The sequence below is a fragment of the Urocitellus parryii genome, chromosome 15 (assembly GCF_045843805.1).
Source record: "Urocitellus parryii isolate mUroPar1 chromosome 15, mUroPar1.hap1, whole genome shotgun sequence".
Classification (NCBI taxonomy): Eukaryota; Metazoa; Chordata; class Mammalia; order Rodentia; family Sciuridae; genus Urocitellus; species Urocitellus parryii.
Window position 1 is genome coordinate 790675 of NC_135545.1, and position 71287 is coordinate 861961.

The 71287-nt window shown below is 44.3% G+C and overlaps 3 protein-coding genes and 1 non-coding gene across 7 annotated transcripts; 3 read left to right on the forward strand and 1 right to left on the reverse strand.

Moving 5' to 3' along the window:
* Positions 1-2251: 2251 nt before the first annotated feature.
* On the forward strand, positions 2252-22280 carry LOC144250437 (vomeronasal type-1 receptor 1-like). The gene is made up of 2 exons (XM_077793276.1): positions 2252-3179; positions 22003-22280. The coding sequence occupies exons 1-2, from the start codon at positions 2252-2254 to the stop codon at positions 22278-22280; spliced, it is 1206 nt and encodes a 401-aa protein (XP_077649402.1).
* A 136-nt stretch (positions 22281-22416) lies between these two features.
* On the forward strand, positions 22417-35075 carry LOC113177931 (zinc finger protein 418-like). 3 transcript variants are annotated; one of them, XM_026382432.2, is made up of 5 exons: positions 22417-22498; positions 22929-22967; positions 25088-25214; positions 29222-29340; positions 30647-30853. In XM_026382432.2, exons 2-5 carry the CDS (start codon positions 22953-22955, stop codon positions 30779-30781), a joined length of 396 nt encoding a protein of 131 aa, XP_026238217.1. In that variant the 5' UTR covers positions 22417-22498; positions 22929-22952; the 3' UTR covers positions 30782-30853. The 3 variants fall into 3 exon arrangements, with proteins under 3 accessions (XP_026238217.1, XP_026238215.1, XP_026238216.1); XM_026382430.2 differs by lacking the exon at positions 29222-29340 and having other exon boundaries at positions 30647-35075; XM_026382431.2 differs by lacking the exon at positions 29222-29340 and having other exon boundaries at positions 25130-25214; positions 30647-35075.
* Positions 35076-41733: 6658 nt separating this feature from the next.
* On the forward strand, positions 41734-41837 carry LOC113177934 (U6 spliceosomal RNA). The gene has a single exon (XR_003300153.2). It is a non-coding gene; the product is annotated as a U6 spliceosomal RNA (small nuclear RNA).
* An 8267-nt stretch (positions 41838-50104) lies between these two features.
* On the reverse strand, positions 50105-65578 carry Znf549 (zinc finger protein 549). Of its 2 annotated transcripts, XM_026382433.2 has the most exons (4): positions 65055-65578; positions 62951-62989; positions 54963-55089; positions 50105-53413 (listed from the first exon to the last, which is right to left on the reverse strand). In XM_026382433.2, exons 1-4 carry the CDS (start codon positions 65130-65132, stop codon positions 51690-51692), a joined length of 1968 nt encoding a protein of 655 aa, XP_026238218.2. In that variant the 5' UTR covers positions 65133-65578; the 3' UTR covers positions 50105-51689. The 2 variants fall into 2 exon arrangements, with proteins under 2 accessions (XP_026238218.2, XP_026238219.2); XM_026382434.2 differs by lacking the exon at positions 54963-55089 and having other exon boundaries at positions 65055-65087.
* Positions 65579-71287: the final 5709 nt, after the last annotated feature.

Sequence of the window (71287 nt, forward strand, 5' to 3'; positions counted from 1 at the left end):
GTGCCCATAAAAGTGCCTGACCTATGTGGGTTAGGAAATAAATATTCTTGAAGCAGCAAATGAATAAGTCCTTGTGGTGCTCCCACCTATTTGAACCACTGTGGTTGCTTCTCCACACTCACCACATGCCGTCGGATGTGAGTCTGGTGTCCTAGGAGTTCTCAGGCATTAAGACAGTCACATGGTTAAAGCCCACAGGGCTGCGGGCTCCACTCCTCACTCAGCAGGTCTCTGTGTTTCTGCTCAGGCTCCCTTGGGGTCAGTGCCTGTCCAGGGAGAGGTCTGTCCCACTTGTTTCCCCTCTCCTGAAGGGCTTCTCATGGGGACAGGCTTGCAGAGACATGCCAGCCCCCAGGTGTGGGCCCAGGTGGTCTCCAGTCCCCATGCTGGCCCTGTCACTGCACCTGCAGGTGAAATGACAAACACTTCCCAGCAAGGCGCTGAGGTCACGGAGTCCTGAACTTTATCACCTGCCACGCCCCACCTGCAGGAGGCTGCCTCAGAACCACTGCAGACAGCACACAGTCAGGGAAGCAGGGGTTTTTCCTTTTTGGACAGTTGTAAATTTTATGTGTATCTCGATGCTTCTAATCAGCCATAAAACTAATCCATGGCAATCTACCAGGCTAGTCTTTGATTACTTTTTCATCCTGAGGTTCACATGGGTCAGAACTCTGGGTTCTCCATGTGGGACGTCAGGGAACCCACTCCAGTCTGCTTTCCACACATCTTTTCCGTGCCAGCTCCTACTGTCGCTCTGGGCCACCCTCAGCAGGTCCTCCATGCCTGTTGGGTAGGTCTGTGTCCTCTCATCTTGTCCACAGGAGACTCTGAGCAGGAATACGTTCCTTGTTAAGTGTCCCTTCTGTGGCACCAGTGTCCCCCGCAAGTGGACTCTCTGCTAAAGGGGTGTCAGAGGAGACCCTGCAGAGCCTCTGAGGGGTCTCGGCCACTATGTCACTGGCACTCAGTCCCCTGGTTCCAGGTCCATGCTGCGGCCACCGTGCTTTCTCAGGTCAGCATGTGGAGCCCAAGGGAGTCTGCAGGAGTCTGTTTAGAATTCTTTTCTGTTGGAGGCACGTTAACATCCCTTAGGGGAAAGGCCTGATTGTGTTTTCCATGTGGGGATAAAAAGGCTACTCACCAAAAACATGTGGCTCATTCTGATGAGGAAGAGAAACTGGAGGAAGGGAAAGGGAGCAAAAGGAAATGTGGGCGCCAGGTTCCCCAGTCTGGTGTATACCCCTTGGCACCCTGGCTTGTAAGCAGGTTGTGAATGTGCTGAACGCTGTTTTCACCCACTGTTAATCTGTTCTCTGACTTACCCACCCCCGTTTGTTCATGAAGCAGAAGATGATATTTCTGTTCTTGCCAGGGATACTGCAGATGGGCAGCACACGCCCCTCAGGAGGGCTCAGGGCATCTATGTAGATCCCCCTGTGTGTCCACACATCCTAGGGTGTGTCCACACATCCTCAGTCCTCCTGGCTGTGAATGTCTGCAGTCGTGTCTCAGAACAGCCTCAGTGTCCACAGGCTCTGGTTAGTGGGAATTCTCAGGGCAGGGAGGACTCACAGCCTCCCACAGTCCTAGGACGGTGTGGAGCACAGGGTGAGCAGGCAGACCTGGAGGCTCCGCCGCAGCCTGAGCCCTGCCCTCTGGCTCATGTCAGGCGTGGTCTTCTGAAACACCCCTGTTCTCTCCGTCCCCTCTGTGTGGTCTACCTCACAGCTGTAGACCTACTGTGCATCTTCAGTACGCCAGTGAGTTTCAAACTCCCTTCCCTATCTTGTAGATGCTTTCAAGTGGTCAATTGTGAAAATCCTGCAGGTACCACAGTGCCCAGGTGGACAGGGATATGTGCTCCGACCACACCTCCCTCTCAGCTGCCATCCCTATATCTATGTTTCTATCCATTTTTATAGAAAGAGATCATCTGCACATGTCCGTGTCCTGCCATTGCCCTGAAAAGGTATTTTTGAAACAACCCGAGTCAGGGCACAGGGCTCTTCCTCACTCTCACTTTCCCTTGGAGGTGGACACTGCAGCTTTGGGCAGCACAGGTCTCACGGTGGGTCTTTGAGTTTCTGGGCCTGAAGTCTGGGTCTATTTGGGGGAGAGTGTCTAGTTTATGGTCAGTATTACGTTGGGGGATGTATTGATGCCGACACACTTAATCTCATGGGTTTATCTCTTCATCCCCGGCCCTGGGCACAAGCAGACCTGCGAGTGCTGACGTGATCTGCTCAGCATGGATATGGGGATGGTGTTCCTCACTCAGACAGGAGCGGGATTCGTGGGAAACTGCTCCCTCCTTTGTCTCTATAATCTCACCTTGCTCACTGGACATCACTTTAGACCCACAGACGTGATTCTCAATCAAGTGGTACTGGCCAATTCCATTGTTCTTTTTGCGAAAGGAGTCCCTCAGACTCTGGCAGCTCTGGGATGGAAACATTTCCTGGGTGACACGAGATGTCAACTTGTCTTCTATTTCTGTAGAGTGAGCACGGGTGTCTCCTTCAGCACTTTGTGCCTGTTCAGTGGCTTCCAGGCCCTAAAGCTAAACCCCAGAATTTGCAGGTGGATCACGCTCAAGATGAGATCACTACGATTTATCGGCTTCTGCTGTTTCCTCTGCTGGGCCCTGCATCTCTTGATAAATTCACTTCTGCCTTTAATAGTGAATGGCCCATTGAATAGGAAAAATCTCAGTGTGGATGGGAATCATGGGTACTCTTCCTGGGTAGTGCCAGAGAGACACAGCACCTTATACACTGTCTGGTACTTCTCCCCCGACTTGTTGAGTCTGGTCCTCATGGCCTGGGCCAGTGGCTCTATTGTCCTTGTCCTGCACAGACACAGGCAGCAGGTTCAGCACATCCACAGCCGCGTCCTCTACCCCCGACCCTCTCATGAGGCCAGAGCCACACACACCGTCCTGATCCTGGTGAGCTCCTTCGTTGCCTTTTATTCCGTCTACACTGTCTTGACCATTTGGATGACTCTTGCCCCCAGGAGAGGCCAGTGGGTCATGGCCAGCTCTGTGCTGGTGTCCTCCTGTTTCCCAGCACTCAGCCCCTTTGTGCTCATCGTCAGCGACACCCGCGTCTCTCAGCTCCTCCATCACTGCAGAGCAAGGACACATGGTGTCTCCCAATCCACCTGCCTGGCTAGCGGTCTGTTGTCTTGGATGTATTTGAATGTCCATGTCACCATCTGCTCATGTTTGAAGAGCCCTTATGTCAATACTGTCTGGTACTATGGCAAATGAGGTGGCCATATCTTCTGTAGTGTCAGTTCTACACCAGACTAACTACGAACACTGTGCCCATAATTAAACAAGAATTTATCATTCTAACCTTAGGTTTCTCAGTAAAGAATGTTCAGGATGTTTTATTTATTTTGTTCATATATATGCTTTGTTTGTCCAGGATATTTTAGAAGAATGTAATGGAGGAAATTTCTGAGTTTAATGTCCAGGAAAGTTTTTTATTTTCATTTTTTTTAAACTAGAAATTATTGAGGAGACATTAAGAATTTTGAGAATCAGAGTTGTGAAGCAAAGATGAGATTTTTAAATTTTTTAATATTTATTTTTAGTTATCGGCCCACACAACATCTTTGTTTGTATGTGGTGCTTAGGATTGAACCTGGGCCGCACGTGTGCCAGGCGAGCGTGCTACCGCTTGAGCCACATCCCAAGCCCCTTATTTTCATTTTTTTTAGAAACTCATGAAGACTTTTTTCATGTTTCTCTCTGGTTTTTAATTGATTTATTTTAATTGACCAATATTTATTATGTGTATTTATGGGACTCAGTGGGATGTTCTGATCTATTTACACATTGTATAAAGATTAAATCGCCTAGTTAACATGTCCAACATCTCACAAACTTATTTCTGGTGAGGATCTTTAAAAAATCTGTTGTTTTAGAAATTTTGAAATGCAAACTACGTTATTAACAACAGTGATCATAAATCGTTTTCCCAATAATTTCTGAGCTCACTTTTGGCAGGGGAATGAACTGCATGAGCAGTGTGAGGAAGGCACTGCCAGCCTCAGGGGAGTGGCTGAGTCTCAGGTGCTTGGAGTGCAGACAGGTGGGGAGGTGAGCAGGAGAGGAGGGACAGGGAAGTCTCTGGCAATCCCTTAGGCAGCTGAGGAAATCTGAGTGGCTGTTTAAGATGATGGGCAGAAGGGATTCCGTTGAGAGACTGAAAATATCAGAACTCCTCACTGAGTGGTACTACTGTGCTGTGTGTGGAGGCACAGCCTGAAACCCCAGCTTCTCTGGAGTCTGAGGCAGGAGTGTGGGTTCCAGGTCTACCTGGAGAACTTCGCGACCCTGTCTCAAAATGGAAAAAAAAAGGTGGAGTGTCTTGGGAAGTAACTCAGTGGTAAAGCACCCCTGCATTCAATCCCTAGTACCAAAATATAAAGTATTAGATATTTAATTTAAGTAGTTTTATTTCTAAAAATAGCACTGTAAGTCTTTGATATTGTGGTTTATGTCAAATGCATAGTATACTACTTAGCCCTCAATGAAAACGCACCTTCAAAGCTAATGGATAACATTAAGCATCTAAATTGCTTATAAAATGTCTCTTGCCTATTTTTACTAAAGTGAAAATTCTCAATGCACAAAATTTTATAGAATAAAATCTGATGTTTGAAAGTCTATCTTCAGAAAATTGAGCATGCTTTTCTCTGCTTTAAAAAATGTGTTTAATTTTTTATTGTCTGAAATTCTAGCATCTTACTTGCGTTTTTTTGTTCATGAGCAAACATTTGCAATTATACAGTGAAATGCCAACCCTTATTTTATATCAAATTTATGAGTTTTTGTATGTTGTAAAATTATCACAATCAATTTTATTTATCTCTTGTTTTTAAAATTAAAACCTCATATTTTGTAATTATTTTCTGTTTATTTTGAAGGAACATTGAATCAAATTTACCAATCATGGTCGGTTTAATTTCATCAGATTAAACTCAGGATATGGTTTATGGCTTTCTATCTCACATTTATAAAGTATAAACCATGTATGGAAAGGTAATCTGATGGGAAACTCATATTGCCTGGGCTTTTTCTCTTGCTTTCTTTTCTTTCAAATTCAACTTTCCTGAACACTGTGTTGATATTTCAAAAGGGATTCTATCTCTTGACTTACAAATAAAACACTTATCAATTTAAATTTTGTACATAATTTCTGAAAAGTATTTTTAAAGCTACATTAAAAAATTCTGCAACTTTAGTGATACTGCCTTTTCCAGTGATTTATGTTATTGTTAGAAAGCTTCAGGATTTATACCTGTCCTTACACAGTTGCAATTACTAACAGTGGGGCATGCGATGTCTTAAAGAGCTCCATTCATTCTTGTGCAGTTGGTTTTTTCCTGTTCCTGCAATATTTTGTTGGTATGTTGCAAGGTGAGCATTGCAGCCTCACTTTAGTCTCTGACGTTGCACTGCTCCATGTCTGAAAACCAGGGGGTCAGAGGAGATGCAGAAGAGGGAAGGGAAAGCGCAGGCCACACCATTTAGGGCATTCTTCAGGAGAGATAGAGTAATGACTTGGAAGTAGAATATTTGTAAAAAATTAATGTTATTTGTATGTAATCTAGAGGAAGGAGTGATCATGATGGAGAGGCAGTCAAGGAGTCGTTGTGCAATTCTAGAGGTATGGTATGAGTAGACATGGAGGAGTGTTTTCCTCTCCCTGGGGGAGTAAGGGATTGACTGACCCAAGGGAGCTGCCTCCTGGGTAAAACTACGACCTATTCATATTTTGTGGTGCTGGGGATGAATCCCAGATCTCCACATGCTAGGCATGTCTTCTACCACTAAGCTATATCTCCAGAACTTTATTTTTATTTTGATACAAGGGTTTAGGCTGGGCTCAAATCACAATCTTTCTGTTTCAGCCTCCCAAGTAGCTGGAATTACAGGTGTGTCACAGCACCTGGCTATGTTACATTTTTAGTGACACAGGTAGTATTAGCCTCCATCCTATTTTACTTTAGGACATAGGCAGAAAACACAGAAGATAAATTATATGCTAAGTACACAGCCAGCTCATAAACACCATAGAATTCCTCGCATGCAGAAGATCCTGTGTGACAGAAATGTGAAACTGATGCAGCTCAACCAGCCTGGACATATACACCACGTCCACAACAGAAAATCAACATGGAGGACATGAGGCATAAAACTAGTGCAAGGGTCCGGCGAAACGTCGGAGGAAGAGACCACAAGAGACTGTTCTATGCAACAGCAGAAGGGAGGGTTTATTTGGAGACCAGCATGCTGGGGCTCAGAGCTCACTATAGCAAAGAGAGATAGAGCCCTGAGAACAGCTTGAGCAGAGCTTATATACTTTCCCTGGAGAGGGCAGGGAGAGAAGTTACATTTTGTAGTTTGGCAGTTGGGGACAGCTCATTCTGGGAACAGAATTAGCAGACAGTCCACAGTTGGGGACAGCACATTCTGGGAACAAGATTAGCAAACAGTTCTTAAGATTTCAACAGTGTTTTGTTAAGCATATAGAGAAAAAGAGTGACAAGTACCTATTTTATTAACCTTTCATTTTTAAATTTTTTTTTGGTTACTTTTAATCATAAAAGTGATCATTGGGGGGTGTCACATTCTGTGTCTGCTAGTGGGGTATATTGTTGTCTGATTACCATAAGTTTGACTTGTCTAATTTGGGATTGGAGAAATGAAACTACACGGTTGAGCAAACAGGGTCCTAGAGTTAGCAACAATATAAGAATTATTAGAGGGCCGGCCAGGGCTGATAAAAGCGTAGTTAACCAGGGGCACTGTGTGAACCAAGACTCATACCACCCTTCTTGGGTCTCTCTCTCTCTCTGACGCTCTTCAAGGCATCTTCTTAGTTTACTCATAGATTTTTTTACAACTCCAGTATGTCGGCATAAAAACAACATTTTTTCCTCAATGTAGCACAAAGGCCCTCTTCTCTCATGAAGAGGAGGTCCAACCCTCGCCTGTTCTGTAAAACAACTTCAGAGAGAGAGGTTAAAGATTCCTGCAAAGCTGTGATGGAGGTTTTTAATATCTTTAAGTTTTGGCCCATTGCTGTTTCTAATTGGGTCATTTGTTGTGTCCCACAGACCAGGGCAGTGGTCCTTGTGTTCACCCCTGCAGCAATTCCCATTCCTAATAAGATGGCTAAAGTGAGGGATACAGGTTCCCTGCAAAACTGGGTTGTATGCCCCCCTATTTGATCTTCAAATGAATCTGCCTCATGATAGAGCACTCTGGGAAACATCTGTACCATTACACAGTAATTTACAGAGTTGTTAAATATCTGGGCTGAAATGCAAGGAGTCAACCCTGTGTCACATGCCCACAAAGTTCCATTATCAGGAGTAAGGAAACCCTGTGTGATGCCAATATATTTTGTCTGGGTACATAAGTGTTGTTTACTTTTAGGTGGAGACCCTATACATAAGCTTGCCCCGGTTACTTCTGGGAGGGTTAACTTAGGATTTTTATCCCAATTATAGGAGGAACTCTGCACTTTTACTGCATAAGTCCCATCAATTGTTATCCCTTCATAATAAGGAGGAGCAGAGGAGAGACAGAGCCAACAAGACTGAGTGAGATCTGGTTGTGTGAAATTCAGCACCGCAAAGGCTCCGTCAATTAGCCTCCAGGGGAAGGGGTTGACTTCACTCTGGATTGGGGAAGTAAATGAAGATGAAACTTGAGGAGTATGGGAAAGTGAAAGGTCCCTAGTAGGTTGAGGTTCGGGTGGTCTATGAGGCCCAATTCCTGGCTTGATGGGATTGGGTCCTATGGCCAAGGTAATTTCTTTTCTCTCAAACCTGATAGTGAACCAAAGGCCAAAATCATATCCTGTGGGGTAAAATCGCATTTCATAGGTTTTTCTTGAAAGTCATGCCCAAATATTTTGGTTTCTTCCTTTGGAGGTGAAGGTTATATTTAGGGGGTTGCATAGGCTATTTGTGTCACATGGAGTAGGGTCAACTAGTCCAGAAGTCCCCGCTTGGGGGCTCCGTTTAAATGGGAGACATTGTTTGGGACTTAACTTAGTATTATTTTTTTTTACCCGAATCAGACTATCAGGGGAGTTTGGGTTCCACCAGGCAGCCCCTGTATGCTCACATCCCCATGACTTACAGAAGAAGTCGGCTTCTCCCCCACACAGCCGTGACTGTTTGTGGCTTCGATAGTCTGCCGGGCAAACATAATAATCCAGGCTGGCCAACCTACATCTGGCTTGCTTGTCCCTACATCCATAATGTTTGTTTCCATTATCTATGGTATGGAGGGGATTTAATGGAATTTTAGTGGGATATTTTTCATCAGGGATATCCCAATAGGAAAGACCTATAGCCAGCTGACAAACGTCTGGGTGGAGAGATGGCCACCAGGTCCCTAAGGGGGCTGTGTGCGAGACAGACCATACTTCCTGTCCAGTAGGATTTATGATCAGCCATCGCTGCTGAACGGGCTCATGAGGGTTAGGACTATTGGTGGTCAAGGGGAGAATCCATAGCCCTATCCACACGGCGAATACGTAATTTGAGAGGGTTACCAGTTTTTTCCAATTCCCAGCCAGAGTCTGGACAGGGCGCAGGCTTGAGATGAGAGGCATGGATCCAGGAAGTGATTCCGTCTACCTTTACCGCTATAGGTGTTATAAGTAGCACCTGGTATGGTCCTTTCCAGTGGGGTTCTAGGGATGACACCTGATGTCATCTTACGTAGACAAAGTCTCCCACACCACTTGATATTGGTGTGGAGTCCCTTTGTCCCCAGGTTGGTAGGCAGTGGCCAGCCGTTTCCACAGGTATCGCTGGGTTCTTTCAAGAGCTTTAAGTCTGTCAAGCAAGGGGGTGTGAAAGGAATCATTAGGTCTTAGAGTTGGGGTCAGGTCCCTTACTGGAGGAGGGGCACCATAGAGAATTTCATAGGGGGTAAGGTTACACAAAGAAACAGAGGGAGTATTTCTTGCACAAAACAGTGCATAAGGCAGGAGCATAGTCCAATCTTTTATGCCGGTTCTCCAAGCTTAATTTCATCAAGGTCTCTTTAATGGTTTTATTTATTCTTTCTACCTGTCCTGAGCTCTGGGGTCTATAAGCGCAATGTAACCTCCAATTAATCCCCAGGGTCCTGACTAACCCCTGTCTTACCTGGGCCATGAATGCCGGTCCATTATCAGACCCTATTACCTTAGGCAGGCCATATCTTGGAAAAATATCTTTCAGGATCTTCTTGACCACCATTTGCGCCGGGTTTTTTTTTGGGGTGGGGTGGGGTGGGGGGAAGGCTTTAATCCATCCTGAAAATGTATCTACAAAGATTAGGAGATATTTAAGTCCATATCTTGTTGGCTTAATTTCAGTAAAGTCCATTTTCCAAAATTGTCCTGGTCTGGTTCCTTGAAGGCGCCTTCCTACAGGAAGCTTGAAGGGGTAAGCATTAACCAATTGATAGACCCGACAGGCTTTTGTTACTCTTTCAGCTATTTTCTTTTGCTGTGAGCCAGTTAGTGGAAAACTCTGTTCTTGATCCTTTAGGAATGCCTGCAGTTTCTTTGAACCAAGGTGAGTGAGTTGATGTACATTTTTAACGTAATGTAGGGCTTTCTGAAATTGCAAGTTGGGTTCAGTGTAGTCAAGGAGTTCAGTGTCAGTGTCCTTAGATGTTAAGTTGTCGGGGTGCTCTGATGTAGTTAAATCTCTTGACTCATATTTCCCCCGTATGGAAAGTGTTAACATGATTACTCCGTTTAGGGCTGCCAATTTAGCCTCTTTATCCGCCCTCCTGTTCTCGTTTCCTTTCTGGTGTCCTGGACAGTGCACTATAGCTAGTTCTTTAGGGCTTTGTATTGCTGAGAGGAGGCGGAGGATCTCATCTCTGTTCTTTATGTCTTTTCTCACTGAGGTTAATAGTCCCCTTTGCTGGTAGATAGCCCCGTGTATATGAGCGGTAGCGAAGGCATAGCGGCTATCTGTGTATGTGGTGGCCTTTTTGTCTGTCGCTAGCTCTAATGCCTTCGTGAGGGCAATCAGCTCTGCCTTTTGAGCCGATGTTCCCTCTGGGGGGCTAGAGGACCAGATGACTTTAGTTCTGCTAACTATTGCTGCCCCAGCCCACCGCTTACCATCCTGGAGAAAGCTGCTGCCATCAGTGAACCATATGACCTCAGGATGGGGCAGTGGCTGATCCTTTAAATCCCGTCATATACTGGTTTCTTCTGCCAGTATATGTTGACAGTCATGAGTGACGGGTTCTGATGATTGTTCAGGTAGTAGTGTAGCCGGGTTAATTGGGGCAGGGGGTCCCAATATTATTCTGTCCTTGTCAAGCAACAGGCTCCGATAGTGTGTTGTTCTAGAGTTTGATAGCCATCTGTCTGGTGGCTGGCGGATGATGCTCTCTAGGGCATGGGGGGCTATAATGGTTAGCTTCTGCCCCAGCGTTAACTTATCAGCATCTTTGATTAGTAGGGCCGCCGCTGCTATAGCTTTTAGGCAATGGGGCCATCCACTAGCCACTGGGTCCAGCTTTTTAGATAAGTAGGCTATAGGCCTTCTCCAGGGTCCTAAAGTTTGAGTAAGCACTCCTCGTGCTATTCCTTTTTTTTCCTCAATGTAGAGAGTAAAGGGTTTTTCTACATCTGGGAGTGCTAAGGCCAGAGCAGATAGTAGCGCCCTTTTGATGTTATCAAAAGCTTGTTGGTGTTTAGGGTTCCATTGGAATTGGGCATTTCCCTTTAACAACGGGTTTAAAGGAGCAGCTAAGGTTGCAAACCCAGGTATCCATAACCTGCAAAAGCCAGCAGTCCCAAGAAACTCTCTGAGTTGTCTCTTATTAGATGGGGGTGGTATCTGCACAATGGTTTGTTTTCTGGGCTCAGTGAGCCATCATTTACCACCCCTAAGGGAATAGCCCAGGAAGATTACTTCTTGCTGGCAAATTTGGGCCTTTTTGACAGAAGCTCTATACCCAAGTTGAGCAAGCTCGGATAGTGGTGCTTGGGTCCCAGACTCACAGTTTTCCTTGGTGTCTGCTGCCAGTAGCAGGTCATCCATATATTGGAGTAGGGTGACTTCGGGTGCATGGTTCTGAAGTTATTGAGATCTCTGTGGAGGGCTTCATCAAAGAGAGTGGGGGAGTTTTTGAACCCCTGTGGAAGTCTGGTCCAAGTTAGTTGACCAGATGTTTGGTTTCTGGGTCTACCCACTCAAAAGCAAACAGCAACTGACTATCTTTACACAGAGGCAAGCAAAAGAAAGCATCTTTTAAGTCCAGGACAGTATACCATTTTCGCTCAGGGTTCAGGGTGCTAAGCAGATTGTACGGATTAGGTACTGTGGGGTGAATGTCCTGCACTCTGTTGTTGATCTCTCTTAGGTCTCGAATGGGGCGATAGTCCCCGGTTCCTGGCTTTTTTACTGGTAGCAGGGGAGTGTTCCAGGCTGATTGACAGGGCCTTAGGACCCCTAAGGCCAGATATTTCTGAATATGGGGCCTTATCCCATCTTTTAGTTTCTGCCCAGGCATCTGGGTAATCTGTTATCCATTTCTGGGATAGCTTGTCTGTTTGATCAGTCTTGGGGGGTGTGAAGAGTTGATGTTCATCTTTTACTGACATAGTTAAAGCCATGACTATAGGAGTTTTTACTGAAGGATTTAGAAATTCCATTTGGGGGCCTTCAGGGTTAAAAGTTATTCTGGCCTGGAGTTTGGTGAGCAGATTTCTGCCCATCAATGGGGCTGGGCATTCTGGGATCACTAGGAAGGAGTGATGGACTTTTCCTTTTCCCAGGTCCATGGTCCTCTTAGTTGTCCAAGTCCAATATTTACTGCTGTTAGCCCCTTGAACTAGAGACCTTTTAGTTGATAGAGGGCCCAATGGGGCCTTAAGGGCTGAGTATACTGCCCCTGTATCCACTTCAAAGTTTACTGGGGTTCCCTCCACTTCAATAGTTACCCTGAGCTCAGGGAGGGGATCCGAGCCCCGACTTTCCTAGTCATCCTCCAGAGTTAGAATGGCTGGCTGGCGTGGCTGTTTCTTTCTAGGGCACTCTTTGACCCAGTGTCCTTTTTCTCTACAGTAGGCACATTGATCTGAGGCCAGAGGTGGCTTCTGGCCTGAGGCCAGATGTGGCTTCTGGCGTGGGCCCAGGTATCCCTTTCTGTCTCCCTGTCTCTTAACTTTTGGCCTATTTGTTGTTATGACCAGGACCTTAGTCAATGCCTCATTTTATTAACCTTTCACTAGCATGGTGGACATGAGGCAGAAATCTAGCATGGTGGATGTTGGGAGTCGCTCCGGCTCCAAAGACTAACTTCGCCATCCCCCAAGAAGAGCCATCCAATGGTGAGCGCTGCTGGCTCACATGATCCTTACCCACCAATCAAAAAGCACCCCATGCCAACTGTCAAGCCACCCCCAGCTCTATAAATATGCAGAGCTGTTCCTCAATAAATGGGCATTTTCTCCAACGGCAAGGCTTGATCGTTCTTTCAGTGGACATGAGGCACTAAAACTGTTGGGAGTTGCCCCGGCTCCGAAGACTAACTTCCCCATCCTCCAAGAAGAGCTGTCCAATGGTGAGCCCTGCTGGCTCACATGATCCTTACCCACCAATTAGAATAGCCCTGCTGGCTCACATGATCCTTATCCACCAATCAGAAAGCACCCCATGCCAACTGTCAAACCGTTCAACCATTAAACTGTCGTAACTGTCAAACCATCCCTGGTTTTATAAATATGCAGAGCTGTTCCTCAATAAACCGGCATTTTCTCCGATGGCAAGGCTTGATCATTCTTTAAAAAACAACATGTGCAAAGCATACAGGGCCTGTGAGACCTGAAGGGAAGTGCTAACACCACAGCACTGACACAGATTTATGTGACAGGCATAACAAGGCAGAACCCCCAGACCTGACATGTAGGTCCCACATGTACATACCAGGAGAGACTGTACAGAATATGGCCAGCCAAATATGAAAATAGATCTTTTTAAAGAGAGAATTATATATATATCTTATTTTTTTTTTTAGTTATTGGCGGACACAACATCTTTGTTTGTATGTGGTGCTGAGGATCGAACCTGGACCGCATGCATGCCAGGCGAGCGTGCTATCGCTTGAGCCACATTCCCATCCTATGAAAATAGATCTTGACTCAAAACCTACACAGCGTTCAGCCATGAGAGCTGGACTTGGTAAGTAACTGCCAACTTCTTTAAAAATTGTCCCTGCTTTCAACTTAAGACCAACTGGAGGAAGCCCATAGGTTTCCTAAATCAATCACACAAGACACCCAGCTTCTACTTATCTCCCACTTTGCCATGCCAACTGCCTCCCACCTGGGCACACATGAAGCATTTCTACTCTCTTATTGCCTTGGAGTCTGCTGAATACAAGAAACAGTGCCTGAATCCCTTGATATAGTATGCTCAGAATGCATAGCCTTTGCTTGTCTCATTTATTTGATCTTCATTCATTTCCACAACACAAATGCACAAAATGGTGGTTTTCCATGGACTGAGTGTGATAATACAGGCACAGCCTAATTTAAAGAACATACAACTATTCTTTTCAGGTTTTATGACGTGCTGATGGTTAGAATTGGGAGATGTGTTCATACCTTGAAACAACGGGAATCTCACAGTTTGATTGTGAGTTCAGGAGGTGATAAGCAGCTGGAGTCTGGTAGTAAAAGCCTTGACTCAGAAATGGCTTCCCATATGGGAGACTTTTCTTTCAGCCTCAAGTTATGTACAGAGGCTCATTCTGCCTTCTTTCTCTTTTCACAGTATTAGTGTTTGCACCCAGTTCCTAACCCATGGTAGGTAAGGGTTGTAACACTGAGTGGTTAATTTTTTATTTTAAGACAAAGTCTTGAGTTTCCCAGGTTGGCCTTGAATTAGTGATCCTCCTTCCTCGGCCTCACAAATAGCTGTCATTGCAGGCATGCACCACCATACCCAGCCTTGTTGCCTCTCTCTTGAAGCAGACAATGCTTGGATATGGAGTGGTTCTCTGGTATAACCTTTGAGTGATTTAGGACAAGGGGAATCTTAGCTTCCTGTGTGACAGATTGATCAAGGAGCTGGTTATGGGTGTAGGTTCTGCATTGCTTATTTGGTATATGAAATGTGATTGTTTGAGATGTCTCCCCAAACCTCCTGTGTTAATGTAGGAATGTTAATGGGTAAATGATTAGATTATCAGAGCTGTGACATGATCATTAATTTATTTGATGGATCATCCATTTGATGGATTAATCATTTGAATAGATTGAGTGGTAAATACGGACATGTAGTATGTGGCTGATGGAAGTAGGTCACTGGTGGAATAACATGCGGGTTTATATGTTGTCCTTGGTATATCTGATTGCTCTCTGTGCTTTGTGGCAGCTGGGAGTTGAGCAGCTGCCTCTGCCATGCCCTTCTGGCATGATGTTCTGCTTTACCTTTAGCCCAGAGCGATGGAGCCAGCTAACCATGGACTGAACCTCTGAAACCATGACCCCATATTGAACTGTTCCTCCTCTAAATTGTTCTTGTCTGTTATATTTGGTCACATCAACAAAAAACTGACTAATACAGGTATGCTCCTGGGCTAGCCCTATGTGTTAGCTTGGCCAGGTCCATGGCTCTGGACTAGAGGTGAGACAGAGCATCATGGCTGAAGGGCACAGCAGAGGAAAAGTACTCAGTGCAGGGCAGTTGGGAAGCAAAGAGGGAGAAAGTGGAAGGGGATGGAGGGAAGATGGACCCTTCCAGGGCACACCCCCAGTGACCTGCTTCCTCCAGCCACACCACATTTCCTATAGTAACCACCTAGTCAGTTCATTCAAACTAGGATGGACTGATTAGGTTCCAGCTCTCACAGTCTAATCATTTCCCCTCCAGACAGTCCTACATTAACAAGAGCTTTGGGGGGACTCTTTAACACCGTAGAAAGGGAAATCTGTCCCTGGTCAGGTCATCAGCACTCAAGCAGCAAGAATAAAGATAATAAGAAAATATGGTTAAACACCTAGCCCTGTGGTGCTACTTGTCAAATTCACCATTTAAGTTCTTGTCTTTCATTCTAAAGATGAAATCTTGCACCTTCCTGCCCCAAAAGATTCCCCACATGCTGCATCCAGACAGGGTCTTGATTCTTCTCACAGGCTAACTCACCTCTCCAAGCAACCACGAGGTATCCAGACAAGACAGTCTTGACATGGCACTGCCAGCAAGTGGAGGTGACTCAGAAATGTTAGGCAGCATATCCCAGTTCCCATGCCCTGGTCTACACAGAGCAGCACGGTTAGTTGCTGCAATCGTGATCCCTTCCCTCCCCTGCAAGTGGAGGAGGCTCAAGGTGAGGATGGTGGCTGTGTATTCCAGCAACTGTGGCCCAATGGACAGCTCAGGTGGCCTGGGACACATGGTCACCTCGAGGGGCCTTCTCCCCTATTCTGAATCCACCCATAGGTGCCGAGGCCACTCAGATCCTCCACCCCAGCATAGAGAGCACAGATGTGGCCCATCTCCTTCCATTGTTTCCCTGGGGGAAGCCTGGCTTCCTGTTTGGATCAGCAGCCTCCAGGGTGGTGAAATGACAGCTTTTGCTTCTGTGGTCTTGCCTAGTAGGGAATGTTGTGTCTTTAAACATTTGGGTGCTCGGCACAGAGATCCCCCCCAGGAAACCCATCACGGCCCCACTAAGATCCACCCCCTCACTCTTGACCACCATGTCAAAAGCCCAGGATCCTGATGTGGTTGGATCCATGCCTCCTCCACACCCAGAAGGCTCCACCTCTCTGGGAGGCTGCTAGACCAGTGGACATTCAGAAGGAGACCTTCTGCTCAAATTATGTGCCCCGGGCAGGGCTTCCAGCCTCGTGTTTGTGGCGCCATATCAGCAGTTACCTGTGGGTCCACCAGATGGATCTTTGGGAGCAATTTGTCCAGCCAGAGGTGAAGAAAGGAAGAGGCCCTACCACAGTGGTCACCGCAGCTGCATTTCCACACCAGGTACTTGAGTCTCAAAGGGACTAGTGTCATCCTCTTTCAGGTCCCTGTGTTCAAAACAGGGAGCACCTCGTGTTCCAGGTCTCCTTTGCACCCAAGTCTGATGTGTGGCAGAGTGTGACAGAGGCCAGTGTGTGTGATGTCTTGGTGACTGGATTTGGAGTATGCATACCACGTGAGGCATTTTACCTCATTCTCAGGGCACCATAAACTGTGGTGTGTTGTGGACAGATTAGGCCCATGATGTAAGTTAGGCTTTTACAGGGTTTCCAAAAGTTGCTCACACAACAGCCTGAAACACAGATTAGGCACCAGGAAGTTGAATTCTTGTGCAGCGTCACACGCAGTAACAGCATTGAGGATTGAGGCTCAGCTAATTCTGTCATCGGAGGCCTCTGGCTTGAGGGTGGACTGTGCCCATGGGCAGGATGGCAGTATTCTCAGGGCAGGCTGAACAAGAGATTCCTGGAAGAGTTAGTGGGACTAGGAATCTGGGTCTGTTGTGGCTGAAGACTTTTGCTTTCTACTGTTGACCCACATTGCACTGTGCCACAGAGCCCATCTTGTTTTGTACTATTCAATTTATTAAGTTTCCAAATGTGTGGTAGAGTGGTGAAGGCGATCCCCCACTCACTGTCTTGACAGGGTCACAGTGAGAAAACGTGTTGGCAAAGCCGCTCTCCCACTGTCTTGACAGGGTCACAGTGAGGATGAATGCTGGCAAAGCCACGCTGGTTGGTGGGTAACTGAAACCGTGAGACCCTTTTTTATGTAATTGGGACTTTGCATTTTCATGTTTGTTTCTCATAGGAGGCATGAGTATGTTAAATGCCAAACAAATTAAATTTCAGATGGCTAGAACAGAACAGGTAGTTCATGCCTTGGAGGCTGTTCTACCATCCCTCACCATATCAAGGACAAAGTAAAAGGCTATTCTTCTATCTTAGTACATTGTGGACAAACCTAATAACAGACAACAATCATCCTTTGAGAACTAGTGCACCTTGACTGAGAAACAAACTCTGAGAACTAGTGCACCTTGACTGAGAAACAAACTCTTTGAGAACTAGTGCACCTTGACTGAGAAACAAAGAAACTCTTTGAGAAAGCAGCTCAACCAGTTTTATGATAATAAATTTAGGAATTAATTAAAATAGCTTTATAAGACACAGTTTTAGAATAATGTTAGAAATATTATTTTATTTAGATTCTTAAGTTTAGAAATTCTTAAGTCTTTAGTTGTATAGGTTTCTGATATGCTTTAAGGATGATTCATAAACTTTAGGATATTTTAAATATAAGATTTAAAGGGACTTTTTTAGATGGGAATTTTAGATTAAAAATAAAGTACAAGTGTACTTTAGGTTAATGATTAGTTAGGAGACTTAGAGTCTGGTTACGTAGTTTGGCATTAGTTAATAAGAAAATAACATATCTTGGGAAAAATAGTAAATCTTGGGAAAATCTGAAGGATGTAAATTGGTGACATGTTTTATTGATGATTCTGTACTTTGATGATTGTATGGCTGGGGGTCATATCCTGGAAGGATGTAGATTGGTGTGCTCTCAATCATGGTTAAGGAAATGTCATGTCTTGGCAAAGTTTTAAATCATATAATCAATGACGTATTGTGAATCTATAATGATGAGAAAAATTGTAATAAAAAGGGGACCCAGAGAAAGCTGCTTTAGCTCTCTCTCTGAAGATTGCTCAAACGGAATGACTCCTGTCTCATCTTTTCGCCGACGCCACTCCTCCTTCAGGACTCCCTGGACCCCGCCGGGGCAGGACCCCGGCAGTAGAGAAGTGGACCAGGGAACTCACTTTATTGACAGTAAACCTTTAAATTAGTAAGTCTACATGAGTTCATTTAATGCCTTCTCTCACTGAAGACAGGGATCTTCTGAGAGTCAGATGGTACCCGGAGTGTACCTTGCAATTTTTGAAGGCACTGGAGGGTCTGACTCATGGTGTCTGAGCTGCTCGGACAGACTTGCTGCACTGGGCAGACTGAGACACCACAGGCATGGCTGGGGACTGCTCGAACGTGTCTGTCTCTCTCCTTGAACACTGCAGCCCCTGGTGCCTTTTCTTGAGTTTATAGTGCAATATCCAGAGCCCCTTCTCAGATCTGGTCTAATTCTATCTGCTTCCTTCTCAATGAAGGTCCTAAAAACTCTACCTTTCTTTATTCTCTGCTTTTCATTACCATCAACTTCTCCATCTGTTGAGTGGTGTTTCTTTCCCCCAAATGACCAATGGCCTGGGAAGGAATGCGACTAAAAAACAAAACATAGACTAACTGTTAACTAAGACCATTGAATAAAGAACAGTAATGAGATATCATTAAAAAGTTTTTTTAACCTGCCAAATTATCAAAATAACAATGATCTTTGGCCACAGAGATTAAAAACAAAAGTGGCCTCAGTCTAAGGTTGAACAGTTACCATACAGATGTCCTTACAGAGATCCTTGGCATTTGAAGTGTGGTGGCTTCTTTGCAGATTTGTGGTCTGGCACAGTCCTTTTCGATAGTCATCATCAGGCAATCACGTATAAGGACCCTTTCTTTGGACAGTTTCTTTATAAATTTCATTTAAAAGGGTCACTGTCTCTTCCTTAATTGTCTATGCATGACTGTTAATTCTTTCTTGTTTCTATCCTTATTTTAGTACATCTGTTTGGGGTTGTAGTTCCCTGCTACTGTGAAGGCCATTCAAGACTTCTCATTCTTTTTCTGTGTTAGTTATGCCGGCGTTGTGGGAATGGACCCAGATATTCCTGACCACATGGCTTCCCTTGGAAGGACTGGGGACATTTCTGTTTTGGATGATCCTCACCTCTGAAAACTGTACATGGTTTGGCTACTCTTTCTAGGGTCCTCCTTATGCTCCTGGCTGGAGATGCAGTGATCCACTAGAGCTGCAGGACCTAAAAGGCCCTAAGTCCTGGTTGACTATCCTCTCAGCCATTTAATGTTCCTTGGCTTTTGTCTCCATGTCCTAGATGTCGAACACCAGAAGGCCAGTTTCATCCATCTTGACGTGAAAGTCGTGGGTCTCAATTCTAACATCTGTAATTTTCTTTAGCTTTTGGGAGTACCTTGGATATAAATTGAGACTGGAGGACATAGCTCCTTCTTTGGAGTTTATTACTTTAAAAAAACCCTATTATTCCGCTATATGTGGATTTCCAGTTTTGCCAGCACTATTTGTTTAACCGGCTGTGTTTTCTCCAGTGAATGTTTTTGGCGCTCTTGTCTAGTGACAGATTCACTCCTCAGCTGACTCTCAACCTCTGGTAACAATCGCAAAAATGTATAAGATTTCTCTTTTATAAACCTTCTCTGACTTACTAAGACAACTTGTTTAAATCCTTAGTTTTTTCCTATCTTTATTTTTCCCAACTTGGAATAATCTAGTCATTTTTATGGGACAAAAACCTAATTTTTCCACAAAAAATTCTTTCTCATCCCAAAACATTCCCTTTTCCTTTTAACTTTCTTCACCAAAATATACCATCATGCCTATAACTTTGTTACACCTCTTTTTATTCACTAATTTCTATTTGTCTTAACATTTTAAAAATTTGCATTTTGATGCAATACTTGCAACATTTATGAATTCAACAAATTACTTTTTTGTGGTTCTGGGGATTGAACCCAGGGTCTTGCACATGCAAGATAAGGGCTTTACTACTGAGATACATCCCAGCCCTGAATCACTCTTTTTCTAAATAGGGTAAAAATACTTCAGACTTTTTAGTTTTCTCATCAAAACACAGCTTAAATTCTTTGCATGATTGCTTAAGATTTAGCCTAGTGTTAACAGTCCTCACACCCCAAATCTGCACTTCCAAAAGTGACTTTGTTGAAGCAAAGTAGAAAACTTATGTCTCAAAGACACAGAAGTTAAATGGAAACATCACTGAGAAGGGAGTAAGCAAAGGCCCAGTGAAGGCCATAGGTCTAAAGATGATATGTGTTATGTAGTTTCACATCGTTCCCTATTTTTCTAGTCAGCAGGAGTGTGGCCTGCTGTGAGTTACTCCATAATGTATAAAACATAAGTTTTCAGGCTGTGCCTAAATCCGAGTTACTCCATTTGTAGAGCAGTTTTCCACAAGCCACCCCGTTTTCTGTGCTGAGGTGGAATGACTACACCTTGTTGGTCCCAGTAAACAACCACCATCTGCCTGCCACCACCAAAGGCACAAACTGATAAAGAAACTGTGACAGTAAAAATGACCACCCATGAACTTATCAAACTAATTAGAAGCACAAAGGTGCATGGTATATCAGACCACACCAGAAAGACCAAGTCCACAAGCTTATCAAGCATACCAGACCTCTGAACGAAGCAACCCCTCACTTGGGGTCCATAAAAGGAGGAGTCCCTCAAGACTGGACATGACAGCACCCTAACCCTGTCACCTGGTCATTTGTCACAAGGCTTGCTCAGGAAAATCACATTGAAGGCCCTCTGAATCTTGTCCTTGGGCTTTAGCAGAGTGCAATTTCTCCTGCTCGTATTGACCACACACAGTCCACTCCAAGCTGACACTGAATCTACCATCTGTCCAGACCTGGACCTAGAATAAGTTCCTCTTCTTTGACAGCCCTGAGCTCAGAGCACAAGTTCACAATCTTATCTGACTGAAACTGAATTCTTCACCTCTGCCGCTGTCGGTGCCGGTGGGCTGTAGCCCTCTGTGGCCATGGCAGGTGGGCTGTAGCCCTCTGTGGCCATGGCAGCTACTCACTGCAGGGGTTGCCCACTGGCATGAGTGACTGGTCTTAGCTGGCAGGACCCAATCTGTTGGTGCTGCAGGAACAGGAAGGGTCTAACTTTGTTGTAACCCTCCAGAGCAGACAATTGCCTGTTTAGCATTTCAGCAGACCCCAGCCACTTACCAGTGACTTCTTTCTGGGTTCTTGCCTCACAGTTTAGAAGAATAAAATCCATGGACAATGGAGAGTGGAAATGAAAGAGTAGAAATTACTCAAAAAAAAAAAAGAAAGAAAGAAACAGCGTTTTTTCACCCACATGTACTATCTAGGGGATAATGTAGCTACTCTGTGGGGACACTGCTCACTATCTATGCTGATCAGGTATTGGCAAGTGCCAAGGCTATTGGTGTGGCCTGTGACCTTCTGATTGGCTGTTGTGCCTTTAGCCCTTGAGTCTGTAGCCTTTACTCAGAAAAGGAATTGGCTGGAATGTTTGGAAAGTTTCTACAGGTTAATTTCGTGGAGTGGCCTTTACATTTAGAGAAGTCTTTATGGTGCCCATTGGCCTAACTGCCTGTTTCACCATCTGTCTGTCCTATCTATTCATGACCACAATAGTGACTCTTTGCATTGGTCTCTGCTAAGGCCTTTGCTCTCAGCTTAGCTTTCTGGACTCATGTGAGTGCCTTAACCCTTCATTAGAAATTAAGATTGTGATTTCCTGGCTTATGACACACAATTATTCTGTGAACTAACCAATGAAAATGGTGTCGTTTGTGACTTGTTATTCAATAAATTATGACATTGTGGAAAGACACCAACATGCTCCTTCTATGTTAATAGCTCACTCGTGACAGGGAAATGGTCTTATAAATGAAAATTCTTGGCGCAGTAGATCAGGATGTTATACTTTGGAGAACTATCTGGTTGATAAGTCCTTTTAATCGAATTTGGTTTTTTAATTAGATGTAGCATTCAGTTCAAGCGAAGTAAGGCAAACCGTATTTTTAATGTCCACAAAACCTGGAAAAGCTTCCCTTGAGTTATGGTGTGTGTGTGTGTGTGTGTGTGTGTGTGTGTGTGTGAGAGTGAGTGTAGGAGAGAGAAAGAATATAAGTGGGAGATAAACTTGCGAATGCACTTCTCACCCCGTGGGGAGTCAGGAGGAAACGAAGGAGGGACAGGCTAATAAAGGGCGGAGTATCATGAGGCAGCTTCTTATCTCCAGCAGGTTCCAGCAAGCCCACTGAAGAGGGACTTCTGACCTGCCAGGAGACTGTCCTCTACTCCCGCAAGACCAGGCGGGGTGGGAAGTCAGCCCGGGACCCGCCGGCACTCGACCTGAGCCGGGTAACATTTCGGGCTCGGCGGGGCTCGGGAGGGGACTCGCGCTGTGACCGCTCCGACTCCACGTGGCCTCACGTGGGGGGGGCTGGAGGCGCCCCCGTGCACATCGAGGACCCCGCCGGCCGGCGGGGACAACACGGGGACCCAGGGAGGCAGGACTAACGGACCCTGGTCACCGGTCAGCACGGCTGCGGGGCCGTGGAGACTACGTTACCCACAATGCCCGGGGCCGAGTGGCGGAGAGCTGAGCCAATGAGCGGCCGTTTCCTGTTTCGGGCGGGGCTGTCCGGGACTTCCGGCGTCGCTGCCCGGTGGGTCGTAGGCGCGCCCGGGAACCGTTTTTGCCGTCAGAAGTTGTGGGGCGTGGAGCCGGGGTCGAGGTGAGGGGATGGCGAAGGCGCGGGCAGGGTGACCCCGCAGCTGCCCCCGGCAGGCTCGAGTCGCGCGGCCCGGCCCCGCGGGACCGGCCCGGGAGGGGCTGCGCCCCTCTGCGCGTCTCGCCGCCCTTCAGGTCCTGCGGCGGGACCGCGCGCGGCTGGGCCCGGGCCGCCGACGGCAGGTGCGGGGAGGCGGAGACGAGGCTAGCGGGGGACACGGTCTGAGTCAGGCTCGTCGGCGGTCCAGGAGCGGCCCAGAGTTGAAGGGCCTGAGCAGGGGCCCGCACTGCAGCCAGGAAGGTGGAGTCCTGTGCCCCAGGACCCGGCCGGGGATAATGCAGACTCCGCAACTCCGGGCCGGGCGGGAAACGGGGGTCCCGAGCCCAGGAAGTCCTGCCGGGATCCCTAGCCCCTCACCACCTTCTTTCCACAGATTCCCTTGACCACGGAAGCGCTTATGGACTGGATGCAGGTAAGTGGAGTCGGTTCCTGGGCCTCGTTGGTGCCCCCGCTCTGAGTCTGTGGAATTGTGTCCTGGGACTCTGCCTGCCACGCGTAGGCTCCTGGACCTGGGAACTCGGAGGAAACACCCAAACCAGGTCATAACCTAGGCTGAGGCCGTATGGAATGGTTTCTGTTGTAACTAGTAGTGACCAATGGGCTGAGTGATGAAGGGGTACCCCGTGAATAGGTCCAGGAATGTGGAAATGTTTGAGTGTGAGACTGAGCTTGTTCGGGACCATAGATTTCCTTTCATTCTTATGGCACACGAGAGCAGGGGTGCAGAAGTCAGGTCTGGAATGTTAGGAGTCTATTCTGGAAGTGATGGGAGCAGTGGGAGGTTTGGAGCCTAGGAGGAAGGTTATCCCGCCAGACCTTATGAGGCTTAATGTGACTGCAGCAAAAACAGACTATGGTTGTGCTCAAGTAAGAATTGATGTGGCTGGACCACTGTAGTGGCCAGGCGTGGCTGGATTCTGTTTTGGTTTTTCATTAGGGTGTTTCATTTTATGTTTTGTGGTGCTGGGTCTTGAATCAAGGGCTTCACACGTGCTAGGCAAATGCTTTACCACTAAGCTGCACACCCCCTGGGTTTCATATTTAAGAGTGAGAAAAAAGTAGAAAAAGATGGGTGATTCCATTGTTTTTAGTTTTAGCAGCTGGAAGGGTAGAATCTCCACTAACCAGAATGTTAAAGCTGATAGTTGGTTTGATTTTCATTGTGTAGTATCAGGAGTTTTGTTTTGGCTACCTTAAAAGAGTGAGATGTTTAAAAGCAATAGTGGAAATGTCTAGTTAGTAGCTGACTGCATAAATGTGGAACTCTGCAGCAAATTCAAAATGGAAATATACAGGGCTAGGTATTTGGCTCTGAGGTAGAGCACTTGCTTAGCCTGTATGAGGGCCTGAGTTCAATTTGTAGTACTACAAAAAAGAAAAAAAAATCAATCTAAAAAGTGGTGACAGGTGTTTGTCATGGATATGTACCTTGAATTACAATTAGGAGGCACATCCTAGACTTAAATGGTAATGCCAGAAGCAGCCCTGGGAAGGGAGGGTGGGGTCCATGATGGGTTCCCATGCCTGAGCACCTGAATACAGTTGGTGGTCATCACAGACACAGCTGAGGACATGCAGTGGCTGTGGGAATTGTGTGAGGAGGTGGCTGGTCTGGCAGATGTCTAGGCTCCCATGGGAAGAGTGGACATGAGTCATACAGAAATTCAAAATAACTGAGGCACCATGATGGGGTGGCCAATACTTGTGTTTGTTCATCAGACTTTGGGCTCACTGGGATTTAGGAGTGACCCTCGATATGCTTGGGGGTTTTAGTAGGGCTAGTGGGTTAGCTTAGGGACACAAGTGGTCATCTGGGAGGTCACCAGGCCTGGAGTGGAGGGCCTCTGGAGCAAGGTCTTGAATTATGGTTTGAGGAGAGAAAAAGGCTGTGACTGATGAGGGGGCATCAAGTGCAGCACAAGTGGGAGAAGGCCATCAGTGTCTGGTGATTATCCAGGTGGTTCCTGGTGACAGAGGCTGGAGCAAGCAACAGGCAGGCCAGGAAGTACAGAGCAGGATGGGGCTGCCTATGTCAGTGGTCATGGATCCTGACTCAGTTTGCCACGCTCTCTGGATGCCTTGTTCAAGCAATGTGGGGAGACCAGGGAGAGGCCTGTGGTGTGATGCTGGGGTGGAGGCACCTGGGGACTGAGACTGTCTGCGCGAGAAGGGATGAGCACATGGTGTGGGAGAGAGACCTGTTGGCACTGGCATGGAAGACACGAGGGTGAAGGTATGCTCATCTGTGTCTGTGTGGGGGAAGTATGATCTGGGGAACCCTGGGATAGAGCCTGGCAAACGTGGGTGCCACCCCAAGTTACCAGATCCAGAATTACATGACTTCTCCTGGCCCACCTGCCTGTTGGTTTTGTGGGAAGAAACAGTGATCGAGGGACCATGATGTGAGAGTGAGTGACACTTGGTGTGGCATCTCCATGGAGGCACAAAACAGGGAGGAGAGTGGGTAGGGAAGATGAGCTTGGACTCCCCGTAGAGAAGTTGATCACTGCATGATCTGTCCTGTCATGACAGAGCTGTGTCACCTTTGAGGACGTGGCTGTTTACTTCTCCCAGGAGGAGTGGGGACTCCTTGATGAGGCTCAAAGGCTGCTGTACCTTCGCGTGATGCTGGAAAACTTTGCACTTGTAACCTCTCTGGGTAAGACCCTTATACTACCATTGTCCAGGTTTCTGTCTGTCCTCTCTTCCCGCACAGGCAGCTCTGCCAGACCATGGGCTCTGCTAATTTCCCACTGTGTTGACATGTGTGCTGTGGGGCCAGTGCCAAGCCATGTGCTCTGCCTGAGCAGCCTAACACCTGCTGCCCCAGAGCATTCGTGGGAGGTCTGGGTGGCAGGCACTGTGCCGTCAGCTTCATGGATCTCACTTGCCTTGACCTTCCCTTGGCCAGTGTTCATATCCATGAGACCTTTTGCTCTAGCTCTGCCTCCTCCTAGCCAGGATTTTCTCATCCTGTCTCTATCAGGAAGTGTAGGCATTGTCATGATCAGTGCTTATGTGGACCATGAACTGTGTCCTCGGGTCCTCCTTCCAGACTTTTTGTAATACTAATTTTTTTTTCTTATGATCTTTTGTGTGTTGAGTGCTCTGGGCCACTTCTGATTACTTACCTGTCACTCTTTCATTGACACTTAGATCATACACTCTCCATGGAATTGTGCAGCCAGGGGGTGGGGAGAGTCCTGGCTGTTTGACAAGGTGGACATGGCAACATGGTCTCAGAGAGGTCTTTGTCCTGATGGTGGCAGTTGGGTTCAGGTCCGGCCGGAACCTGCAGTGTGACTAGCAGTGTTCTGGTGTACAGGCTTGTGGCCATCGCCTTATTTCTGTTTTCTTCTCATGCTCAACACTTTTTTCACCTGCCATTTCACTTGTGATTGCTGGCTCCTGGCCACCCCGACCTTCCTGGTCTCTGTGCATTACTTGTGCCTCTACAAGGCCCCTCAGCCATGTTTCCAGAACTGGCCCACACCTAATGTATATTATGCACATTACAATTAGTCCTCTGATATTTTGACATTAAGGAAGCCTGGGGGTAATGGTAGTAGAGAAGTCTTGGAGGCAGGGCATAAGTTGCCCTGAACAGAATAGAAATACTTAATTATGAGAATAAGAAAGGAGGAGTACAATGGATTACATGGTTAGGAAATCACAGATATTACCATAAATATGGAACTTTATTTACTTTGGAATAGACCTAATTTGCTGGTAGGACTGGGTGTCAGAAAAGTTGTAGCTTATGTATTCCTGTGAAATGATGGAAGGGAAGTTACCTTAAATTGGGTGGGTAAGGGTGAGTCTTGTTCATAACATGGGTGGTTAACTGATGTAGTTGGTAGATGTTTAGATGTATGGCTGTGTGCTTTTCGTATATTACCGCATGACTCATTTCAGGTGGGTGCAGCTTTCTGCATTCATCTTGTGTTTTGCACAGATAAAAATTGTGCATAAGAAAACACAAAATTCAAATTGTTGCCTAATGTGTCAATTGTGTTATAATGAATTCACATTTCCAAACAAAAACAAAAGAAAAGAAAGGAGGAGTACAGATAGAAGGATACAGAGTCTTGAGGGGCAGTGCTTCACTAATTGTTTTATATATATGGCATTAGCCAAAAATCTGAATTTTTTGTGGGGCTCTTCAGTAGTGTCTTTTAGGAGGTATACAGTGTGTTGAAAATGTGCTCTGGTCCAGTTGGCAGGTCCAATAGGTGTGTTGTTAGAGGACATGAGCTGACCTATTTATAGAGACTGGTGGCATTGTGTCTAACCAAGAAGGGAAAATGGTTTTGGAGTCTGGGGTATTTTTACTAAACTTGCACCAGCACTCCAACTCTCCAGGCACCAACTGGGGATCTGCATTTCAATTCAATTCTGACTTTTATAGTGGGAGTTAATAACAGTTAAAGGTACAGTCGCAAAAGACTGCCCCACTTCATATGCCAGCCACAAATGGGGTGCCCAAGCTACTTTATTTCTGCCTAGGCAATTATAAATTCAAGGGTCCCACATACACCCTCAGATTTTATTTTCCTACAATAACTCACACAACTTAGAAAAATACTTTTGGAAGAATACAACTCAGGAATAGCTAAATGGAAGAGATGCACAGGAAAAGGTATGGGCAGAGGGAACATTCATGCCCTTTCTAGCATGCTACTATCCGTTCTGCTCAGAGATTCTCTGAATCCTCACTGTAGGGTGTTTATGGCGTTCTCACTACCTAGCCTGGTTGATCGACTCATTGCCAATTGATGATTAGCTTAATCTGCAGCCCCCTCTCCCTAATCTAGTGAATAAGGATGAGGCTGGAAGTTCCAACCCTCAGGTCAGGTCTTGGTCTTTTGGGACACCCACAATCTGAAGCTGGCAGGGACCCCAGCAAGTTGTCATCTCATAAGCATACAAAAGACACTCATCATTTGGAAGCCTTAAGTTTAGGAACAGACATAATTGGACTGTCAAATAGAGAAGCAGTATGGATAATTAGATTTTATATAGTAAATTTTTAATCCTTGAAAACCCAGTTTTAACTTACTCTGGGCTTTGGGCTATTTGGAGGTAGGGGAGGTTGATGCTGAGGATTAAACCCAGGGCCTTGCACAAGTTAAGCAATCACACTACCATTGAGAAACATCCCCAGTCTATATTAACTGTTTTACATGGAGGGCCTTTGGAACACCATTTTGCTAAGCTAGTTTGTGTCAAAGATTTACTTTAAACTTATTTATATGTTAGAGCATCTACGTCCAATATGGAATATTTTCAGGTAGTGGATACTAAATCAGGAAGTTTTATACAATACTAAAAATGAAATGAGATATACCTGTCTTCCTATTTTATATTTGGTTACTTTTATTAAGATTGTAGAAAGTACAGTGTTTAAATTGAGGGCAATTTCCAAGTATAATTTGAGCCCCAATAATGATTGATTTGTGAAATTTGTCAAATTGATACCTTTTAATAAATACCAAAGTTAATTTAGAATCATTTGTAGAAGCACAAATACCCATCAACACCCTTCTAATCTTTATCCATCCCCCTAGCCCAGTGCTGGGGATTAAACTACACCAGGAGCCCATTACATTCTTACCATAAGATGCCCATTGCTGCCATCAGTCATGGTGACCTGCTATCTGCTGTCTGCTCAGTGGATCAGACTCATCTAGTCATTTTTGGTGATCTTTAGGGAAGCCTTTCCCTGTTTCCAGTGGAGGGTCATATTCATGCTAGACAAACACTCTATCACTGAGGGTATACCTTCAGTCCTTTCATCTTTTTGTTTACATTCTTTCATATGCAAGTTTTGGCTTTACAATTGTGTTAAAATTATGGAATTTGGTTTTAATTTTGTGACAAATGCAATTTTTCTGCTATTTATATTGAAAATATAAACTTGCACATTATCATAATTTATCAAGATTTTTGTTTCTGTATGATTTTTTTGACATTTTATAAATTGTTGCAGACTAACCCCCCCATTTTAGCAAGGGGGGGTTGTGACAAATGCAATTTTTAAAATTTTGTTAATTTTTTAAATTGAAAATATAAACTTACACATTAATAATTTATTTAATTATTATCTTCTCCCTATCCCTAGCAGGTTGGGTTTTTCTTGCTTTCATGGACTTTTTCCTTTCTCTCTTATATTTTGTTCATTTTCTTCTTTAGGCTTTTAGCTCCCTGAAGCTTTGGGTTTATAGTTTTCATTTCTGACAAATAGGAGGTGGGAAGGAGCCTGGGTTCTGCAGGCAGTAGCCTCTCCCTGGATGGCCTCTGCCTGCAGCATGGTCAACTGTGCCACCCCACTGTGGTCAGGTGGGATACTTATCTGAAACACTTCTGTTGGCAGGAATGGCACCTTGAAGATGGAGGTCACCCCTCTTAGGGTGTTCTAATCGACCTTGCAGTACCTTGAGTTGACATCCTGGAGAGTAATAGAAGCTTAGCTTATTTTTCAAATTCTTTGTTTTTTGACTGTTTAGTTTGAAGGGAAATTCTTACCACGTTAATAAGTTGCAGCACTTAAATGTGCCCAAGCACACTAACCAGAAGATTTATAATATAATGAGCTGAGAAATTTTCTCAAGTGTCTTAGGAGGAGGTGAAATAAATATTCCTTGCCCTTTTCCATGTTTTCATTAGACACTGAGCTGCAGGTTTCCAAACATGGAACTACCCTTCCTGCCATGAGGCATAATAGCACCAGGTTAAAGCAACCCCAGGATTTGCCTTTGGAGCATCTGCACTCCCTGGATCATGTGGTAGGAAGGGGTCCCTGCACCTGCACCCAGTGGGTGGTATGTAGGGATGGCCCTGGGCAATCAACAGATTGCCCACTAAGCATGCAGTGTCCCAGGCCATAGACATTCAGTCATGATTCTAGTGGGGTGTCAACTAGTAATTTTTTTGCCCAGACTGACCTTTTACTAAGGTAAAGAATAGGATGTACAATAAATGAGGAACACCCCTTGGGCTCATTGCTGCCATCAGTCATGGTGACCTGCTATCTGCTGTCTGCTCAGTGAATCTGACTCATCTAGTCATTTTTGGTGATCTTTAGGGAAGCCTTTCCTTGTTTCCACTGGAGGCTTCTCGCCTTGTAGGCTAGTCAGTGGCCTTTGACTTCCTGGAACTACACCAGGAGCCCATTACCTTCTTACCATAAGATACCCAGAAACACACTGGCCTAGAGACACCCGTTGCATTAAAGCATTTAGGCCCAGGTACACTGGGAACACAAAAACCTCCCCTGTGCTAAAATGTGGGGTCAATCTGCAACAATTTAGGTTGAAAAAACTGAAGCAAGAAAAGGAAGACCCAGCCCACACAGGTTCCAGTCAAAGTATAAGCACAGCAGTGGTCAGCAGTGCTCACTCAGACAGCACATGGTCATGGCCTAACCATGCAGTAATCACAGCAGAACCTCTGCTGTAGGGCCCAGGCTACCCTGCTTGCTGCATCCATTTTCTTAATATGTACCTGTGGATTTTAATTATAAGAGGTGACTGAGGGCCAATAGGGAGAAGTAAATGCCATTGAAAGGGGAATTTATGACAGTTCTGAGAGAAAGAGGTGCATTGCACTTTGCAGGGTGGTGTGTGTAAGCAACAGGTGGTCAGGAGGCAAAAGCAAGAGGGGAATATTAGGGCACAGCCTTTATTGGGTTTGTAGCAAAGTCAATAAAGGATAGAAACATCTCATATGGGTGTGTTGGAATAATTTCAGTGGACTCTGGGAAAGGGAACTGGCCTTAATTGTCAGTACCTGGTCCCAGGATAGTTAGGGCTGAGGGTTGTTCTCCTGGGGTGTATAAGCCAGGGAAACATGGTCTGCAGGATTTGGTTTGGCTCTGGATTGAATAACTAGTGTATTAACTGCATTATCTCTCAGTTGAGCTCTTTGCTGTCTGTTAAGAACTGGATAGCCCTATAGGGAGGGGCAGTGTCCCTGACCAGCAGCACTTTATAAAAATGTCAAAAAAATCATACAGAAAAAAAAAATCTTAAATCATGGTTAATACACTGTCACCACAGTCCACATGCATTTCATCACTATGTCTCTTTTCAGTTTATTGGCATGAAGCAGAGGATGAAAGGATACCTCCTGGGCCAAGGGTTTCTGCAGAAGAAGCATCACACATCAGGACTCCAAAACAAAGTCCATCTTTCCAAAAGACTCACCCCTGTGACATTTGTATACTAGTCCTGAAGAATATTTTGCATCTGGATGATCTACCTGGACAGAAACTGTACTTTTCTGGGGCCTGTGAAAACCTTCACCAGGAACAGAAACATCAAAGTGCAGAGAACACATTAAAAAGAGAAGTGAACAGTGCCTCCTTTGTGAAGAGCTGCATATTCCATGTGTCAGGGAATCCTTTCCTCTGTGGCAAGACTGGAAAGGACTTCCCTGATAAGTGGGGCATTCTTCAGCCCCAGGCCATTCCCAAAGGTGAGAAGCCAAACATAGTCAGAGAGTGTGGGGAGGCCTTTCACTGTGGGAAAAATCATTGTAAGTCAGGAGCATGCAGAGACACTTCCAGCCACAAACACACACTTATTCGTCATCTAAGAGTCTGCACTGGAAAAGGGGGTTTTGATGCTAGCAAATGTGGAACAGCCTTCCAAGAGAAATACTCACTTGTTCCGTTCCAGAGAGTCCATGCTGGAGAAAGGCCTTATGAATGCAGTGAATGTGGAAAATCTTTTAGCCAAAAAGCCACCCTTATTACACACCAGAGAGTTCATACTGGAGAAAAACCATACAAGTGTGGTGAATGTGGAAAATCGTTTAGTCAAAGCTCAAACCTCATTGAACACTGCAGAGTTCACACTGGAGAAAGGCCTTATGAGTGTGATGAATGTGGAAAAGCCTTTGGGTGCAAATCTAACCTTGTTCGACATCAGAGAACTCATACAGGAGAAAAGCCATATGAATGTGGCCAATGTGGGAAATTCTTTAGACAGAGCTTTAGCCTCGTTGAACATCAGAGCATTCACACTGCAGCACGGCCTTATGAGTGTAGCCAATGTGAAAAATCCTTTAGTCAGAAAGCTACTCTCATTATACATCAGAGAGTTCACACTGGAGAAAGGCCATATAAGTGTGGGGAGTGTGGGAAATCCTTTAGCCAAAGCTCCAACCTTATTGAACACTGCAGAATCCACACTGGTGAGAGGCCTTATGAGTGTGGCGAATGTGGAAAATCTTTTAGTCAAAGAGCCACCCTCATTAGACACCAGAGAATTCACACTGGAGAAAGGCCTTATGAATGTAGGGAATGTGGCAAATTCTTTAGACAGAACTTTAGCCTCATTGAACACCGTAGAATTCACACTACAACAAAGATTTATGAGTGTGGCCAGTGTAGGAAATCTTTTAGCCAAAGAGCTACACTCATTAGACATCAAAGAGTTCACACTGGAGAAAGGCCTTATGAATGTGGGGAATGTGGCAAGTCCTTTGGATACAAATCCAAACTTGACCGACACCAGAGAACTCACACTGGAGAAAGACCTTACGAGTGTGCTGAATGTGGGAAGTTCTTTAGGCAAAGCTACAGCCTCGTTGAACACCAGAGAGTTCACACTAGAGCAAGACCTTATGAGTGTGGCCAGTGTGCAAAATCTTTTAGTCGAAGAGCTGCCCTGGTTAAACACCAGAGAGTTCACACTGGGGAAAGGCCTTATAAGTGTGGGGAATGTGGAAAAACCTTTAGTCGGAGCACTAGCCTTATTCAACACTGCAGAATCCATACTGGAGAAAGACCATATGAGTGTGACCAGTGTGGGAAATCTTTTAGGCAAAAGTCTGTTTTAATTCAACATCAGGTAGTTCACACTGGAGAAAGGCCTTATGAATGCAGCAAATGTGGGAAATCTTTTAGCCAACGCTCAAGCTTCTTTCAACACCAAAAATGTCACACCATGGGAATGCCTCACAGAGGCAGCAGATATGGGGAATCCCTCAGCCCAAGGTCTCCTGTTGCTTAGTTTCTGAAAGCCCATGCAAGAAAGGCCTTAAACCTGCAAAGGAATATGCTGTCTTTGCTCACTGTGACAGCACTAGAGAGCTTTTATAAAGAGGTCACCACATGTATTTGCACACTTCCAGAGGGCTGAAGGACCCTGTGAGTTGCGGCACATGTGAGGAGGATGGGAGCTGCTCTGAACATTTTAGACTGCTGCCCTCATCAAAGTTGAATCACAGCCACATTCTCACAGAAGTTGTCTCCCATCTAGCCCCAAGCACCTCAGCACACACAGACTCGGATGCCTGTGTTCTCCCCTTCTCTAGAGGAAATCTCCAATAACCTGATCCATGAGAGTATTTTTCTTACTATTGTGTGTCTGTGTTCTGGTTAAGGGGACCCAGCCCGGGCTCACCTGGAGGCTTGGGAAGTCTTCATTGAATTCTTGGCCTCATGTGACACTTGTAGTTGATGATTACAGATTTCAAGTTACTAACCAGTAGCTTCCTGTTGAACATTGCTCTGATTTGTGGACTAATAAAGGCCTTTTGTTTGATCTACTTTTAATCAGGGGGTTCTGTTCACAGCCTTGGGTGGGTAGAATATGGATGGGTCCTGTTTGTATTAAAAGATGGATAGCTTTTATAGGACCTCTTCATTTTGTGTCTCAGTAAAGAACTTAGTGGCAGAGAGTGGTTCTCTGTTTTGTTTAACATGAATTACTACCCAAGACCCCCACTGTGGACAGCTTTTATAGGACCTCTTCATTTTGTGTCTCAGTAAAGAACTTAGTGGCAGAGAGTGGTTCTCTTTCTGTTTTGTTTAACATGAATTACTACCCAAGACCCCCACTGGAGCAGTGCAGGGCTTTGGGGTCCTAGTTTGGAGCCTCGATGCCTCTGAATTTGTTTTTGTTTTAGATCAGAGATCACCTTGAAGAGGTGTCAGTTGTTATGGCCATGTTCAGTACTTTCAGAAATACTCTGAATTTATTTCATTATTCCCACATAACTTCCCATAAAACTCAATATTGTTAAGGGAAACTTCATTGGGTTCTATAGTCATGCAGTCTGACATCCATGATGCCATAGGTCAGCATCACTGATACAAGAGCGCAGGAACCAGGTACGAACACCACTTGGAACAGAAGTACATGGCGTGATCAGTGGAGTGGAGGGCTGGCAGACAGAACGTGTTACTTGTAAAAGTGTACCCCAGATCCTAGGACTAACAGATCATGCTACTTCCAAATCTATGTTCCACTGTGATCAGGATCATTATCGGTAGATACTCATGCTCTTGTCAGGTTCCCATCGTTTTTCTGGGCTGTTCACCTAAGTCTAAATGGGGAAAAGAAAAAAAAAAAAAAAGCAGGAGGAGGCCAAAAAAAGCAAGGGATTGGAGAAAGATCCTACATGCAGTGGAGTCGGGGAGATAGGAAGTTCCTGTCTGAGAGGTAAAAAAGCTGTTCCCCCCACCCTCTTTTGTGGCCAGGCAACTGCAACTGCTCCTGTCTCAGTATAGCTTTCATTGCTCACCATTTTTTCCTGCCCAGTTTAAGGCTGCCCTTCTCTAGGCACAAGGAAGGAGGTACTGGAGTGAACAGGTGGTTGGCATGCCTGGTTTCCAAAAACTTGGGTGACTTTTACTCTCTTTATCTATACACACACACACTGAGGCACAGTTGACCTGCAATAACCAGTATACATTTAAGACACATAATCTGAACCAGTTTATCACACAAGCCCATGAAGTATTCCTGATCTGAATAATGAACGTTTCCAGAATTATCTCATATAATCTCCCTGCCTTCCTCAGGCCTTCAGGTGTCCAGTGATTTACTTTCTTTCACTATGAATCAGTTTGCATTTTTTTTTTACAGTTTTACATGAGAAGAATCAAATTATTTGATTTTTCTTGTATTTTTCATGCAGTATCATTACTTTTAGCTTTATTGATGTTGGCACCTTTTGTATTGCTACATAGTATTCTGTTCTATGGACATACCACTATTTGTTTATTGATCTGTTAAGGGGTAGGTAATTTTTTTTTCCAATTTGGGGTATTCACAAAGTTGCAAAGAACATAGGTATAAATTTTTAATAAGGAAATACATTTCTCTTTTGCCAATAACTTCAAGTGAATGTCCCACTTAACAAACAAACCAAAAAACATGGCAAACTGTAACCTAAGCAGGTTGTGTCCATTGTGATCCCAACAGCAGTGTGTGAACATTCTTCATCCCTGACAAGTTTCTGCTTGGTAGGGTTGATGTTTTAAATTTTAGCCATGCAAATAAGTCTGTAATGTCATTTCTCTGTGGTTGTAATTGCACTTCTGTGATGTTCTGTAATGTTGAACAGCTTTTTTCACCTATTATTTGCCACCTTTATATCCTTTTTTCTTAAAAATCTTTGTTAATACCCTTAGTCTACTTTTAATGGATATTGATTCGTATTCTTGTTTTCATTGAAAATAAATATGTATAGAAAAGACGTGTTGTAACTTCATTTGGTCTTCAGTCAGTCCCATGAGTGCTTTTTTGCTTTATGAAGATCATCTTTAAATCTTAGAACAATATTTTTTGCACCAAAGCGGCCCCAGCAAACTTCCAGCTGGGCTCCTCTGCGGTGAGCCAATCAGCTGGAAGTTTGCTGGGGCCGCTTCAGCTGTGGCTCTCAACAACTCTTCTGCACCATTTATATTGTGACAGTCCAAACCATTTTCAAGCCTAATCTGCATTATTAACATATTCTTCAAAATGTTCTTAAGTCTACCCATTCAATGAAACAGATAAACTTCTGTTTTAGTGTTTGTCAGTTTCCCTGCTGTGAATATTCCCACCATTCCCAAGTTGCCAAGCTGAGGTCGCTTTACATGGGACGGGGAAGAGATGTGCAGTAGCACATCACTGTGTTATATTTATACCACACTGAGAGGATACTCAAAAATAGTGTCAAGAGCATATGACAGACCAATTATGAAGTCAGAGTTTTTGGTATATATACCTTTTGTTTTTTAAAATAGCTTTATTGTCAGGCATGTTGGTACATGTCTGTATTTCCAACATGTGGAAGGTTTAAGCAGAAGAATCACTTGAGCCCAGGTGTTGGAGGCAGCTGTGACAATAGTGATACCCCATGTCAAACATAAGTAAACAATAAAATAGCTTTATTGAAGTTTAAATTTTTCACAGTAAATCTGTATATTTATTTAAAAAATTTTTTTGGTTGTAGCAAGACATGATACCTTTATTTTATTCATTTTTATGTGGTGCTGAGGATCAAACTCAGTGCCTCACACATGCCAGGTAAGTGTTGCCACTGAGCCACAACCACAGCCCCAAATCCTGCATATTTAATGTATACAATTTGTGTTTGAAACACACTTAAAACCAAAAGTTTCTTCCCTATTTATTTATTGGGAAAAGGATTGAACCCAGTGGCACTTAGAAAATGAGCCACATCTCAAGCCCTTTTTATTTTTTAGTTGGTGGTATGGTAACATTAAGTTACTGAGGTTGGCTTTGAACCATGATCCTCCTGCCTCAACCTGCAAGTCATTGGGATTATAGGCATGTACCACCATGCTGAGCCTGCCCTGTTCTTTTCAACCCATTCCCTCTTTGCACAAAATTGATTCAGTGACACTCTATGCTTTAAAATGGATATTTCCAAGTATGTACCCATGGAAAGGTGTGTGACATGCAGTTTATATACCCTTCTCCCAAATCCCATCAGTATTGATTATTTCATGCCTATTATTATTTTACTATTCACCATGCACATCACTGCATTATTATACTCCCAACGTGTTATGATCCAATGCCTAACCCATTCAGAGAACATTTCTAAAACATAATGCTCCTTTTTCCTTATAACTTTTTCAACAAATATCTGAGGTATCATAAATTATGTACCCACTGCTCAATTATCTCAATTTTATCAAAAATGTGTTCTTGTTGGGCATGGTGGCATAAGCCTGTAATCCCAGCAGTTTAGGAGGCTGAAGCAGGAGGATCACAAGTTCAAAGGCAGCCTCAGCAACTTAGCAAGGCCCCGTCTCAATAAAAAAAATAGTGCTTGGGATGTGGTTCAGTGGTTAAGTGCCACTAGTTCTATTCATGGTACCAAAATGAAAAGGTTATTCTTAAGGCATGTAGATCCAAAATATACCTGTGCAACTTAGTAGTCATGTCAGCTCAATTTCTACTAATCCACTTTCTGGGTTGGTTGGGTGCATCTGTGAAGCTTTTCAACATCTTAGCCCTTCTCCCGTATTTCTTGTGTAGGTATTAATAAAATAGGCAATTGCGGTCTGGTCCTAGGGGTAGGTGTATGACAGTGACACAGCAACAAACCACTCAGTGTAAGTGAGTTTTGCTAGCACACTATATCACATCTGGAAACACAGAAATGTTTCAGGTACTCCATGTTCCAAGTGTCCAAAATAGCGTTGAAGTGTGATTCTGCATGTGATAGTTTCACCACAGCACAGCCTACAGATATAGTGAAAGAGACCCTGTGTGACAGTGGGTGAAGCCAACATTCCTCAGCACTGCCTGCACTTTCACAAGCATTCACAGTAGGAAACAAATGTGACAGAGATGAGGCTTATACCTGCTATGTGCAGTGCACACTAGGGACCAGTGAAGCACAGTAGAGGTGCTGACACACTGTAGCAATTTTGATCACACAAACACACCAATACAGAATAGAGGTTAGAGTGACACATGGGATGCTGCAGGGCCTGATCTGTCACACACACACACACACACACACACACACACACACACACAATATTGCTGTAGCAGATTCATTATACCACATGCTCCCTTCCGAAAGCAGTGGGGCTGATCAATCATGGACTGAAATCTCCAAAACTATGAACCAAAATAAACATTTCCTCTTTGTAAGTTGATAATCTCAGGAATTTTTGTGTAGTAACAGTGAGTTGACTACCTAAGGGAACTCACCAGAAACCAAAATGGTTGGTGTTTCTTCTTGGACTTCCAGCCTCTAGACCATGATAAGTAAGTTCTTATTTTTTAAGCCATCTGGCCTATTACATTTTGTTTTAGCAACTTGAACTAAGACAAAGCAAAATCCTGTGAGAGTGGGAGTCATTGTCTCTCTTGTTTTCTGGTGTGTCCCAGGCACCTGCAATAGTGCTTGAAGTCTGGTGAGTACTTAATAAACATGTTGGAGCAGTGAATGGACATGAAGGCCCTAATTCCTTGTTCCTTTTTGCCCCATTGGAAACTGTTTCTCAATATCTTCTTTCTCCTAGAAATGTCATTCAGTATTTCAAAAAACTTTAAAAAATTGAATTTTGAGTACAAAATCTTCAGTGGCCAAGGTCCCAGCCTAAATACCTGCTCTCATGCTATTTCATTCTCTTATTTTTTAGTATTTTTAGTACTTTCCACCTTTCATGAAAGTTTTCTCCCCAATGGTAATCCCAGTGTGCATTCTATCTTGACTCTGACTCAAGGTACTGAAGCTCACAAGACTGATGGCAAAGCTGCGGCCCAGTATTTTGAAGAGCAACAAAGGCTGGTGCTGGTGGAGCACATCTGTAATCCCATTGACTTGAGAGGTTCAGGCAGGAGAATCACAGATTGGAAGCTAGCCTATCAATTTAGCAAGATCCTGTTTCAAAATAAAAAAATGGCTGGGGAAGTAGCTCAGCAAATAGCTTAGCAGTAAAGTGCCCCTAGGTTCAAAAATTTTTAAAGGAGCAACAAAATATTTATTAGTTCACAGCTCTGAGCACAAGAATTTTGTATCAAAGTGAAGTAATGATATTCTGTGGGGGCAGAGAGGGGGTCCTTGTTGGGTCTTCTAGGACCACTTATTCTGCAATTAACATTCAGATAGAAAAGAAGGGAATGGTTTATGATAACTCACAGGTCCTATAACAGGGGTCACAGCACACCAGAGGGACAACATGGGAGAAGACTAGGGGAGGGGAGGTGTTGGTGGTTGACACAAAGCAAAGCAGGTAAGGATCTGAGAACGGGTGGGTCCGTGGAAAATGCATGTGTGGAGCTAGTGGTAGTGGGGTAGCCAGGTGTATTGCAAGTAAAAAGACGGAAGAGTTTTTCCTGGTGGGTTTGAATGTCACAGGAGAGCTGGACAGGGGAGTTTGTGGCAGGGGCCAGCCTTATCACATGGATACATTCCATGACTTGGGATGGGTGCTCACAGCCTGATGGGAGATGTTGAGGTATCAAAATAATATGAATTTTTAAAGTTTTACAATAGGACTTACCCACTTGTTCCATCAACAGCATCTGATGCCTGGTTTGGCGCATGCTTGTAATCCCCATGACTCTGGAGTCTGTGGCAGAGGAGTAGCAAGGTCGACCCCAGCCTCAGCACTAAGCAACTGAGACCCTGTCTCAAAATTAAAAGAAAAAAAGGGATGGGGATGTGGCTCAGTGGTAAAATGCCGCGGAGTATAATCCCCAATACCACTAAAGAAAAGGAAAAAACAACGCAGAACACACAACCAGGAAATCTGGTGTGACCACCCTTTTTAAAGTATTACTCTATTCTACATTTGACCTCACCTGCATTCAGAATAAGAATCTTTGTCCCATGCAGCTATAAATAGAATATTTACTTCTTGAATTGTTTAATTTCTACTTATTTTAACTACGTCTTTTTACACATACAGTTTTAAACTCTATTTTGTTGCATCAGTCACCCCGAGGCCACTAGAACTGAAGTCCTACACACGTGGGACGCTGGAGCTCTGCCATCACACCTGCTCCCCTGAGCCGGTTCCGTCTCTCACGATGGCGATTTCACTTATAGTTGGGGATGGACAGCATGCCTTTATTTTATTGATTTACTTATTGGTCCTGAGGATCGAAACCCAGCCCAGCGACGTCATTCTTTTAAGCCACTTATGCTAAGAATCTTGGGGTCTTCCTTGACCTCTCTCTTTTATTCATACCCCATATTCAATCAACAAACGTTGGTTGTTCAAACTTTCTAGAAATCTTGCGATATAAACAGATTTTTTCTTAATCTCAACCATCATCTTGTTTTAGCCTTTCTGTCGCTGTGACCACCAGCCTTCAGAGCTAGACAGTCTATGTGGGACTCCCGGCACCATCTGCGAGCACAAATGTCGGCGCTTCCGGGGAGAAGAGGGCGAGCGGAAGGGGTGGAGCGGAACTCGGTGGCCCCTGCAGCGGACCTGGGAACCGCGGGTCAGCGGAACCGGAAGGAAGTCCCCGCCGGGCCGGAAGCTGGGCAATTACCGCACTACCCAGAAGGCAGCAGGCGCGACGCGGGTGGGGCGGGGCTTCCGGGTCTTGGGCCGCGGCGACGGATCTGGTGCTGTGGTCCTCTCAGGGGGACGGAGGCCGGCGGCAGCCAAAGCTGGCGAGTCGGAGCTGCAGGGTCCGCGCCCTGAGGGCGGATGGCGGCAGCCCTGGAGACCCTGGCGAGCCTCGCCGTGTCGCCTGCCCTTCCCGCCGGAGGTGGACGGCACCAGCCGGGCTGGCAGGCTGTCCTTGCTGGGCCCCGCGGCTCCGTGGGGCGCCGGCGGCCTCGGGGTTCCACGGCGCCCCTTCCCGGGGACGTGTCCTCGAGCAGGCCTCCCCTGCGTTCCCGTTCCCGCGGGCGGAAAGTGGGAGTGTGGACGTTTTCCGGCTGAGCACTAGAGGGGTGCACCCGAGCGCCCAGCACGGCCAGGGGCCTGCACGCCGCCCCGACGGGGGTGCGCTCGGTACCAGTTATCAACGGCCCAACTCCGCTTCCTCAAGTGTTGATGTTTGAACATTGGAGAGAGCGTTGAGGCGAGCATAGAAAGCAGGGTTTACTTTAAAAACAGTGACACAGGCTTTTCCAGGGAAGGAGAAGGGGCCATGGCTGGTGTCCTGGTGAACCCCAAAGTGAGTGCATCCTGCCCCTTTTATACATTTTAGACTTTCTTTGTTCTCCTGCTCTCTTTTCCCGTATCTCTCTCCTTCCTGCATACATGACTAGGCCCAGAAGATTCAGTGGGGTGGCCAAAACGTGAGAAGCAGATGGGCTGCAGGGGCCAAGCAGAGTGATCCAGCAGGTGGCAGCTCAGGAGGCATTATTTAACAACTTTTACAGCTCCCTGTATGGAGGGACAGTTCCTGGGACAGGTTACCTTGGTAAGGATGGGGGAGGCGTCTTCAGCTTCCCAGACCCAAACTGGCCTCCATCTTCACCATCTGACCCAACTGCCTATCTACATTGCCTGCCTATCTTTAATTCTTCCTTCACTTTCCTGGTCTGCTTTGCAGTCCTGGGGTCGCCCCAGAAGGAGTGTGACACTTGAGCCACCCTGGCATCTTGACTCTACAAAGCTAAGGCCCCGAGGTCTGGGAGGACATGTTAGCATTTTTGGAATCACTGCTGTGGGAGGGCAGAAAAGCTAGCAAGGTAGGCTGTCAAATTTCCCTTTCAGTTTAGGACAGATGGCACTGAGTGGCAACAGTGAATTGAGACAATAGTGAATCTACCTTCCTGCTTGAGGCATTTATCAGAGGTAGAAAGTAAGTCCATTAAAAAGTTCACTGATGATGGTGTTCCAGAGCATCATGTCCTTGGACTGAGCACTGGGTTACTCCCCGTCACCTCTGTAACTGTGTAGACCTGATCATTGTTGGGACTTGTCTTTTTTTTTTTTTTTAACTTTCTCATTCCTCTCTTCATGTTAGACTCCCTCCAGTGTTCCTCCCTAGAAGAGGCCATCACTGTTGGTCCCATTTATTATTAACCATAATCTCTTTATTTTCTTTCATTTGATCCTTGTCTTCTGAATCTTTAGATTATCTGAAATTATCTTGCTCATTTATTTAGTTGCTTGTTTATTCTAGCCCTTGCATGTGAGTGCCAGTTACTACTCTATCCTGACTGGACAGGTACATTGATTATTCTCTGGAAATTATTGATGAATGACCAGGTCTCCTTGTCCAGGGCTCCCCACCCCAACAGAGCCTGTAGGGATCTTCTTAATCTATCTGATCTTTCAACCACTTCTGTTTCCTCCTCTTCTGTTCTCCCCTGGCTCACTGCATCCAACCTAGGAGTCATGAACTTGCCATACTCTTTCCCATCATCTGACCTTTGATCTTGCACTTCTCAAGGTCTGGGACACTGTCCTGGATTGCTGAGAGTCTGCTGCTCCACACCTGCTGACTTTGGCAACACGTATACTAAAATCGCAGCAATACAGAAAAGATCAGCACGGCTCCTGCACAAGGATGACATACAAATCTGTGAAGCACTCCATTTTTTTTTTAAAAGATACCAGTTAGATTGGATTAGGGCCCCACCATCTCACCTAAATTTTACATTACCTTTTTAAAGGCCTATTTCTAAACACACCCACATTCTGAGATCCTTCAGGTTAGAACTTCCACATATGTGTTTTGGAGGACAAAATTCCACTATTTGTGAGATACGGAACAGAGTGGAAGAGTGGGGGATCCTCTTCCCAGCTTCAGGTGAGCTAGTAGCTCTGGGGGCAGAAACCCCTGGGAGGTGCTTGGTGAGCAGCCAAAAGATGGAAACAATCTTGGAAACTCTTGACTTCTGGCCATGGCAGGAAATTATTCTTGCTTCCTGCTGTTAAGAGAGGATTCAGGGCTGGCGATATAGCTCAGTTGGTAAAGTGCTTGTCTTGCATGCACAAAACCCTGAGCTCAATCCCAGCACTGCGCCCCCCCCCCAATAAAAAAGAAGAAGAGAGGATTCACGGCAGAGTTGGAGATGCCTCAGGGGTGACAACTTCTCAGCTGAAGAAGCAGTCTCCTGAGCTAGACCTCAGTGAGTCGGGCAGCCAAGAAAGCCTTATGGCGGCCACCTGCACTGTAATATGCAGATGGCCAGGGTCATTAATTTCAGGGTCTGAACTGAGATCCATGGTCAGGCTAGAAATTTATCCATAAAAGGTATAGGGAGTTCAAGGACCAAATAAACAGAAATATTTCAGACTATGGAACTACTCCAGGTGCTACTAAGACACTAGAGATAGTAGGAACATAACTCAACATTGTAAAAGCTATACATGCTAAACCCAAGTCCAGCATCATTCTAAATAGAGAAAAACTGAAAGCATTTCCTCTAAAAACTGGAATAAGACAGGGATGCCCCCTCTTTCACCACTCCTATTCAACATGGTCCTGAAACTCCAGCCAGAGTAATTAAGCAAAAGAAAAAAGTGGGATACAGATATGAAAAGAAGAGCTCAAACTATCCCTATTTGCTGATGACAAGACCACCCCAAAAAACTCCACCGGGAAACTTCTAGACCTAGTAAATGAATTCAGCAAACTAAAAGGATATGAAATTAACACCCATAAATCTGTTGTATTCCTATACACCAATGATGAATAGCTGAAAGAATCACGAAAACTGTCCTATTCATAATAGCCTCAAAAAATATTTGGGAATCTAACAGAAGGGGTGAACACATTCACAATGAAAACAACAGACACTAAAGAAGCTGAAAAAGACCTTAGAAGATGGAAGGATCTCCCAGTCTTAGATAGAATTAATGTTGTTAAAATGGCCATACTAACAAAAGTGCCATACAGATTTCATGCAATTCCTATTAAAATTCCAATGATGTTCTTCATAGAAATAGAAAAATCAGTCATGAAATTTATTTGGAAAAATAGAAAAGTGACACTGGAGGCATCACAACACCAGACCTTAAATTATAGTACAGAGCTATGTAATGAAAATGACATGATATTGGCACAAAAACAAACATGAAGTCGATTGGAACAGAATAGAAGACAGAGTCCTACCCACACAGATTCAGTTATCTTATACTAGACAAAGGTGCCATAAACATATATTGGAGAAAAGATTGGGAAAACTGGAAATCCATATGTAGTAGAGTGAAATTGAACCTCTAACTCTCACCCAGCACAAAACTCAAAAGTGGATCAAAGACCTAGACATTTAGGCCAGAGACTCTGCATGTAGTAGAAGAAAATGCAGGTCCAAATCTTTATCCCGTTGGCTTGAGAACTGACTCCCTTAACGAGTCTCCTAAAGCAAAAGAAGTAAAATCAAGAATCAATCAATGGGATGCTATCGAACTAAGTCACTTCTTCCCAGCAAAGGAAACAAGAACATGAAGAGAGACCCTACAGAATGGGAGAAAAATCTTTACCACTAGCACCTCAGATAGAGCATTAATGTCCAGGATATACAAAGAACTCAAGTTTTTGACCTTAACACCAAAAAAAAAAAAAAAAAAAAAAAACCTCAAACAAAAAAAAAATGAATAAATGGGCTAAGGAAGGAATTAAACAGAAATTTCACAGAAGAAGAAAATTGAATGGTCAAAAATATATAAAAATAGATTCAACTCTCTAGCAATTAGAGAAATGCAAATCAAAACTACATTGAGATTCCACCTGACTACAGTTAGAATGGCAATTATCAAAAATAAATATAACAATAAATGTCGGTGAGGATGTGGGGTAAAGGTTCTTAATACATTGCTACCTGGGTGGGGAGAGTTAGTCCAGCTGGAGTGGTCATGCTGCCGTGGACATCCAGCAGGACCTCGGGCAGCAGCTGCACCACAAGGTCACTCACAATGGGTCCCCTAAGAGTGAGATTCAGAGATCACAAACAATTTGCACACAGAAGAAATTGGCCTGGGAGAAGTCTTCAGAGCTGTGAGCAGTGTCCCTTCCCTGAGGTGGTGGCTTGCTAAGGGAGAAGAGGAGTACTTTACCAGTGTGATGATTCAACTTTGTTCACCTGTGAGCTTTTTCAGACACCTATATCATGATTATGATTTCACAATACCATTTAAGGATAAAGTGAGAAAATAGGGAGTCACTAGTGTAATGAAAATAGTTACAGAACTATAAGTAAAGTAGGTGACAGGATTCAAGAAAGGATGAGGTGGCATCATCAAGAGGGCTTAAAAAGTGAAGTTAGAGAAATGCAGGTCTGCAGACTTGCGGTGGGAACTTTGTGTCTGCATGAGCCTCGAAACCGAAAACTTGGCATTGCTAAGGATTGCTGTGGACCCTGAGACCTACACTGAGTCACAGGACATAGGAACTCATCATGTCTCTGATTGGGGTTCTATGGAGACGCAGGAGGAGCCACAGAGTAGAGGCTTGACTGGTCCTCATAAGGGTATCTTATCTCATAAGGGTATCTTATCTCATAAGGGGATATTCTTTTATACAGATTTTGGTTTCTGTATAAAAGAAGAGCCATCTTCTAAGTGGGATGTGTCACTGAGGTGAAACCACTGGACAACTAAGAGATACTTGACAGATAATAGACACAGGAATGGATCCATTATGTGGCAGTGGAGGCCCTTGCAGGGTAGAGAGTATGGATTAGTGTGAGAGTGAGAATTGCCGGGCCCCTTTAAAATCTTGCTAAATGTCAGGATAAGGTTCTCATCATTCTTGATTCCTTAACTCACAATATTTTTCCATACTTGTCTTTACATAAAGTTTTCACTTTAAAACCAAGAGACAAATGAGCCTTTCACTTGTCTAAACAGGGGATGTGGACAACAGCATTCCATGGATGCTAGAAAATTAGATGCACGTTATTAAAGACTCCATTGGGCACAGCATACCCTGCACAGAACAATCACAAAATAAGCAGAAAACAGCAACAGGCACATCCACACACCTGCAGCCACTCCCACACAGGCTCTCCATGTCTGCTCAAAGTGGGAGCTCACCCCCTTATCTCCTTACTTAAAGCGTGTCTGCATCCTGAGGGCTTCAGCCAGAGTCCTGTTACAGGCCATGTGTTGAGTGAGAAGAGGGAGCAGTTTCTGAAAGAATCTGAGAGGAGAGAAGGGAGATGCCAGGCAGCCCTAAGAGCTCACTGGAGTGGCCACATGCCTCTCCTCCCTTAGCATTTGCTTCTTGAATGTGTTTGGGCATTCATCAGTCCTTTATCTACCATCTATGTATCATGTATCATTTGTGTATCATTCACACCTATCACCTGTCATCATCTATGCATCATTTATCCTCTACCTTCTAGGTATCATCCATCATTTATGTAACACCTATCATCTATATATCATTCACCGTCCATGTACCGTCCATCACTAATCTGTCATCTGACTTCTATTATCTACCTAAGGTTTTTGTTTCCAATCTCAGAAAAGCAAAACATTTTTAAGACAAGTTAATCTTGGCTTTCCTGAGAAAAATACTTCCTAAGATTCTGATCCTTCCCCAAAGGGAAAAGCTACTTACCATATTAGATTTCCTCCCAGGACCGGGATGCGGAGGCAGCATGTGTCAAGTGTGTGGGTGAGACACTGAACCTCATATTGAGGTCTAGGACTGCAAAACGTCACCTCCTTGCTGGCAGCGATTATCATGTCACCTGGGAGTGTGGTGACAGTGTCCCCGAGGGGACTGCAGAGGACACTGAGAATCTGGGATTGTGCAGAGCACTGACAGCTATTGGAAGTGCTTAGTACCCACTGGGAGTAACAGAAACTGATGGGGAGAACTTGTATTTCAAGTAAACAATAAAAATCACAGGGGCATGTGAGAAGAAGACCCTGAAATCTAAAGACTAGATCAGGGTTTCCTGACTTAGTTGACGTGAAGCCTTCCCCCAAAGTGCCTGAGGAAATGGCAGTGGCGTCCACTGAGGCCGCTGCCTGGCAAGACAACCAATTCTTCTCAGTCTCAGTCCCAACATCCCTTTGTACCTCTAGATCTACAACGAGATACAACTCCCAGTCAGCCTTTGAAGGACAATGTGCCAGTGGAGAGTTGAACTGCACTGAAAAATGCTTTTCCTAATTTACCCAGAAATCCTGAAGACATGTATGGGAATGGATACTAAATGTGGGATAGTGATGGGTAGAACATGAATCAGGCTGAAGTCGTTGATCTTTTCCCACTAAGCAAAGATGATGCATCACCATCTTTTGATTTCTGCCAACTTACTGTAGGCCACCTACACTCCATGTTCCCGCCAACTAACTAAATGAATTGTGAGGCTGGTTCTCACAATTCGTTTAGTTAGTTGGCAGGAACATGGAGTGTAGGTGGCCTACAGTAAGTAAGGTCTCCTTTGGGTGTACTGTGGAAAACAGGGTCCAATGGCTGTGGGAAACTTAGAGTGGATTGACCATTTCAGATCTTCCTCTCACTCTTGGAGGTCAGAGAACATTTCTCACCATGTCGATGAGAAATAAACTTGTGAGAGGGAGTGGTAGCATCCTTGAAGAACTTTGAGCTTGTCCTTGATAATTCAAAATGCGTAGCAGCAATGGCTGCCTCTGAACTGGGAAACCACATGCAATGTAGGAAACTAGGTTGCAGGGTGGCAAGGACCAGTTGGTGGCACGTAACTGCCAAAGGCAAGATGCAGATGGTGACTCTGGTGGATGGAAGAGTCAAAGAGGCAACCAGAATGGTCTGATTCCTGGAGACTGATTGGCTAGTTAATTGTGATATTTGTAGGCATGAAAAAGGTTAAAAGTCTACTAAATTGTTACCAGATCTGTGTACGTAGACAGGAGTCAAACCTGAATCCTAGATACAGCTCCTGTCAATTCCCCAATTGAGTTAGTCTATAGAACTGGAATCCCTCGTATGAGGCAGAGTCCCTTAATAAAGGAACCTCTTCACTGCCATGTCCCCCACTCTCATGGTCTTCACCAGAGTAACTCTTGGGGACTACCAGAAGGAGGTCCTGAACCAATTCCCAGTCAGAGTGGGGGCTTTTGCAGATCAGAGGACCCCTGGGGTGAACGGGCAGCACTTGGCAGGTGATTATGCTGGACACCTCTGTCATGGAAGCGGTAATTTTTTGGTCCTATTGAAATAAACACTTGGATGTAGATTTGCTTTCCCTGAACACAGCACACCTGCCAAAGCTACCAGAAGTGGATGTATGTGATGCCTCACTCCCCATCACAGCGTTCCACACACTGCTTCCAAGGAAATCAGATCGCAGCAAATAAAGGGTGGCAGCAGGCCATGCTCACGGAATTCACAGGTCTTCCCATGGGGAACACAGGAAGGAACACAGCCCAGCACGGCGGGCTCCACAGGTCAAGTGGATTTCGAAGACCCAGTTACAGCGCCAGCCAGGGGGCAATGCCTGGCAGGGCTGAGGCAAGGTTCCCCAAGAGGCTGCACACGCTATGAATTGATTCTGAGAAATGGTGATGTCCCAAAGCCAGAACTCAGTGGTCCAAGAATCGAGGGGGTGGAAATATGAATGCCATCACTCACCATGAAAATGAAAGTGAAATGTTTGCTTCCTATCCCTGTGGTCTGAGTTCAAAGAGGTGCTTCCATGAAGAGACATGATAATGACTTACTGTACTGGGAGTTACGACTGCCACCCAGCCATAGGCTGGGGTGTGGCTAAACCATAGAGCTCTACCTTAGCATGTGCCCCACTGGGATTGGATCTCCAGTATGGAAAATAAAAATGGAAGATTCTGCTGTAAGAAACTCATAAAAATTAGACAAATTAAAGCCAGGTAAAAGAAGACTTTCATTAAATATTGTACTGAAAGTTTTGAAGAGACATTAGACTTCTATTCAATAATGAACAGAAAGTTTTATCCACTATTATTAGGCAATAAAAATAAATACAAATTGCCAGAATTAATAAGAATGAAGCAAGAGTATTTTATGGAGAAAATTCTCTGATGTCTATAAAAATGACAGAAATCCCTAATAAACCTAAAAAATACCTACTAGAATCAGTTCCTGAAGTTTGAAGGACATAAGATCCATTTAAAATAAATGATTGTTTCTAGATATTTAACAATTGAGAAATCATTGCCTTCAAAAATTAGTACCTTGAGGGCTGGGGATGTGGCTCAAGCAGTAGCGGGCTCGCCTGGCATGTGTGTGGCCCGGATTCGATCCTCAGCACCACATACAAAACAACGATGTTGTATCCGCTGAAAACTAAAAAAATAAATATTAAAATTCTCTCTCTCTCTCTCTCTCTCCTCTCTCTTAAAAAAAAATAGTACTTTGAAAGAAAACCTGGAATTTGTCTTACTCGGATATGGTAAACCAATAGTCACCAACAGAAATGGCTGTCCTGAAGAAAATGTTTACTCAAAGATGCCCAAAAGAGAAAAAAAAAAAAATCAGGCCAAGAGAAAGGACAAGGGTCAGCCACAAACAAAAGGGAGGAGAGCTCAGCCCAGGGTCATGACTAGACTTCTGCAAAAAGGCAGGGGCAGGGCAGGATAGGTGTGCCATATCTGAGACTGAATGGTTTGATGATTCTGGGCCACGGGGTGACTCCTAGATGTCTGGACCCTGGGTCCTGGGGTGAGGCAGGGCAGCAGAAACACTGGCTTGCCATGATTTCAATAAGACTGTTTGGAGGTGGCCTCTGAATTGGTTTGTATGTAAAAGCCACAATCCTGAGGGAGTCATTTATTATCTCTAGGAATTAGGTAGCCCTGGAAGGGGCAGTCCCTCTAGGACTGATAACAGACAAAACAAAATAAAACCAAAACAGTGCTATTGACAAGAGCATCAGGTACAGGGAATACCTGAGAGAGATGTAAGATTTGGAAAACAACGCAGATGACTGACCACTGCACACAGTGAGAAGAGATACTTCATTAGGGACTGAGCACTCATTATGTCCTAAGTTGATCCAAACATCAGATGTGTCCTTCTTTTATACTTTAGGTTTTCTTCTTATGTCCAGGATTGTAATCTAATTTTTAAAAAGTATGAATACCAAACTGGTACAGAAACACTGACTTAGGATTATTCTTTCCACCGAGTTGCCTTTGTGCCTTCATTGAACATCAGCTGATCATTTACGTACACTCCACCTGTACTTTACGACTGTTACATTTATATTTCTGTGTTCATGCTAGCATCTTCATGTCCTGATTGATGTGTTCATAGCAAGTCTTGAGTTAAGGTCATATTCCAACTTCCTTCTTTCCCAAAACTGTTTGGACAGTCCTCGGTCCTCTGCATTTCCTCACCAATTCAGATCCAGTTGTTGATTTCTACATGAAGAGACCACTATGATTTTGACTGGTATTACATTCAACCTATGATCAATTTAGGACACAATGAGTTTTAATCCCATGTATTTCAGTGTATGTTCAAATACATGTATTTCTCCTCTCATTTAGGTCTGAATTTTTGTCTGGGGTATTTTAGTTTTCTGTGTATGTTTTGCAAATCTCATAATTAGGAATTTTCAATATCTTTCTGTATTGACTAAATTTTCTTATTTTCTATATTGTCAGTACTTATTTTCTATATTATGCTCTGGTATTTGGGGCTTTGACCCAAGGGGTGGGGGGCAGGGACTGCCCTTCCAGGGCTGCCTGATATCTTTAAATCAGGTATATGTTTCTTCACCAAAAGAAAAATTAGTAAAGGAAGAAATGGACCAATTAGATTTCATAATAAAGAACTTTTGTTTTTTGGAAAACCAAGTGAAATAAAGTGAATAGAAAGACAGACTGGGAGAAGACACAGGCTTATGTTTATGACAACACTTTTATCAAGATTACAGGAATAGCCGGGCACAGTGGCACGTGTCTGTAATCCCAGCAGCTTGGAAGGCTGAGGCAGGAAGATCACAAGTTCAAAGCCAGCTGCAGCAATTTAGGAAGGCCCCAAGCAACTCAGCAAGACCTGTCTCTAAAATATAAAAAGGGGCAGGGTCTGGGGTTGTGGCTCAGTGATTAAGCATCCCTGGGTTCAATCCCCAGTAGTTTTTATACCCCAAAATTTGCATCTATGCCCTTCTGGTAAACCAGACTATGTGGTGACATAGATGTATGTATATGATTAGGGACTCATCTCTTAAGTACAGGAGATTCCCACCAGTGGCAGCAGATGGAAAGCAATGAAGATAATTCTGAGACACCTGGATACCTAGATGAGCCACAAAGCCAACACCTTGACTCCAGGTCTGTTTTCCTTCAAGCCTTGCTTTCCTGCCTGTGCAGGAGTCAACTCAAAATTAGTCCAGCAGTGATTGAGGTCCATCAAACCTAGGTCATATATCCTGATAAAAGACTGGCCACAGCAGAAGGAAAGGTCCAGAGAACCTAAGAATTCCTATGCATCCCCAAACAATGCCATGGTAGTAACATGGACATGTTTGGATGACCCACAGTGAGACACATTCTTTGTATTTGCTGTGATCTTCTCCAACCCCTACTTATTGCACTACATCTCTGGACCAATTATTCTTACCTGGCTCATCCAGCCAATAACACCTACCTGATTCTGCCCTTCAGGGGACATAGCTACACTGAAAGAGTGTTAGAAAATATGGAGCATCACTAAGAACAAAGGAACAATCCAGAAGTATCAAAGCACTGGAGTCTGTCATAAATGCCTCTTCTTAGTAAGACTGTCAGACCTACAAACACATTTGACACCCAAACCATATAACTAGGACCACACAGCTCTGCCGTGTTTTCTAGAAGGCCTTGGGAAGCAATGACAATGAAAACTACTTCTACAATCATACTGTGCCCTTGGAGCACGGAAAGCTGGGGCCCACAGACTGTTCACCATTCATGGCAAAAGGACACAATTCTGTTCCAGACCCACACCACACAATATGCACAACCTCCCAGATTAAAGATGGCTTATGTAATAACAATAAGGTGTTTATCAGTGCATATATCAGCACTTGGTGATACAGGCCACTTCCCTCTTGGGTGATGTGGAACAGGAAAAATTCCACAATGGCAACCACACAGAAAAAATAATATGCATACAAAAGGTAAACCTCTGCAGACCACCAGAACCCAGACTGCTCTGCAGGGTCTTCTCTATGCCATGAACAGTTCAGCAGGATAGAAGAGGACCCTGTCAGGCTCACATTCACCAAGGCTCCCTTCAGGGTTTGGTTAGCACACACATCTGTATCCGCCCCCAACCCCCACAAGTGCATCAGAGTGACTGATGGGGCACCGGAATATACCACAATGTAGTGTCTGCGTCAGTACTAGGTGGGTTACAAAGTGCAAGTTAGGTCACGAAGCTTCCCAAGCACTTGGGTCCTGTAGCGAATCTTCCAATTGTTGATCTTCAGAGGTATGAGGTTCAACTTTTGTGCGGCAGATCAGATGAAAGGTCTGTTCCAAGAAAGGCTAGGGCCTTCCTCTTGCATGAATGTTTTGGTGCCTGACAAGGGAATATCTCTTGTTGAAGGCTTTCCCACATTCACTGCACTCATAGGGTTTTTCTCCTGTGTGGATCCTCTGGTGCTCGATGAGTTTGTTTTTGTAAAGGAAGGACTTCCCACAAGCAGTACAGATGAAAGGCCTCTCTCCGCTGTGCGCTTTCTGATGCTGAATGAGGCTGGTGCGATGTCGAAAGCATTTCCCACATTCACTGCACTCACATGGCTTTTCTCCAGTGTGGGTCCTCTGGTGCTCAAAAAGTCTTTTTTTGTGGCTGAAGCCTTTCCCACACTCACTGCAGCTGTATGATTGTTCTCTGGTGTGAATTCTCTGGTGCTGAAGAAGTTTATCCTCAATGTAGAAGCCTTTCCCACATTCTCTGCATTGGTAAGGCTTTTCTCTAGTGTGGATTCTATGATGCTTTAGAAGTGTTTGTTTACAGATGAAGGCTTTCCCACACTCACTGCACTCATAAGCCCGTTCTCCTGTGTGAATTCTCTGATGCCGAATGTAGTCAGAAGACCGAATAAAGGACTTCCCACATTTAATGCACACGTAAGGCTTTTCTCCAGTGTGGACTCTCTGATGCTCAAGAAGTCTTTTCTTGTGGATAAAGGCCTTTCCACATTCATTGCATTCATAGGGCCTTTCTCCAGTGTGGATTCTCTGATGATCAAGAAGTGACTGTTTGTAGATGAAGGATTTCCCACATTCACTACATGCATAAGCCCTTTCTCCACTATGAATTCTCTGATGTCGAATGTGGTCAGAAGACTGAATGAAAGATTTCCCACACTCAATGCACACATAAGGTCTTTTTCCAGCATGGATTCTCTGCTGGTGCCCAACAAATGTTTGTTTGTGACGGAATGATTTCCCACATGTGTTGCACACATAAGGCTTTTCTCCATTATGGGTTCTCTGATGCTCAACAAGAGAGTATTTGGAGCTCAGGGATTTCCCACATTCAACACACACATAAGACCTTTCTCCAGTGTGGATTCTCTGCTGATGCCCAATGAGGGTTTGTTTGTGGCGAAATGATTTCCCACATGTGTTGCACACATAAGGCTTTTCTCCATTATGTGTTCTCTGTTGCTCTACAAGTAAGTATTTGGAGCTCAGAGATTTTCCACATTCACTATGTTCATTAGCTTTTTCTCCAGTGTGAACTCTGTGATGTTCAATGGTGTGAACCCTCTCATTGAAGATTTGCTTGAATCTGCTATGTTTGTACTGTCTTGGCTGAACATGAAAGGTCTCTCGGCTTCTCAGTGAACATTCTCTGCCAAGGGCAGCCTGATGCTGCAGAAGGTCTAGACTGCCTGGGAAGTCCTTCTCTACATCTTTGCATATAAAAAAGCTGTCTGACACAGGGACTCTGCAGCTGAGCAAGGCTCCGTTCTCTCCCCTTATGATGTGTTTCTCTCCACTGTGTTGCTTCTGGTTCTCTTTTAGTTTCAAACTTAATGAGAAGTGTTTTCCACATGTCACACATATGTATGGTTTCTGCCCCAGAAGTATTTCCTGGTATCCAGTCAGGTGCAAAGAGTCTTTTGTGAACTGGATACACATCTGACAGGGATGAGCATTCGAAATAGAAGGACTTGGTGCTGGAGTCCTGGCCTGTGACATTCCTATGGAAAGAATCTGCTCAGAATGGGCCGTTTTCTCTACTCTGTGCCAACAACCTGAAAGCACAAGAATGCAGGTGAAGGGTGACTCTGGTGGGAGGAGACGGCCCAGCAGGAGAATCCCTAGGTTTGTTTCTAGGACAAAGGAGCTAGGGTAGGTAAAAAAAGATCAGGTTGTTTGGTAGTGAGCCTCCAGGGTTCAGAATGTAGGAGAGGCCCTACAACCATCAAGAAAACATGGAACGGGTATTGTTGTGGGAAGACGGGCAGGGTCTACACCTCCTTCCCGTGTCAGTGGTTCTCGGTGTGACCTGTCATCTGGAGACAGGCGTGTCCTACCCCAAGAAAGCACAGCTGCAACAAGGCAGCTGGTGCTTTCAAGGCTACTTAAATACTCAAGCATGTCTCACAGCTCATGAAGTGTGGGCTAATGTTGGAGCAACTACAGAAGCAGAGGAACCGGAGAGATGCAGTGGATGTAGAGGTAGGGAACAGCCAGGGATCAGAAGTCACAGCTGAAATGACAAGTAGGCAAAATGGCAAGTAGGTGGAAGAAATATAGGAATAAGGTATGGCCATGAGCCTTGGCATCAAAACAGTGGTAAGCACAAAATATCTGCCTGATATGATTTGAGCTCAGCCCTGAATGTGTACCCTCCCACTGTTTCAGCTCACAATTCCAGAAACCATATACCCTTCTTGTTAAGACTGGAAACTTGGGTTGATAACGTGTTGGGAAACCATGTAGTTCAGCACGTACTCCCCTCATGGCCTAAACCAATCATTTCAAATGAATCCCCCTCTTGTAGTAACCAATCACCCACCAGTGAATGTGCTAATCATGTTTTAGAGTTGTTTTATGATTTTCCCATGGTGTGTGATGATTTGCTAAGAGATGCTATGATGTATGTGAAGTCCCTGCCTTCCCCAGAGAGTGTATAAAACTGCTGCAAACCCTGGGCTCAGGGCCTCTCAGCGTCACCAGTTGCTGTGTGCGCGGAGGTCCGAGTTAGCTCACAATAAATGCCTCTTTGCTGTTAAAAAAAAAAAAGACTGGAAACTTCTGCACCCTGCCAGGGAACACTGTTCTCCCCTACCTCCAGCTCAAGTTGGAAGAACATTTGGGACCTGAAGGTAAAGTCCTAAGGGAAAACAGGTAACTGAGTGACCAACTCTAGCTTAGATCATCCTAACCCATAAAAGACGACAGAAGAGAAATTTACTACAGAAAAACCTTGAAGGGGTTGGGGGACAGGTCCTACTGTCACACCCTAGTTTTCCCAACATATAGTAGCATGTAAATACCTGTGATTCCTAGGTAGGCAGGTGCCAAGAAAAGCCCACTACAGTCCAGGGAAGCCTCAGCAGTCACTCACTTTAGCAGAGTGGCAAAACCAAGTGGCATTGGTTGGACAGACTGCAAGATTCTGAACTCAAACACTAACTACAAGGCTTCAGAACAGCAGAGGCTAGGGCTAGCCCAGGCCTGACAATCAGCAGTGTCAGGAGGCCAGGGAGTGGGCAGAGGTCATGGTCCTGCTCTGGGAAGGACAGGGGAACGAAAGGAAAGCACAGAGCCCAGCAGTGTGGTTGTGAGGGACCTTACCCACTGAGGCCACGAGTGTAAAGTTCTCCAGCATCACATCATGATACAGAAGTTTCTGAGCATCATCAAGGAGCCCCCACTCCTCCTGGGAGAAGTACACAGCGATATCCTCAAAGGTCACATGGCCCTGTCACAATGGGGGCAGATGAGTTCATGAGCAGCCTCGTTACCCAGGTCCCTGGTACCTCACCCTCCACCGTACCTCCCCATGCAGAGGAGACACAGACCCTGATGCTACCGTTCCCTGCCACCTCTCACACCCAGTGATCACCATCTCCAGCTCCCATGACCACAAGGTGAAATGGAGCATCATCTGAGCTCTGGGCCTGGTATGCAGAATCTCAGCCATGCTCCTGCCCAATTCCCTGGGGCCCCAGATCATGCCACATATACCCACCTGTGCTCAACTCCTGGGTTTAAGCCCTGAACACACCCATTAACACTCCCTCTCCACCTGCTTATTGCTCTGGAGACTGAAGTTTCCTCGTATCTCCAGACCAACACTACTACCCTGGTCCATCTCACATCCTGCTCCGCTTCCCCATGTCTTGTTGCTCATGTGCTTGTCAAACAACCAGGGCACAGTACCCTCCAGTCTTCTAACAGACAGGCCAGAGGCAGCTCCAGCATTTCCAAGACCATTCCAGTGGCCTGGCTCCTCATTCTAGCACTGGAGTCCTGGGCAGAACTCAAGTAGCCAGGGTCTCTTCTTCCTCATTACTGACCTGGCTGCCCTACTCTGACAATGGCTTTCAAACTCAGTCCCCAATTATCTCACTCCAAGCCAAAGGATTCTCCCAGGGCTTTCATCTGCTTCTAGCCTGAGCTGCCATCCTGTCAGAACACCTCAGGCTCCAGAAAGAGTCATTAAAAAGACAGTCAACAGAGGGCAGAACACTAGCCCTGACCTCAGTGTCATCTGACCTCCACTGCTGCTTCGCCCTGAATGAATCTCTTATCCATCCCCCAGTTACAGCCCCTTCTGCCAGTCAGATCCATTCTCCATCGTATCCTTACACACCCTCATCGTCTCCATGATGATCACTACTTTGACCCAGCAACCACACAGGAACCCAGCAACGAGACAATATTTTGCCCACCCTTCCCCACCAGCAGCACTGCCATTATGGCCTGAAGGGCCACATCTTTGATCTGCCCCAGTCCACATGCCAACCGCCAGCCAGTGAAAGCCTCCACTAGAATGCCTTCCCTCAGCTCTGCCAGCTGCTGCTCACCTGACGCTTGCACTCCCCTGCCCCCAAATGGGACTCCACATTGTGAAAACCGACCACCACTATCTCACAACACAAACACACAGTTGAACAGGCTGGAAAATGGACACTCTAACACTTGTAAGACACAGGACAAACTGCTGTCCCCGTGACTAGAAAAACAGACAAATACAAGGAGTAGAGGCTTCCAGAGTTGGCCCATGAGAAGAAACCACCACAGAAGCTGGGTTAGGAAAGCTGGACTACAAACCACCATCTTCTGGAGGTTCAGTGGGAACAACTCTGAAAGCTAAAAACCCCAGGAGGACTCAATGATAGGAGTCCATAGCACTCATTCTTCTAAACAAAGCACTCCCTCGGATACCCGAGTTGACCTGAGCCTAATCTGCAAGGTTAATAGACTGAGGGGAAGGGAAATACCCACTACAACTCACTCTGGTAGTCATCTTGAACTGCCAACTTATCAACTTGAGAAAGGCTTGTGAATTTTAGATCAGAAGCAATAGGCTCACTAAAAACTGAAACCTCATGGCAGTAATTAGAATGCTTCCTCTCCCCCAAACACCTTACTGCATTACTAAATGCTTCCTCTCCCTTCCTTCCTCTCTCACTACATTACTATTTACAACAGCTTCTTTTACCAGATATCTGCATCTGGCTAACAAGAAAAAAATTATAAAGCATACCAAAAAGCCAAAAATAAATAAATAAATAACTACAATCTGAAGAAAAAAAGCAAATATGAAAACCAGACCTTGATGTTAGAATTATGAACCCTGTAATTAAGATGCTGAGTGCTCTAATGGATAAAGGAAAGTGAATACAGAAGAATGGACAGAAATCTTAAGAAAGAATCAGAAATGCAGATTAAAAAATACTGTACCAAGATGAAGACTGCCTCTGATGGGCTAAGCAGATTAGACAAGGCTGAGAAGAGAACCCACAAGTTTAAGGATAAATAGAAACTTCAAAAATAGAAAAGTAAAGTGCACAAACACAAAATCCCCAATAAATAAAACAGAATAAAAATAAAACCAAGATATCCAATGATTATGAGAAAATTACAAAACGTGTAACATACTAGGATACAAGGAGAAAAAGGAACAGAAGAAATATGTGAAACCATAATAACTGCAATTTCTCCAAATTCATGCCAGACACCAAACCCCAGATTCAGAAAGTTCAGTGATCACTAAGTAGGCTAAATACCCCCAAAAAACTACAACTAAACATTATTATGCTTCATTTGTACATTATCAAAGATAAAGAATCCTGAAAAAAGGCTGAAAGAATAAATACTTTATGTAAGAGCAAAGATAAGAATCATATCTGACTTCTCTTCAGAAATCATGCAAACATGAAGAAAGTAAAAAAGTATCATGAGAGGGGCTGGGGATGTGGCTCAAGCGGTAGCGCGCTCGCCTGGCATGCGTGCGGCCCGGGTTCGATCCTCAGCACCACATACCAACAAAGATGTTGTGTCCACCGAGAATTAAAAAATAAATATTAAAAATTCTCTCTCCTCCCTCCCTCTCTCTCCCTCTCTCTCTCTCTCTCTCTCCCCCCCCCCTCACTCTCTCTTTATTAAAAAAAAAAAAAGTATCATGAGAAAAAAATGCACCAACCTAAAGTTGTGTACCCTGTGAAAGTATCATTCAGAAGGGGGGAAAAAAACTACAGAGACTTTCTTGGACAAACTGAAATCAAAGGTTGTTGTAGCTAACAAAAATGACTTCAAAAAATAATAAAAGGAGACGGCCATCATTATACAAAATACATGTATGAAGATGTGAATTTGGTGTCAATATACCTTATATATAATCAGACATATGATAGATTACGATTCTTAAAGGTGTATTAAGAATCGTAATGCAAAAATAAATAAATAAATTAATTAATTATTTTTTAAAACTACTAAAATAAATTGTGTTGTGGGGCACGGGCAGTACTGGGGATTAAACCCAAATTGAGCTCTACTGCTGAGCTACATTCCCAGCCCTTTTTAAAAAAAGAAAAAGAAATTTTTTTTTGAGACAAGTCCACTAAATTCTCCAAGCTAGCTTCAAACTTTGAATCATCCTGCCTCAGCCTCACTAGCAGATGGGATTATAGGTATGCACCATCACATCTAGGTTAGAACTCTTCAGAGAGCAGAAAAAATGATACAGACCAGAAACACAAATCTACATAAAGGAAGAGCATTAAAGAAGAAATAGGTAAAAGTAAAATGAAAAACTGCATTTTTGTTATTCATAAACTGACGTCATAGTTCATTCATAATTATGATCAACAAATTTGATTATGTTTGTGTGTATTTTATAAATAAAGCAATTTTATAAATAAAGTGAATAACAGAATGATACGAGAGAGCAAGGGCAAATAACAGGAATTATAAGGGGGCAGGAAGGCAGAATTATTAATTTAAGGACTATTTTAAGTGCCCACAAAAACAGGACAGTGCTGTTGGACGTGGACTTGGATGAGTTGCAAAGGTGCACTGAAAACCACAGGGTACTTAGTAACTGCAGAGCACCGACTCCCACAGCCAGAAACCATACAAAGTCCACTATCAAGTCACAATGGAATTAACCTAGAAAGCAATAACAGAAAGAGATGGAAAACTATACAAAGATGGAGATCAACAACACTTCTGAATGACTCATGGATCAAAATCGAAACATTCGAGAGACATTTAAATGAAAGGAAAACAGAATTTACCAAACCTGCATGTTACATTGAAAGCAGTGCTTGGAGGAACGGTTATGGGGCTAAACCAAATATCAGAAAGAAGAAGAGACCTTGCACTGATCATCTGAACCTGAAAAAAAAAAATACTACAAAAAAAAATAAGAGCAATTTAAATCTGAAATAATTAGAAGGAAAGAAATAACTTGAACACAAGTCGATGAGAATGAAAACAGGAAATCGATGGAACTAGTAAGTGGTTGGGGGGGGTCAATAAAAATTGATAAGCCCCTCTTTAGCCAAACTAAGATGTAAGAGGGAGAACACGAATTACTAACATCAGATATGAAAGAGCACACCATAAAGATCCCAGGCAAACTACAAGGATGGTAATAGAAATACTACCAATGACTCTAGGCCCACAACTTCATAAGCTGATGAAATGGATCGATTTCTTGAAAGACATGATCTGACAAAATTTACACAAAACCAAAATTATACCAACTCTCCACAATCTCTTTCAGAGGATAAAATTAGAAGAAATACCTACCAGTTATTTCTTTCTAGCCAGAATTATCCTATCATCAAAATAAAAAAGAGTATAAGAAAGAAAACTACAGACTAATACCCCTCATTACCACAGATGCAAAAATACTCAAGAAAATATTAGCAAATGGAATTCAACAATATATAAAAAGAATTATACACTACAATCAAGTAGGACTTATCTTAGGTGTGTAAGGCTGACTGAATTTTCAAGAGTCAATTAATGTAACCCATGACATCAATAGATTAAATAAGAAAAAAAATATGACTATATCAATTGATAGAGAAAAAGCATTTGACAAAGTCTGACACTCATTCATTATAAAAATGAAATAAACCAGGAAGAGAAGGGTACTTCCTCAACTTGATAAAAGCTATCTTTAAAAAACCTGCAGAAGATATATTTAATGATGAGAAATTCAAAGCTGTCCCACCAAAATCAGGAACAAGGCAAGAATGTCCCCTCCCACCACTGTTTTTCAATATCACACTGAAATTCCTCACTAACACAATAAGAAAATGAAATAAAAGTTATCTGGAGTGAAAGGAAGAAAACTATTTTTTTTTATGAATGACATGACTGTCTACATAGAAAACCTGCAAAAAATGACCAAAAAACTCCTAAAACTAAAAAAATATATAGAAAGGTTACAGGATAAAAGGTTACTATATAAGTCAGTTTATTTCCTATGTATCAACAATAATTTGAAATTACAACATGATGCCACTTACATTGGCACCAAACAATGAAATATTTAGGATGAATCTAAATGATATATAAGATCTATATGAGGATGAGTACAGAACTCTGACAAAAGAAATTTAAAAAGAACTTAAAAACAGATATTCTATGTTCCTCAGTAGGAAGAGTCAGTGTTGTTCCATGTCAGTTCCTCACCATTTGGCCTACAAATTCAATGCAATCTCAGTCAAAACCCCAGCCAGGTGTTTTGCAGATATGGATCGACTGGTTTTAAAACTTACATGGAAAGTACAGTACTGAAGCATAACAAAGGGCTGGAGACCCAACCCTGTCCAACTTGAAGACTGACTAATGAGGTATCTTAATAAGACAGTGAGGAACGGGTGAAAGAATGAATAAACAGACCAGGGGAACAGAAGACAAGTACATAGAAAGACTCACATAAAAGTCAGCTGCTCTGCCAGATGTGTTCCCAGCAACCAGAAGGCTGAGGTAAGAGGATCAGAAATTTGAGGCCAGTCTCAACTTAGCAAGGCCCTAAGCAACTTAGAGAGATCTCATCTCAAAATGAAAATTTTAAAAAAGGGGGCTGGGGGTGCGACTCAGTAGTTAAGCACCTCTGGGCCCAATCCCCAGTACCAGGAAAAAAAAAAGTCAAACTATCTTTGAAAAAGTAGTAAAGACAATGGAGCTACAAGAATTTTTTCAACAGAACTGAACATCTGGATATCTGCACACCAAACAAAGAAAGAGAAACCTCACAGCCTTCACGTAAATTAACTGAACATGTACCACAGACTACATGCCAAATGTAAATGATAGAATTCCTAGAAGATAACAGAGGAGAAATATGGATGACTTTGGGGTTGTTTACTTTTTTTAGAGAGCATCAAAAATGAAATCCATGATAACTAGCTAAATTTACTTAAAATGCAAAATTTCTGCTCTGTGAAGGACACTGTGCTAAGAATGAAAGGCCACAGACCAGAATATTTGCAAAAGAAACATCTGATAAAGAACTCTTATGTGTAACATCAAAAGGTGTCTTAAAGGGGCTGGGGATGTAGCTCAGGCGGTAGCACGCTCGCCTGGCATGCGTGCGGCCAGGGTTCGATCCTCAGCACCACATACCAACAAAGATGTTGTGTCCACCGAAAACTACAAAATAAATATTTAAAAAATCTCTCTCTCTCTCTCTCTCTCTCTCTCTCTCTCTCTCTCTCTCTCATCTCTCTCTTAAAAAAAAGGTGTCTTAAATATACAAGAATTCTTAAAAATCAAGAAGAAATCAACCAACATAATTTAAAAATAAGTCAAAGATGGAAACACTAAAGATATGAAGATGGAAAATAAACACATGAAAAGATGCTCTATATCATGTCATTAGGGAAATGCAAATCAAGACAAGACACTTCTACATGGAACAGATGCCAGTATGTGCTGATGAAATGTGGAGTAGCAGAGGACTCTCTGCTGGTAGGAATAAACAGTGAAACAGCACCACGGAAGGCAGTCTGGCCGTTTTTTACAAAGCCAAACACCCTTGTCATATGACCCAATAATACAGATCTTTAGTACTTACTCAAAGACATCAAAAACCTTCCACACAAAACTCTGGACATGGACATTTGCAGCAGCTACAGTCAAAACTGCAAAAACTTGGAAGCCACCAAGAGATCCTTAAGGAGATGAATATATAAATAAAATATTGCTGCACATTGAATGATTCCTATTATATGGTATTTTGAAAAAACAAAATATGGAAATGGTAAAAAGATCAGTGATCTTTAGGAGCTGGAAACGGAAAGGATGAATAGAGGACTTTAACAGCAAAGGAAATACTCTGCATGATGCCCTCATGGAGAATACATGTTACTCTGTATCTGTCCAGTCTGTTACGTGTAACACCAAGAGTAAACACGAGATAAACTTAGTGACCATGGGCCCAACGCAATGGAGCCAGCTATCTACGGACTGAGACCTTTGAAACTGTGATGCTTAAATAAACTTTTCCTCCTCTAAAACTGTTACTGTCAGCAATGAAAAGCTGACTAAAACAGTATTCGTGTGCAACAACAGGAGTATTTGGAAAATCTCTGTACTTTGCTGTCAATTTTACTATGAGCTTAAAAGTGCTCTAAAACCAAAAATCGACTTTAATAAAAATATTTAAGTAAAAAGATAAATCTCCTCATGATAGTATTTCTTTTACATAATCCTACCATTTATGTTCCACCTCAGCAACTGGCACTTCCACACTTTCATTTATTAATGCCAAAAATGTTGAGGTCATTCCTGATTGCTCTCTTACCATATCCAGCAGAAAATCATCCCTGCTGACAAGAGACTGAGAAACTCAACTCCGCCCCCCAACTTCAGATTCACAGGTATTAGGCTCCTATCGGCACTCACCTGCAGTGTTAAAAAAAGCCTTAAATCTGAGTTATAAAATTCCCTCCTTTGCTTCAAACCCTCCACGTTTCCTGCCACTCCAGGATAACTCCTATCCCTCCTTCTCGGTTCCCAGAAGGCACGACAGAGACTTGCAACTTCTTCAACCCGCCCAAGCCATTCTCACCTCCTAGCACTTGGACATGCAATTTGTTCCTTTGCCCAGGAAACCTTCCAGCACCTCATCCTATTAGCTGACTTAGAAATATAATTTCTGACCATAATTAAGGATCCTGGGCCTCAGGTGACCCCAGGGTTCCAAGGATTGAGGACACATCAAGTCCCAGGGCACCACTATCACCTGAATTTGTGTACCAGGATCATGGGTGTGAGGAGCAAGGTCAGTGAGGGTCTGGGACTTCTTTACCTACCTGTGATGGTTCCTCAAACCCTTCTGCTGCCATGGAACTCTGTGGAAAGAGGGTGTCTATGAGATAAGGGTTAGGGTGGAACCTGTGGAGGCTTAGTTATTCCCTCCTGCCTTGCTCTGAGCTTTCTCAGGCTGGCATTTAACCTCAGATCCTCAGCCCACTGAACAAAGACCTAACCTCTCTGAGGCTGTCTTCACTCATAAAATGGAAACAATCATGGTGGCTACCTCCTAGTAGTGTTATGCATGTCCAGTGCTAAGTTTAGCTGTTAGTGACCACAGATCAACATTTCTATAAATGTTTTTGAAAATTTGGGTGTTTTTAATCTGCCATTTAAGATTTCATACAAATGTGATATTGTATCAAATAATTAAGAGTTTCTGTGCTTTTCCTTATGGCACCAAATATATGGTTATTTTCAAATATCAGTTCTCTAATTGGTACCAATTGGGCACTCTACTCTTCAGTTTTATTCTGCAACTACCTACCTGTAGTCAGCATCTGCACCCATATGTTTAAGGACTCAGGCATACAAAACTACCCTCACTTCAGATGCCAGTAACTTTAATGCTCAGGCCACCCATAATGCTATCCAATTTGGATACAAATCTGGGAGTTACATTACCCCTTCTTTAGGTTTCACAATTAGCTAGATTCACTCAGAGAACTCAGAAAAACTCGACTTACATTTACTGGTTTATTATTAAGAGTGTAACACAGAAACAACAAAATGTATAGGTCTCATATGTCAAGATATTGGGGGAAGAGAAGATGTGCATCCAGGCCCCTTCGGCATGTGTGACACTCCCAACACTTCCAAGTGTTCCCAACTTGAAAGCTTTCTAAATCTCTGTGTTCAAGATTTTATATGACCTAATTCCCAGTTCACCTTTCCTCCCGGAAAGCCTAAGGAGGGACTGAAAGTTCAAATCCTGTGATCACTAGGTCTATCTGGGTGATCAGCCCTACTTTGAGGCTCTTTAGGGACCTCACTGTAAGTATTGTCACCCTCAGTCATTTAATAAAACTCAAGTATTTTGAGAAGGGGCTTGTAACGAAAACCAGACACTTCACCAAGGAAATTACAAGGGTCTTAGTGCTTTCTTACCAATGCCTGGCAAAGACCAAATGTTTGTATGAGAGCACAGAGACATGTTGTCATTTCAATTTCAAGTTGCTTGAAAGAATGTGTTAAGTCTGGAGCTAAAGTTTGCATTTCCAAGGAGAAGCAGAGGCCTGTGCACTTGCTGGGCCTGGCCTGCTTCGCTAGCCAGGCTTTTCTCAGGCTCCACAAGAATGAGCTGTCTGCTGTGTCTTCAGAACGGTGAACTAGACAGATTTCTTAAGTCCATCGTCCTAGGCGGGCTCCTTGGTCCTCTGACACAACCCCTGGAACCAGGGGCCCTCCCATCTAGAGGCAGCCAGCCAAGGCCCACCCACTCTTCCCCACCCTCCAGCCCCAAGCTCTCTCTCCATCTTAGGCTCACCTCAAAGTAAACCCCTGAGGTTTCCCCTCTAAATCTGAACCTCAGGTTGGAGACTGTCACCATTTGGACATCACAAAGCCGTCCCCTCTTCTGACCTCCCTATTTTGATTCGTGCTGTCCACGCAACAACCACACTCCAGGGCATTTCAGAGCCACCACAAAATCCCAATCCTAATTTCTCCCTGAAACCTGCTCCCGCCTCGGCTCTTTCAGTCGTGCAGACCAGAAGAGAACTCGGAGTGGTCCTTCACCCCCGCTCTGACTCGCGTGCACCGAGGAGCCCCCGAGTCCCGCCGCGTGACCTTGAAGATCTAGCAAGACTCATCACTCCTGTCCCTCCGTCCACTCCGCCAGCTCTACCGCAGCTGCTGGACACTGAGCAGCCTCTGAAGTGCTTCAAAACCCTCGCCCGGGGCGCAGCGTCCGGCTCGCCGCCCTCAGGCTCCGGGGGACTCGGACCCGGGCCGGCCACCGCGCTCTCCCAGCCCCCGCAGACCCGGGGAGGCGGGGCGTCCCGATCCCGCCGGACCCCCGCCGAGCTCGCAGGCCGGGCGCCGACCTGTGCTGGCGGCCCGACTCGGGGCCCGGGACGCGGGCGGCGGCGTCGCAGCACTCACCGCGGGGCGCGTCCGCTCGGCCGCCGCCAGGGGCCCGCGGGACGGCGAGGGGCGCGGCGGGGCGTCGCAGAGTCCCATCCGCGCCTGCAGGCTCGCGAAGCCTCCGGCCCAGGCGACAGGAGAGGCTGCCAGGGCCGGCCCAGGCCGCGAGAGGACTGCCGCGGCGCCAGAAGTCCCGCCGGACGCACTGCGCGCTCGCGGAAGCGCCGCCTCGGCTGATGGCCCAGGCGCGCGCGGAGTTCTGGGTGGTCTTGGCCCGCCCGAGCTGGCGGAGCGCAGGGGCAAAACCCGGAGGAAGTGGTAGGGCCGGACGGAGATCGGGACGGAGCCCAGAGGAAGGCGGCCAGCCGGACGGAGATCGGGATGGAGCCCAGTGGAAGCCGGCCAGCCGGACGGAGATCGGGGCGGAACCGGGAGGAAGTCTGCAGAGAAGGACGGAGATCCGCACGGAACCCGGAGGAAGTCGGCAGGGCCGGATGGAGATCGGGACGGAGCCCAGAGGAAGTCGGCAGAGAAGGACGGAGATCCGCACGGAACTCGGAGGAAGTCGGCAGGGCCGGATGGAGATCGGGACGGAGCCCAGAGGAAGTCGGCAGAGAAGGACGGAGATCCGCACGGAACCCGGAGGAAGTCGGCAGGGCCGGATGGAGATCGGGACGGAGCCCAGAGGAAGTCGGCAGAGAAGGACGGAGATCCGCACGGAACTCGGAGGAAGTCGGCAGGGCCGGATGGAGATCGGGACAGAACCCAGAGGAAGGCGGCCAGGCCGGACGGAGATCGGGGCGGAGCCCGGAGGAAGTCGGCAGAGAAGGACGGAGATCGGGGAGGAACCCCGAGGACCGGGCCAGGGCGGGCTGTCGCGGGGCGCTGGCTTACCCCTGGGTCCGGGGCGGGAGGCGTAGACTCACAGAGGTCGCCAGGGAGTCCGAGTGCTTGTCATTTTTCCCCGTGGTTTTCTTGTATATGCTGAGGTACCAAGAAGAAGGCAATTCTCAAATAAGTGATGTCGCCGCGGTACGATTTCAGGATGAAAACGAGATGCGAAGGCGACATCCCCAGTGGCTTGGGGTTAGAGCTCCGTGTCAAAGTCCCGCGGCCCAACGACGGAGTGCTGCGGGCGGCGCCGACGGCGACACCGTCCCGACTGAGCCTCCTGAGGTTCCTGGTCCGTGGCCGCGGGGGACGGTAGCTCTGAAGAAGTGGGAATGGCCACTTTGAAAAAAAAGAAATTCTAGGTCAATAGATATCCGACTAGTGAGTTTGATTTGCACCTCTGCTCTTAAACGTGCAGAAAAGATGATTTCAGGCGTCAAAAGCTGGTATGGGAAGAAGACTTACCCTTCTTTACAGGGTGGTCATGGAGACAGTGTGATAGGGATAGGATAGAGCAAGATTCCCCAGCAAAAACCCAGGCATCACCACACGTTCGCCAGCAACATCGGAGCAGTGGGCTTGTGTGACCACGCACGACATAGAAGATTCTGTGACAAGTCACACAAATAGGAAGGTACTGAGGTTTCTGTAAGTGAATATGTACACACTAAATTTAATGGCTTCTACAAATTAAGGAAAGGGTTCATGTGCAAAACTAATAAAACTCGGAATAGTCACTTTACATTTGAATTACAAAAGATAGATGACAAATATGAAAAGAAAAATAAATTTAAACTTTGGGCAGTAAGAAAACTGCATTAAAGTAAACTAGAACTTTTGATGAAAGTCACTTTTCAGTGTGGTTAACACTAAAAAGGTCAGTAAATAGTAAAAACTACCAGTGGGTGTGAAGACTGGAAAAAGTGTCCTGGAGAAGTGTGGCATTTGTTATGTCTCCACAAGATTCATATGTTGAAGTCATCACCCACAACATGCCCTGTTGGGTGGTAGGGAATTTAAGGAAGAACTGAAGGTTAAATGAGGCCATGGGCATGACCCCCAATTCAGTGACTGCTGGCTGCCCTTAATAGAAGAGATCCTGGGAATGTACCCACACAGAGGGAAGGCTGTGGGAGGGCCCAGCAAGAAGGAGCCTCCTACTACACAAGGAGAGAGGCCTCAGGAGAAACCCTGTCTGTTGGCAGCTTGATCTTAGACATCCTACCTCTGCAGCTGAGAAAATAAAATTTTGTTATTTAAGGCTTCCTGTCTCTGGTTTTTTAATGGCACCCCATACAAACTAAATGGCATTATATAGTAATCTAAAATTTTTCAGCCTTGTGCAAAACAAATTCTTCTCAACATTACATACTCCAGGTAGACGAGTGCATTTAAACTCACAGGCAGGTGTCTGTACAGTAGCAATACCTAACTGCCCAAAACTGGAAAGCAAACAAAAGCCTCTGAAAGGAGAATGCAGAAAAGTATTCTCTTCAGGTATTTATGTCAGAATATTATACAGAACTGAAAAATAAAGAACTTAATAAACATGCATGTTGGGCAAGTGATTTAAGGCACGCAGTAATCATTATTATTTAGTTCCATTTGTATGAGGTTTCCAAACAGACAAAACTGAACTACATAGATACATATTTAAAACATTGACATTAAAACTATCAATAAAAACAAGGAAATGCTTACTTGGGATATAAGAAAATAAATTTGGGTTTGGTAAATGAATTGACAAAGTACATGAGACTCCTAGGATGCTATGACGTATGCACCTGAACAAGAGTTAAGCAGAGGCTAACTTTAGAAAGAGTTATTAAGCTGGCCAGGTAATTTTGTTTTCTGTATACAAGTTATTTATCAAAATTAAAGGGTAAATAAATAGGATTTATAAGAAAAGTTGGTCTGCTATCAAAATAAGAAAAAGATAATAATTTAGTAACTAAAAATATTATAAAAAATCTACTGCCAATATTGTAAAAACTCTACTGCCAATTTGAGCAAACCTTTACAAAAATAATTCTGGAAAAATATAGCTATATAATTTTTAATGTAAAATATCTCATTTTGCTAATTTAGAAAGTTGAGATGATATCAATATTTCACAGAATATTAGAGGTATATTATGAAATGGAGTCATAGAGGAAGAAGTATTAATTGTAACAAAGTGTTAATTTAAAAATACATATTATAAAATTAGTCAAAGAAAGACCAAAGAATTGTAATAGAAGTAAATAAATCATTAAAATTTAGTTTAGCACTGTGTTATTCAGCTTTTGGTCACCGTGACCAAGATTCCTGACAAAAGGAGGAAAAGTTTATTTTGGCTCATGGTTTTAAAGGTTTACTCTAGGGTGGGTCAGCTCCATCTCTCCACTGCCCAGGGTGAGGCCAGCTGTCATGGTGGAAAGGCCTGCCAAGCGGAGCAAAGGAAAGGGGAGGAGCCTGAGGGTCCACACTTCTGGGACAGAGTCACAGGGACCCAACTTCTCCTACCATGCCCCACCTGCCTACAGCTACCTCCCAGTCTGTTCAAATTAGATGAGCTGATGAGGTGACAGCCCTCAGGATCATAGAATTTTACCTCTTAATATCTCTGCACTAACTTAAGGAGCTTTTGGGGGATACCACATATCCAAACCAGAACAAGTGCATTTTCTCAAAAACTGGTAAATCACTTGGTTACCACCACATTCTGGAACACGTGGTGTAACTACTCAACTCACTCTTCCGACAGTGTTGAGGGCCACTCAGTCACAGCCAGACCACATGGGACTCACAGCTGGTGGCCGTAAATCTCCAGTTAGAACCCTCCATGGGAGATCTGCTCTGGTTACACCCTAGACCAAAATAAAGGCCTCAGGCCCCAGGTCCACCTCTCTCTCTGGCTGTCCACATGCTGGTCAGTCCCTTCTGTACTGTCTTGCCAAACAAATGCAAAAATAAAGGAATGAAGGGAAGATAACTGCTTCCAATAACTGGAGAATAGACTCAAATGAGAAAGTAATAAAATCCCCAATCCTGTGTTTGGTTCTGGAATAAAAAAAAAAACTATAAAAGACACTGATAGAAAAGTTTTAAAATATGAGCAAAGTGTATAAATTAAATAATTCTATTGAATGAATGCTGACTTTTCTAAATTTGAAGATTATACTCAGGACATGGAGAATAATGCCCATTTATTTTTAAAAAGCACAACAAATTATTCATTGCCAAAGGGTACAATGTTCCCATCTTACCATAATGGTGTTCAAAAGATATATGATCAAAAATAAGATAGGTTATGCATACATAATAGACAAAGAAAAGTTGTTCTGTTATGAAAATAAGAAAAAAGAAGATATATCATCATGTTGTATATGAAATTAAGAATAAAACTTAGGAAGACAAAAAATATATGCACAAAACTATATGCATCTAAGGATACAAGAGAAGGTATATTCTGTAGTTTTATAAATAACATCTACAAAGGTGCTTTGGTAGGTTTCATAATGCATGGTCCATTGTTAACATATTCCCATAAAATTAAAACAAAGTACAGTGGCCATGCATGGAACTTGTACTCAGTGTTAAACTGGATATCAGACTTCAGACATTAAGGGAAGAAAATAAGCATACAATATTTGGAAAAGAAGAAGTAGGTATGTCCTCCTACACCAAATAAAATATTTCCTTAAAACTATTTTTATTTTGAGTCCAAACATGAACAGTCAATTTTCAACTTCAGCCTACCTGAAGCCCTTGTACCTCCTCTTATTGCCTTAGGACAGATTGCTTTCTAGTCTACAATGGGATTTATTTCAACAATGCATTGTTTATTGCCTTTTTCATAAGTATACAGTGACTTCCAGAAGGGCAAACTTATATTTTCTTCACCAATATAATCCATGTGCCTAGAAACACACCGGAAACCATAAACTACCCAATAAATATTAGTCAAAATACTGAACAAATATGATAACATAGGAGCTCAGGAGAAATATTCTAATTATAATCACATTTTTTTCCTGCTTTTGAGGAAGAATCGCTTTGGAAACATAGCCTTTAGATAGCTAAGAATCTGGGATAAACATTTGATTGGCATCCATCTCACTTGTTAGATTTCGGGTTTCTCTTCTCATCTTTCATGTGGATTTTGTTGATTTCAAAAGTTCACTTTTATTTCTGGGCATGGATTTCTCCTGTAATCCCAGCGACTCAGGAGACTGAAGCAGGAGTATCAAGAGTTTAAAGCCAGCCCTAAACAAATCAGTGAGACCCTGTCTCTAATAAAATATATTTTTAAAGGGCTGGGGATGTTTCTCAGTGGTTAAGTACTCCTGGGTTTAATCCTTGGTACCAAAAAAGAAAAAAAAGTACACTTTCCTTAATTGTTTCTGAAATTCCTGTTGGATATATTCTTTAAATTGTTTTAATAGCTGTCAGTGTTTTCCACAATCCCAAACGCTCCTCAGAGATCTTCTGCAGTCCCCTAGAAGATGCTGTCACTGCACTCCCAGGTGACATGGTAATAACTCCCAGCAAGAAGGTGACGTCTTGCAGTCCTAGACCTTCATCTGAGGTTCAGTGTCTCACCCACACACTTGACACATGCTGCCTCTGCATCCCTGTCTTGAGAGGAAATCCACATGTGGTAAGTAGCTTTTCTCTTTTCTCTTTGGGGAAGTGTCAGATTCTCAGAAAGTATTTTTCTCAGGAAATCTAAGATTAACTAGTGTTTTTTTGTGTGTTTTGTTTGGGGTTTTTTAAAATTTTTTTTTTTACTGGGGATTGAACTCAGGGCACTTGAACATGGAGCCACATTTCCAGCCCAATTTTGTATTTTATTTAGCGACGAGATCTCACTGAGTTGCAAAGCACTTTGCTTTTGCTGAGGCTGGCATTGAACTTGCAATCCTCCTGCCTCAGCCTCCCGAGGTGCTGGAATTACAGGCGTGTGCCACCATGCCCGGTGATAGATTAACTCCTCTTAAAAAATGCTTTGCCTTGGGCTGGGATTGTGGCTCCGTGGTAGAGCCCTCACCTAGCACCGGCGGGACCTGGGTTCGATCCTCAGCACCACACCTCAGCCTTTCTGAGATTGGAAACAAAAACCTTAGGTAGATAATAGAAGTCAGATGACAGATTAGTGATGGACGGTACATGGACGGTGAATGATACATAGATGATAGGTGTTACATAAATGATGGATGATACCTAGAAGGTAGAGGATAAATGATGCATAGATGAGGACAGGTGATAGGTGTGAATGATACACAAATGATACATGATACATAGATGGTAGATAAAGGACTGATGAATGCCCAAACACATTCAAGAAGCAAATGCTAAGGGAGGAGAGGCATGTGGCC

Coding starts and splice junctions, on each gene's coding strand:
- Znf549 (XM_026382433.2), bottom strand. CDS start 65,132: ATGGGACTCTGCGACGCCCCGCCGCGCCCCTCGCCGTCCCGCGGGCCC. Junction 55,090..62,950: donor GGTTTGAGGAACCATCACAG/GTAGGTAAAGAA, acceptor CCATTGTGACAG/GGCCATGTGACCTTTGAGGA. Junction 53,414..54,962: donor TACACTCGTGGCCTCAGTGG/GTAAGGTCCCTC, acceptor TTGTGCTTTCAG/GTTGTTGGCACAGAGTAGAG.
- LOC113177931 (XM_026382430.2), top strand. Junction 25,215..30,646: donor TGCACTTGTAACCTCTCTGG/GTAAGACCCTTA, acceptor GTCTCTTTTCAG/TTTATTGGCATGAAGCAGAG.
- LOC144250437 (XM_077793276.1), top strand. CDS start 2,252: ATGGATATGGGGATGGTGTTCCTCACTCAGACAGGAGCGGGATTCGTG. Junction 3,180..22,002: donor ATCCACCTGCCTGGCTAGCG/GTCTGTTGTCTT, acceptor TATCTCCAGCAG/GTTCCAGCAAGCCCACTGAA.